Source organism: Nicotiana tabacum, chromosome 24 (genome assembly GCF_000715075.1).
Source record: "Nicotiana tabacum cultivar K326 chromosome 24, ASM71507v2, whole genome shotgun sequence".
Classification (NCBI taxonomy): Eukaryota; Viridiplantae; Streptophyta; class Magnoliopsida; order Solanales; family Solanaceae; genus Nicotiana; species Nicotiana tabacum.
In genome coordinates this window covers 48,242,270-48,314,358 of record NC_134103.1, presented here as the reverse complement: position 1 = coordinate 48,314,358, position 72,089 = coordinate 48,242,270, and positions in this window count along the sequence as shown.

Here is a 72,089-nt window from a genome sequence, read left to right as displayed (position 1 = left end):
CGCATGGTTATTTATTTGAGCATGGTGGCTGAGGTATTTCATATGGATCAGTGTTTGGATGGGGTCACCACATTGCAGCGGAGTTATGTTAAGATATAATCCCTAGTGTTAGATTCGTGAGTTTTGGTTCTACGGTGTGTGATAGGTTCTTAGCATTACGTTGTGGTGGTACTTGTCGAACTTGCGGGATGGTTCTCTCGTTTAAGTCAATTTTTTTTCTTTCCATGATTTGTGTATATTTGGAATGTTGCTTATTGGTGCACGGATTGCACGGGTTATGGCTTTAGATTGTATTGATGTGGCATGTCACTAGAGTGGTCGTGTTGGATGAGATGAGATCATTGGACCTAGAATGGATACTATCGGAATTGATTACAGCATGTTTGGAAGGATAATATCGAAAGTCAGCTTAGAATTGGCTATAGTTCTTGTCGAATGAGAGGGGATTCCATGATTGGTTGATCTGATGAATGTTTATGAGTTCTGCGTGTTTCTTTCATCATCGGCAGTGTACGAAGGTTTTAGAATGAGGTTTTGTGTGACATGAGGTTTATTACCGATATTGGGTGGTTTTGAGCTGCTACTGTGATTAGAAATTATTGCTATGAGTATTTGAGTTATGCAGTATATCATATGATTACATCTTGGATTATGGTTACAGCTTGTTCAGACTTATAAAGTGTGTAGATGCGAGATTTTGACCTTATAGAAATTTCGGATGTTGGAAATTGGATTCTAAGGCTTATGGGCTAAGGTTGGAGTAATGATCTTCAGTTATGTTGTGTTGTCGGGCCTATATGGAATATGGTGACGTGGGATCACCCCCGGGTGTGTGCACAGTAAGGTTACACGGCAGATGATGGCTTTGAGAACAACTCTGGGCATGTTTGAGGACGAACGTATATTTAAGTGGGGGATGATGTAACGTCCCGACCGGTCGTTTTGAGCATTTACACTTCGCTTGGTAGTTTACGGGCGTGAGTAGCTCCGTATGAGGTATTTTGACTTGTGTGAATCGTCGGTTTTGGTTTACAGATTATTCGGGACTGATTTGGAAGAATGATTCTCAACTAGGGAGCTTTAAATTCGAAAGAGTTGATCAAGTTTGACTTTTTAGCATTTGACCTCAGATTAGAATTTTGATGGTTCTGTTAGCTCCGTTGGGCGATTTTGGACTTAGGAGCGCGTCCGGATTGTGATTTGGAGGTCCGTGGTTGAATTTGGCTCGAAATGGCGAAAATTGAAATTTTAGAAAGTTTGACCGGGAGTGGACTTTTGGTATCGGGGTCGGATTCCGATTCCGGAAGTTGGAGCAGGTCCGTAATGTCGAATGTGACTTGTGTGCAAAATTTGAGGTCAATCGGACGTGATTTGATAGGTTTTGGCATCGGTTGTGGAAGTTTGAAGTTTCAAAGTTTATTGATTTCGATTGAGGTATGATTCATCGTTTTGATGTTGTTACGTGTGTTTTGAGGCCTCGCATAGGTCCGTGGTATGCTATGGAACTTGTTGGTATGTTAGGATGGGGTCCCGAGGGGCTCGGGCGTATTTTAGATTGATTTCGGATCATTTTCCTTCATGTTTTCACTGCTGTGTTCTGTTGGTTTCTGGTGTCTCAGTCCTTCATCGCGTTCGCGTGGCATGTATCGCAAACGCGTAGTGTATTTTGATGGAAGTGGCATTTCTTCATCGCATTCACGAATATTGGTCCGCGTTTGCGTAGAGTTGGGCAAGTCTTCTTCATGTTCGCGTGTGGGGGATCGCATTCGCGTGGTCTTGAGGTTTGGCAGCTGGGAGTTGGAGAATTCTTCAAAGTGATCGTGAAAGGTGAGTCGCGTTCGCTAAGCTTTGCATCAGTGGTCATCGCATTCGCATGGGGTGTATTGCGAATGCGTAATGCTTTTGGTGGCAGTGTTTTTTTTGTTCATCGCGAACGCGATGGACTTCTCGCGTTCGCGTAAGAGGATGCCTGGGCAGAAGTATAAAGTACTCTATTTCGAGGGTTTCAGCCATTTTTACATTTTGGGAGCTTTGGAGCTCGGATTGAGGCGATTCTTGGAGCAATTTTCATCACAAGGATTGGGGTAAGTGTTCTCTACTCGGTTCTAGCTATATTTCATGAATCTACCTTCGTTTTTGGTAATTGGATTGTGAATTTTAAAGAGGAAATTGGGGGGTTTTGACCTAAAGTTTCATAATATGAATTTTTGCATTTTGAACATCGAATTGGAGTCGGATTTGAGTGAAACTAGTATGGTTGGACTCGTAATTGAATGGGTTGTTGGATTTTGTAAATTTTGTTGGGTTCCGAAGTGCGGGCCCGGGTTGGGCTTTTGGCTGGTTTGGGCTTTTGATTCAAGATTTGATCTTTTTCGATCGAGATTGGTTCCTTTAGCATTGTTTGGTGTACTTGAGTTGTTTTTGGTTAGTTTCAAGCCGTTCGAAGGTCGGAACGCATGGGATGGCATTTTGGAGCATCGCTTGGCTTGCTCAGTGTTGGAATTGGCTTGTTCGAGGTAAGTAACTATTTTAATCTTGGAGCTGAGGGTATGAACCCTGAATATACGTTTTATGTGTTTGATTTTGAGGTGACGCATATGCTAGGTGATGGGCTTGTGGACGTGCACCGTGTGAACTGTGATTTCCATTATTTCTGTGGTACTGTGTAGTTACCTGAACTTGTCTAAAATTATGAAATCTCTATGTACTAGAGTATCAAGCTGTGATTATGTTAGAAACCATGTCCAGGCTACATGCTTATCATGTTGGGACCCACTGAGGTCAATTTTGTTGTTGAGTAATCTGCTTTCATTGCATTACATACTCAGTCATACGCATTCACATGGATATCATATCTCAGTCTCTGTTGTTATTTATTGATGCATCATATCATTATTTTCGGGCTGGTATCATGACATTGTGAGCCCGAGAGACTGGAGAGATTGATGACTGCGTGAGGCCAAGGGCCTGGTTATGAGGATGATTAAGGGATCGGGCTGCACGCCGCAGCGGGTCAGATTGGCTTACTATAGCACGTGAGTTATTCGTGCAACACGTGAGTTGTCCGTGCGATTCCAGATATTGATATTATGGCACGTGAGTTGTCCATGAAATACATGAGTTATCCGTGCGGATTATAGTGCTTGGGATGTAGGAGCCCCTCCGGAGTCTGCACACCCCAAATGAGTGTAGGTACCTACTGAGTACGAGTGCGAGTGGCAAGTGACTAGTGACGAGTGCTGAGTGACTGGGAGGACGGAGTGAATTGACACTCTAAGAGTATGCATATGATCTTTATCACTGATTTGCATCGCATTTGGCATGCACACTTGACATACAGGCATAGAGATGCATTTTTCCTCATGCTGTATAGTATCACGTCATTTATGACTTCTCATACATTTTTACATATGGGCATAGAGAGGCATCTTACACTTGCTATCTGAAAGGAAAATGAAACATCTTATTTATTGTTGAAATTATTTTTAGGGAAAAATCACAGTTTTCAAACTTACTCGTATTTTGGATTTTTCGGTAAAAGATTTGGGTTTTCACTGAGATACTTGAAAAGAAATGCCTATTTTTTTGGAACTGTGAACAAACTGAGCCTTTTATTTCTAAGATACTCGTTTGTTACTTGTACTATGCTGTTATGAACTATTGTGGAATATTGGTGTTGGACCCGACCACTTTTTGTTAGCTCGTCACTACTTTCACCCTAAGGTTAGGTTTGTTACTTATTGAGTACATAGGGTCGGTTGTACTCATACTACACTTCTGCACCTTGCGTGCAGATGTTGGCTGCTGATGTTGTTGTGTTCGATGAGAGCTGGATTTGAAGATGTACCTGCATCCCGGTTGTAGCTGCCTCTTGTTCGTGGTAGCCTTAGATCTATAAAAATTATGTTTATGTACTTTTTCAAACAGACGATGTATTTATTTCATTTCAGCTTTGCAAACTCTATTCTTAGAAGCTCATGATTTGTACTACTAGTTCTTGGGGAACGTATAAGATTCAGATAATGTCTTTACTTAATTGCTTTATTAATTGTTATTGGAATTGGTTAGTGGTTAACTGGCTTACCTAGCGGGTTGAGTTAGGTGCCATCACGACTAGTTGGATTTTGGGTCGTGACAAGGTGGTATCAGAGCTCTAGGTTCATAGGTTCTACAAGTCATGAGCAATTGTCTAGTAGAGTCTTGCGGATCGGTATGATGACGTCCATACCTATCTTCGAGAGGCTACATGGCATTTAGGATATATACTTCCCATCTTTCTTTCCTTATCATGCGGAATTGATTCAGCTTGAGACATAACTCTTGAATTCCTTCCACACATTCGTATGCGCATGTGAGCGCTCGGTATCAGCTGTGCATCGATAGCTTGTGATTCCATGGTTAAGGAGAGAGATGTGATTTTTGCGTGCTGATGATGGGCAATCTGGAGGACGTGAGGCCGGGTTTTGACTGTAGCTTGAGTACGGAGATTTCGATTGTGTGAGCACGTGCTTTTGGGATTTATAGGCCCGTTGGTGTCCCTATTAGTGGAATATGTGATTGGATAACTATGTGGTGAGTATGATGAGACAGCGAGATGTGTTCAGATTGTTCGGATGTGACGAGAAGAGTTTACTTGAGATGTAGCAAGGACTATGGGGTGTTTGATTTCTGTCTTGATTTGGCGTATGGTCTTAAGTTATAGGCGTGTTGTGGGATCTCATGTTGTTTAGTTGTGGGGTGAAGTAGATTCTCATGTCTTGTTAATGAATTCAAAATCGAGAAGATTAAGTGATTGCGTAGGAGACGTGACTGTGGAAGGGTATAGAGAGATGTCAGTTTGAGGCAAAGCAGGTGGGTTATCTCCTGCAAGGCGTCTTGAGATTGTGTGATCTCTATAATATTTTGTAGAGAGTTATCTTTTACCAGTGAATGATATATGTTACAATTTCAGTTTGGATCACTTGTGGAAGTTGGCTTAACCATCACGAGGATGAACGCGAGATTTGCAGATGATTTAAAGTACTAGATGGTTTGTGTTGCATGAGCGGATGAAGGATTTAATGGAATCTCACTGTGGTATTATGGTAGTAATGGGGTATGGTTATTGTAGGTAATCAGATGTTTTATTCCATGGCTTTGAGCCAAGTGGGTGAGTCTGCTATTCACGAGCTGATTGCACGGTTATGTGTTGTATTGGTTTCGTTTCGGGGTATACTGGTGAATCAGTTATGACTTACAGAGGTCGAGATCGAGGATGACTTGGCTAAAAGAATTTCTGGATACAGGTTGTATCACACTCTATGGGTATATGGGAATCATAAAATAATTGAGGGGTTATTCGCGAAGGATGTAGTGTACATTGAGTAGAAATTTGCTCGGTTGCTTAGGAGTGTGGGTTACTCCCTTGGGTGTTGGTGTGCTAATGGAGCATAGGTCGTTCGGTCCGTTTGGTCGGTTTAATTGAGATTTGAGTAGAGTGGATGACTCTCGAGAATGGTTCTAATGGATTCAAGACTTATATGTAGCGATTTGGAATTTTCAAGATTTGTATATGACTAGAAACTGAGAGTTACATTGGATGGTATCGAGACTTGTGGCATTTTATACCATTGTGGGTTATGCATTTCAGCATCAAGAAGGTGAAGGAAACAGTTTTAGGTTCACATAAGGTCTCTCTAGAGTGGGTGTCGCGCTTGTGGTGCTTTGAGGTGCTTAAGAGGGAAGTCAGCGGCTTATGGGCCTTAGGGCATTGTGGTTTTATACTAGGGTCTCTTGTGTGGTGAATTTCGGTTAAGGATCGTGGTGTTCTAGCAAGGAGAAGTATCAATTTGAAGGCAACTTGGAAAGGACTTGGAGAAATAGGACAACTTGGTAGTATGTTGGATCAGCACAATAATGGATATAATCGGTTCTTTGGGTACTTATGATGTGGCTAGTCTCTACAGGTATTTCGTGGCAATGCTCTTGGGTTTTGGCGACCTGCGTGGCTGGGTTGAGTTAGAGAGATTCAGTTCTGATAGTTTGGTTATGTGCAAATGGGCTTCGAAGAGTTCTCAATGGTTTCTACCATGGTTCGAGGAGTATATTTCCTACTGGCGTGAGGAGCATGTGGGTATAGTGGTTTTCTCCTAGTTGAAATCAAATGGAAGGTCCTTGGCTAATTGAGCATATAGTTGCTTGTGACTCGTAGTGGACTACGAAGTTCTCATATTTTTCATATGATGGCATGGTATACGCGGTGCATTGTGTGGGATTGTGATTTACATGAGCGAGATCACAATTCAGTTTTGAAGGGAATTGTGTCATCTGATTCTCCATGGTTATGGTAATGCACTTTGAGTACTTGATCTCGGATTGCGTGTGGTTATTGATTTGAGCATGGTGGCTGAGATATTTCATATGGATCAGTGTTTGGATGGGGTCACGCATTGCAGTAGAGTTATGTTGAGATATGATCCCTTGTGTTAGATTTGTGAGTTTTGGTTCTACGATGTGTGATAGGTTCTTAGCATTGCGTTGTGGTGGTACTTGTTGAACTTGCGGGATGGTTCTCTCGTTTGAGTCATTTTTGTTTCTTTCCATGATTTGAGTATATTTGGAATGTTGCTTATTGGTGCACGGATTGCACGGGTTATGGATTTAGATTGTATTGATGTGGCATGTCACTAGAATGGTTGTGTTGGATAAGATGAGATCAATGGACCTAGAATGGATACTATCGGAATTGATTACAGCATGTTTGGAAGGATAATATCGAAAGTCGGCTTAAAATTGGCTATAATTCTTGTCGAATGAGAGGGAATTCCATGATTGGTTGATCTGATGAATGGTTATGAGTTCTGCGTGTTTCTTTCATCATCGGCAGTGTATGAAGTTTTAGAACGAGGTTTTTTTTGACATAAGGTTTATTACCGATATTGGGTGGTTTTGAGCAGCTACTGTGATTAGAAATTATTGCTATGAGTATTTGAGTTATACAGTATATCATGTGATTACATTTTGGATTATGGTTACAGCTTGTTCAGACTTATACAGTGTGTAGATCGGAGATTCTGACCTTATAGAAATTCCAGATGTTGGAAATTGGATTCTAAGGCTTATGGGCTAAGGTTGGAGTAATGATCTTCAGTTATGTTGTGTTGTCGGGCCTATATGGAATAGGGTGACGTGGGTGTTACACCCCATGTTTTCGTACGTGAAAGTACGCCATAAGTAAATTGATGAAAGCTCGGAAATGCGATGTTACATTTTGCATTTTCGTACGTTAAAGTTTCGTCGTAAGTTAATCGACGTACACTCGGGAATGAGATTATTTTTTAGATTATAAGTATTACGCTATTTCAAACAAGTGATAAGTAAATTCGTGAAGGTGAGAGGGTAAGCAAATCGAAGAAGATGAGTTTCGTCGAAGTTTGACATTTTGAGATAAAATACGGTCCAAGCTATAATACCCCGTATTTATGGACTAGTGCCATACAAGGTACCACATGACCATGATAGTAAGGTGTATAAAGTGTGTTAAAACTGAGTAGTGTTTTAAGTAATTTGAGATCCCACCAATTATGTGGGTGATTGATTAACTATTGGATTAGTGAAGGATTAATAAGTTGATTAAGGAAAAGGGTGAATTATTGGATAGGCTTGATAAAGGCCCAACGTGGCATCAACATATGATCAATTAAGTGACTCTTAAATCACATTGCAAGGTGGAAAAATTGAAGGAATTTTGGTGGCTAAGTAAGCCTTATCAAGTGGGGCCCACACCCAAAGATTAAAGAGACATCTCTAATTCATTTTGAATCTTTACAATATCAAAGAAGGCTTCAGCAAAAGTCATCCAAAGTTATACTACGAGACTTCTTAGAATAATAGCAACGGGATTTTACGATTCCAAAGGAGTACGATGCAATCTTTCTCAATAATATCATACGGATTTTCCCCTACTTCGATCCGCCATCACGTGTTTTGTCCCGATTGTCGGGTGTTGGAAGGATTGTCAAGAGAATCGGCTCAGGTATGTTAAGGCTATCACTTTTTTCCTTTTGGCATGATCCATACGATACAAACGAAACGAGCAAATGCACAACTTCCATAAATGACTCTATTCATAGAAATGCTAGAGATGCTTATGTTCTTGATTTTTCATGTGTCCTATTATTCTATCATCTGTTCATGGGTCTCAAAAAATATGCAAGTTGATAAAGTTTACTTCATGATATTAATCAAAGGCATAATGGTCTTATGACATTCCGAAAGATTTTATTGACGTACTTCTCATGCATTGCATTCATTTATACATGTACATTGACCCATGACCAGATAGCATTATATGCGCTTATATTATATACATATGGGATATGGAAAAAGGTTACATCGTTATATACTGTCACACCCCAAAACTGAGGAGCGCGATCGGTGCTCAACCGAGTGAACTCGACCGAGCAAGCCTGTTAAATTTCCTTTTACCCAAACTCATCCACGAATGAAGATAATACATATTTTCATTAATTAGACAAAAACGTGATCATGGTCTACAATACCAACTCATTACCAATAGTTTGCATCATTTTTAAAGTCTCAAATGGGACAAGTAATACAACTACAACATAACATAGTTTGTCTTTCCCAGCACCAATACTCAACCCACACTATGTATACGGAGCCTCTATAGATAAAGAAGAGTACAATGATAATGCCGGCAATAAGGCCCCGTCTATACCTCAAACAGAATACACAAAGAACAAAAGATACATGACCCCGGGATGAAGTGGGGCTCACCAAGTCAGCTGGCAAGAAGTTGTACTGTTATCACTGATCAATACCTCCTGCTGTGGAACCACCCGCATCCATTTAAAGATGCAGCGCCCCCGACAAAATGGACGTTAGTACCGTTGAATAGTACTTGTATGAAAACCAAAGATCAATTTAAGAATTTAGAAATACAATATGAATATGATGAATCAAGGTGACTATAGAATGATATAGCTAACCGTTTAAACCAGAGCAAGCCTATTAAGAGCTATCAATAACATTTATAGGATTTAAGATGAGACCCTCTATAACCATCTTCAAACAAAGTGGCCCCGCCGCCTCACCCGATGTATGCAGGAGAGGTGTAAGTACAATACCACAACTCTACTTAAGTAGCCCTGCCGCCGCCACCCCGATGCATGCGGGTGGATGTATAACCACAGTACTAAGAACCTACACAAAACGGCTATGCCGCCTCACCCCAATGTACGAGGGTGGAAATGCATCAACGATACCAATACCAACACAAAGCGGATATGCCGCCTCACCCCAATGTATGCGGGTGGAAATGCATCAACGATACCAATACCAACACAAAGTGGCTATGCCGCCTCACCCCAATGTATGCGGGTGGAAATGCATCAACAATACCAATACCAACATAAAGCGGCTATGCTGCCTCACCACAATGTATGCGGGTGGAGGTGCAGCCCCACAATACCATAATCCCTACACAAAGCAGTCATGCCACCTCATCCCAATATATGCGGGTGGAGGTGTATCACAATCCCAATCTCTACACAACTTGGCATAATAACTTTCACATAAATCACGACTTGAATTTATAACATGTGGATACACAATCCATAGTTTGAAACACATCCTCAATTTATAATGCAATATGATAAGAGCATTTGAAACACGAATTGAACATATATCTTCATCACAAAACTTAGCAGAATACTGGATTTGTAATCAACATCTTGGAACTTACAAGGATAATGGGAATTCCAATTCTTAAGAAGAGTTTAGCCAACATACCTCACTTGAGCTTCCTTACACTCTAAATGTTCCGGAATTCTTATCAACTTCAATCTATTTTAGAAATATAACAAGTTGAACCAAAATTAGGACGATGATAATGGTTCTAGCTCATTTGAGCATTTTATCAAACACTAGGTGTGCATTAAGGTTTCAAGGTCCTTTTATGGAGGATTACATCATCCCACAACCCAATCTTTACCATTTTTAGCTCAACAATCTTCCTACACCCTTTGATAACACATGTATGTAAAATAAACAAGTCTCATGCCCAAAACTTATCTTGCTACTTACCCATTTCTAGACAAAATTCAATATTGAGGGTTAGGGTGTAGAATCTTACCTCTAGGATCAAGACCTAGTGAGTTTCCCTTCTTAATATTCCAAAACTTGAGCAAGAATTGAAGAACACCTTCTCACTCTAGGGCACTCTATCTCACTCTAAAATGTTGGATTATAGCTCAAAAATGGTCCAAAGAGTGTATTTAACGAAGTAGGGTCGGATTTTAAAAACCCAAAAATAGAGCTCCGGAACAAGGTCTGCGATCGCATAATCGATATGCGGACAGCATATCGGTCGCATAATCATTGACCAAAACAGCCAAAAACATGTCTGTGTCTGCGATCACTATGCGGCCCGTAGACCTATTCTGCAGTCGCATAATGAACTGCAGAACAGTTATGCCATCGCATAGTCAACCGCAAAATTTCATCCAAACCGGCCCTCTCCTGCCTCACTTCTGCGGCCATTATGCAGCCTGCAGAATGATTTTGCGGTCACATAATGGACCGTAGAAACGCATCTTTCTGTCAAAAATTTTTCTTTACTTTCTGGTGGATTGTTCAACCCAATTCGGCACCACGAAACATTATTTTTTTCTTTTGCAAAATTTTACGGGGCCTTACATAAACGCACTACCACCTGATCAACTGGTATACGTTGATGATTTGCCCACAGTGGCCGAGATGATATGATGGGATGCCCTCAGAGGCTTGATGATGTTATGAACGCATATACCTATGTATGGTATGGCATTTATATGCACATACATGACATTATAAATATGAAATGATTTACAGAGCTATTCAGACTTACATGTTGAGTCTTTTACTCCATGTTTCTCTATGTCTTTTATTTACTAATTTTCATTCCTTACATACTTGATACATTATTTGTACTGACGTCCCTTTACCGGGGGATGCTGTGTTTCATGCCCGCAGGTCCCGATAGACAGGTTGAGAGTCCTCCAAGTAGGCTATCAGCTCAGAGGAAGATGTTGGTGCGCTCCATTTGCTCCGGAGTTACTTGTATGGTCAGTATGATTAGGACATGTATTGATTAGTATGGCGGGGCCCTATCCCGACCTTTAAGACATTTATGTATCCTTAGAGGCTTGTAGATATATGTCGTATATGTGAAAGATTGTATGGCCTTGTCGGCCTATGTTTCAAGTATATAAAGGATCACATTGGTCTTATAGGCCCGTATGAGTTTCTATATCAAGATGGGTCGTTCTATGTCGGGTACTCCCTTATGTTTACTCTAGTTATCTCATGACGCCCCTTCTGGCCCACTTACCTATGATGATATAATAAGAAAAGATACGTTATGTTGGTACTCAGTTGAGTAAGGTACCGGGTGCCCGTCGCGGCCCATCGGTTTGGGTCGTGACAAAAGTGGTATCAGAGCAGTTCTATCCTAGGGAGTCTACAAGCCGTGTCTAGTAGAGTCTTATTTATGGGTGTGTTGTGCACCACACTTATAAGCAGGAGGCTACAAGGCATTTAGGACTGTCACTCTTTCTTCTTACTCTAGATCGTGAGACAGAGCTCAGTTGTAAGAACTCAATTTCCTAAACTCTATCTTATTCAGAATACGACGATGCCTAAGATGGTTGGTAAGAGATTGAATATGGCTATAGAAGAGTTGAGTAAGAGGAACTCAATTTTTCATGATGCTTATGATGAATAAATGTAAGGACTTTAGTAGATCATATGGGTACTAAGATATGTAAGCCTCTTGATAAGGAGCCTTAAGGAAAGAATATCTATCCACCCCTATGGTGAAAGGCAATGACAAATTCAGAAGATAGATACAAATTTTAACAAGCAAAAGAAGCAAGATGAAAAAGGGTACGAAGTACCCAGCTAATGAATATTATCGTAGAAGAATATAAGCCTTTTGAGTTACCTTCAACAATAATAGAGGTATGTACAATTGGCCACACCCACCTCATTTATGCCCTATGGGCACTAATAGAAGTAGTATAAGAGAAGGCAGGATATCAGAATCTAGCTAGGTTTAGGGTAACCCAAAATGGTGGATGCATTATTAGCGTTAGCTGACATTTCCAAAGGATATTGCAAATGTGATAATAGCTCTCCTTGTGAGACACCCAGAGGGTGCACTCTAAAATAGTACAGCTAGATATGAGTACTACAAAGATAGGCACTAGAAACCTTGAAGGGATAAATATTACCTTAGTATGGCTCTCGTCCCCGTAGAGAAAGAATGTTAGGCAACCCGAAGAGCCAGTAGATGGTGCAAGGGAGCTAAAGGCAAAGGAATGTCTTGTTCGTGTTTTCAGGATAAAGTGATAGAAATAAATGTTAGTGGGAAATAAGAAGAGAGTTAATGAAGCATTATGAGTAAGATGTGATACATGGATGACAATGGTAGATCAAAAAGATGACAGTATTATAGTCTATAGTCAAGTGAAGGAAAGAACGAGAGGTGACAGGCTTTGAGACAACAAAAGAGTATAGGCCATAAAGTCATATCCTCATTTCGAGAAATAAGTTCGTGACTCCAACGCGACTACTAGAAGGAAAAATTAGACCCTAGAGTAATACAAATCAAGTATGGGCTGGTGAACAAGGTAAACTAAACATGAATAAGGTATCATGTGAATTTTAGATTGCGTTCCGGTGATAATAGAATGGACGATAGAAGAATAACCTTTAAAGGTCATTTAGAAAGACGCTTCCCTAAAGCAAGCCATGTGAGCAAAGTTAAGCTTAAGGGACTGTATGTGCCAATTACACTAGGTGTCTCGCCCGTGAGTAAGGAATTTGGTTATCCTTGGTACAAAAGGATTACCACGAGGCGAGTAAGGGTCATCGATGATGTGAAAAGATGCCAAAGATGAAGAGGTAAAACATCTATACGTAGATCATCATAGAACTAAATCTTAAGTACTCCCCTAAAGGGGGGAATATGGAGTGATGTGGAATTAAGTTAAAATTAAGTGGTTTTAGTAACTATGGAATGGTAAAGGAGGAATGCGATAAACATGAGAAAGGAATGAGATTACATTTATCCAAATCCTACAGATATGCTATGATTCCATAACATTATGCAAGCACGACGTCAAGGAAAGGAAGTAAGGGTACCTGCCCGAGATGTTATTGATAAATAAGGAGCCAGTGCGAGACGTAAGTTAAAATAAAGGAAATAACCCAAGAAAGATTACGCGGAATATTTATATGAGAATGGGCCAACGAGTAGTTAGTAATTGATTCAGGAAGAGCCTAGTTATGGCTAGACAAGAGGATACAGACAAATCAACAGATCGTGCAAGATAAACATAGTGAACCCCTATTGATACCCAATTTTGCCCTCATAGTTTTTTCAAAATATATACATGCCTTCAAAATAGCATTTTATGCATCATTATTTAGTTTACAAATCTATACAAACATTTCCTATAATTTTCCATATTTTTAGAGCTCTTAAATTAATTTTCTTGCATTTAAATTATATAAATATCTAGTAATTATCCCTTTAAATTATTTTGTGATGTCTTAGTTACCTAAAATTATTATTTTGCACCTATAATATATGTTTCAAATATTTTATTTCATTCCATATAATTATATTAGCATTTTAAGCTATTTATCTAATTTTGCAATAATGACCTATATTCATACACAATTGCTCTTTATTTTATATTAGTTGTGTCAAAATAGCATACTTATATTTTTTATAATACTAAGTTATTATTTTAACCATTTCAGTGCATAAATAATATTTTCATTTATCTATTAAGCATTGTTTATAAATCATATTGTTAACATTTTGGGTATTTAAATAATAGCCCATTCTAACCAATTTTGGACCACATTAGTGGTCCAAAACTACCCAAACCTTATCCCAGTCCCTCCCAGCCCAAAGCCAAATGACCCTTAGTCTCAAACCCGGTCGGTACCCATCTCAAATAACCCGTCCCATTTTTCTTGTGATCCTGGCCGTTGATCTCAAATGATCAACGACCCATAATTAACCTACCCGTTTTATATTACCCCTCACCCTAAAGATCCATTTTCGCCCGTCCGCCGCCCCCAAATCCTCTCGAACCTTCTCCTCTCTCCACAGAAACCCTAGCCTCCCCCTCAAACCTCTTCAAATCCATCTCAACCATGGATTCTCTCCATGATTTCCTTACCTTCTATGTGTTATCTCATTATTTTCTACAAAACTATGGTATCACCTAGTACATGCCTAAACATGGCAAGTACTATCTCTAAGAATCCGGCCATTTGACTTCAATCGCTTGAATCTGGACAGTATTTAGTCCATAACATCATGACCATGGCTATATGGGTCCGATTAGCCAAGATCTTCGGCCAATATTTGATTTCTGTCAATTAGGGTTTACCTATTGTTTCCTTAATCCGATTTTTATTGATTCTGCATGTTAATACTTCCTTATTTATGTTTGATTTTACAGTTTTGCTTGTTTACTGGTTCGGTTTCTGTCACTATATAAACCCCTCCCCACCCCCTTTGAAGCGGACGGGAATCGATATACTTTCACTAAAACAATTGGAGCTTTGTTCTGTGATTCCCTCATTCTCTTGTTCTGTACTTCATTTTGGCCGGCTGAAAGCCAAGGCCACTGAGATTCTGTTATTCGAAATTTCTCTTAGTGTGAGCATTTCTCGGAGTTTTTCTAAAGCTCTTGGGAACTTTGACGCATTGAGATTTTGGGTTCTTGTGGAATTTTTGTTCTTTGTTGTTGTCCGTTTAACTGGTAAGTCGCTTGATCTTTTGCAATTTCATTTTTTATGTGTCTCTGATTTGCATGTTCCCTCGCTTCTGAAATCTATGGCTTAATATGTTTTCTAGGCTACTTTTATGCATAACTCTGTTAGCTCTACACTCATTTTAAATCTCTCTAGCATTTAACTCCTCCTAATGCTGCTAGTTTTGAGATTGTCTATGTCTAACTTGGATAATCTGAACCCTCCTAAGCTCGTTTAGCTAGTGTATTGGTGTCTGAATGTTCATGAATATGCTTACCTGCCTTTTCTTGAATCTCTGTATGAATGCCTCACATATATAATAACCTGTGTTAAGACCTTCACTGTTAACTATGACTTGTTTCTCTGCTATTGTGTCACTCAGCATGCTTACTTGATCTCATACCCCTTTAATGATGACTTTAAATTATATAACTGTTATCTCAACTTGTTTTCCCTACCATGTTTGAACTGTTTCGATATTAAGATGAATCCCTGGCATAACTTAGACCTTCAATAGTTAATTAGTCTACTGGTCAATACTTGAATGCCTACGTTTTCCATTTGACATGAGTTTATTTTCACTCTGTTCTGAATCTCTGCAATGATTGTCTTGCATATGTAATATTTTCTAATATGTGTTAAGATTTTTCTATCAACAATGACCTTGCTTCCCTGCCAATATGTCCCAACATATCTTTGGCTAACTTAATTCCTTGTTCCTTCAGTGATTACTTGACTTGTCACAATGTGTGCTCCCCTATCATGTCTAAATGTTGTCTTGTTTCCTGATGAGAGTTAACATGTCTGTTTCATAACATCAAGATTTATACTTAGCACAATCTCGACCTTCTTTAGGTAAACAGTCTACTGGGTCGATGCTAGAATACCTACATGTGTTATTTAACATTAGCTTACTCTTCACTCTATACTTAATCTCTATGATGCTCGTCTTGCATACATAATGTGTTTTAATGTCATAAGACCTTTTCCCTCAGTTGTGATCTTGCTTCCATGATAATATGCCCCCAGTATGTCTTAATCCCATGTTCCTTCAGTGATTGCTTGGACTGTCATAATGTGTGCTCCCTATCATGTTTGAATGCAATCTTGCCTCCTGATGAGAATTAACATGTTTGTCTTATGATACTAAGATTCATGCTTAGCTTAATCCAAACCTCTTAGGTCCCAATTGGGTTAATGTCATGAATGATAATCTATGCATATTTTGCAAGCCTATTTCTTTCCCAATTTCTTTCAATATGAGGCTATCTATGTGGTGCTTTGCTATCCTGCTGAACCTACTGGCCTATTTGATTAATTACTTTATATGCTCAATTTGGTTATATCTACTTTAGGATATGAATGTATCTCCTAACTTCTGTCCATATTCCTCACTGGCAACTTATGATGTCCTGAATTCTTCATTCTTAGCCGGCTAAAAGCCAAGGCTACCTAGGTTCTATTATTGGCCTCCCTAGTGTGAGCACTACTCGGGGTCCACTTGAAGCCCTTGTGAACTCTGACACACTAGGGTTTGGTCCTAGTCATTCTCTCAACCTCTAAAACTATCCCTATTACCCTATTTCCCTGTCATGTACTGCATATCTATATTGGTTGTTCCATGTGGTGCAACTGTTGGTGCTGTGGCTCATTTGAATGGGTATGGTCTATTCTATGGACCCATGATCGTGTATTGAACATGGCTCTTTGTTGAAGGCCCAGTAAGGCTGGGTATTTATTCATTTTATTTGGGCCTACTGTGGGCATGTTCACAGTTATGTAATATTTTTACTCATTGTTGGGCCTGTAATAATCTTTGTATAAATAATTGGGGTTGTTAGTAAAAGGGAATGGGGGTAGATTTTAATATTTACATGCGATGGGTAGATGACATGCCTATAGGACTTGATAATGTGTTTGCTATATGTGTTGTTCAATTACATGAGCACTGTAAATATCATGACATTAGGAGAAGCACACACGCATTGCTTGTTTACCATTAAACATGAGTCCAAATGCTATGTCTACTGCTACGTGGTTATAGACAACATGCCTATAGGAAGTGAGCACTCTTTCAATTTGCATGACTGCTTTCAACCGCATTAGAAACCTATCTATAGAAACAAAATGAATATTCCTTCAATTCACTTCAGTTATTCACTAGGAATCATTCCTATAGGATTTTGATCATTTCATTTGCTATTGTATCACATTGTTCTCTAGAAATCTTGTTCATAGGACTAAATAAAACAAGCTCTAAAGTACTATGCGTTAGAGATCCTGCCTATAGGAAATAATTGCTCGCTATAATTGGTTAATGCTAGAACATTCAAACACTGCTTCATACACGTTGTATGAATAATTCAGGGACCCTTTCCCGAGCAGATTTTGATTTACCCAACCGCGTAGATCACATAGGCATCGCATATATAGGATTGGTAACTTAAAACTCTCAACAATTAGCTTATGATACCCGCATGATTCTGTCTATAAGCTATATCCTGCATCTGAAATGACTTGCATACTTTGATCGCTTAGAAAGCATGTCTATAGGATTCTGCAGATTCCTGGTCGGCAGATGTGTTTGCGTGCATTTATTGCTTAAGTGCGGAGGCAAACTTGAGCCCCCTTTATTGCCATATTTGAAGTCCAATGTGTTTTGTATGTCGCCTAGCTTTATCATTTTGAGCAGCTTAAGTTTAAGTCTAGAACCATCCAAAGTAAAGGTCCAATACCTCCTGGACCATAGGTATGGGACGGGTAGTGCACGCATAGGGTACGACCTATAATTGAATTAGAACGCTTTTAGGTAACAACTTTAACATAGTAATCGGGTAGCAGGAGATGATAGTCTGTGCCCGCTGAATAATATGAGTAACACCCCATCTTGAGGGAGTTATGAAGTATTATTTATGTTGCACGGGGTAATCCTTTAGGCTAAAAAACTTATGACCCCCTCCTCTTTGTACGTTTTTATTAGATCTAAATAGTTGTATTCTTATATTCACACTAAGATCTATATCAATCATACTGAAATAAAGTTCTGTGACTTCTGAACTCCTTTGTTTATTTGATCACCTAGCTTAATCATAATCCACATAATCTTAAGTTCAGTCGGGACCCACAGTTATAGACCTCGAAGAGTGCCTAACACCTTCTCTTTTAGGTAATTTGAGCCCTTACCCGATCTTTAGTGATGCTGACTAGTCAAACAAAGTCACTTGCATAATAGGTGCCCTAACACACCTTAAACCGTTAGGTGGCGACTCTCCTCTTTTAATACCTCCTTAAAAGAGTTATCATATGTCGAAACCCAATTTCGCGAGAAGAAAAGGGGGCGCGACAGCATGGCGACTCTGCTGGGGATTTACACTTAGGCTCTTACCATAATGAACTTGGCTTATGTGGATTACATTCTTTGTTACATGAACATCCTTTCCCCTACTCCCCTTTATTTTTTTTAATCTGCTACGACATGCACATCCCTTCCCCTACTCACCTTTATTTGTTTAAATCTGCTATGACAGTCACATCCCTTTCCCCTATTCACCTTTACTTGCTATGACCGCTCTTTTATCTTGTCAAAATTGCTATATCATGCCTACTTCCTTAACTGCTTTATTACATTCCCGCATATAATTTTATGAACTAAACTAACTCCTTCCTTTTGTCTTTCTTCTATATTCTTTCCATGTTTACCTTTGCTATATTATTTACTGCTTTTACATATCATGCAAATACTTGACAACGTGTTATTATTGCTGCATAAAGCATGCTCCACATCATACTCCACTCGTGCCAACTATCATCATAGCGGCACTTGATGAGTGTCCGCGCTCTTCCGAAAATTACCCTTTTAAATCGGAAAGGCATATTTGCGGTAGACTAGTCGATCAGTAGTGCAATTGACGGTCCCGTGCCTTTCCCTCTCAAGTTGTCCACTTCAAAGTACCGATCTAGACCATTCTAGAAACCCTACTCCAACTTGAAATGTACATGCATCATGCTAAACCTAGTACGGGTTGAAGCGTTATTAACGTAACAACCCGCTAAGAGGAACCTCGTCCAAAGTCCGACGGGATTTCCACAATCCCAATGGATGCTATCATACTATGTGAATTACTTGGAGAAAAATATGCCAACGTGTTGATCATTATTACGTAAACATTTTTGGCTTTAATGAAATGACGCAAATGTTGGCATCAATTTTTTCCAAGTCTACGTGTCGCTTAGGCCTACCTCGGGCACAATGAGGTCCCCAAATTAGGACGCGAATTATTGCATGACTTTGTGAAATATGTTTTAATATCGCAAACACTCTTTTAATATTCCTTACTAACTTAGTTACCTTTTTCTTTTTCTTTCTTTGATTATTCCCATTCCCAAAGGTTGGTTCGTGCATACTGGCATCTTCTCAAGAACTGGACTGCTGCACCATCTCAAGCCCGTTGAGTTCCTTGGTAGCCTGGAAAATTAGCATGAATTACATTAAAAAATAGTTTTGAGCATTTGAGACATTTTTCAGTATTCTGTTTTGAAATAATTGCTCGAATCATCGAACTGCACTTAGTATGTCGCCTTGGGGTGCACCGGTGTTATTCATGAAGAAGAAGGATGGGACTATGCGGATGTGCATTGATTACCGCCAGTTGAACAAAGTTACCATTAAGAACAAGTACCTGTTGTCACGTATTGATGATTTGTTTGATCAGTTGCAGGGTGCCAGGGTGTTGTCTAAGATCGACTTGAGATCGGGTTATCATCAGTTGAAGATTCGTGATTCAGATGTTCCGGAGATGGCTTTCCGAACTAGATATGGCCACTATGAGTTTTTAGTGATATCCTTTGGATTGACTAATGCCCCAACAACATTTATGGATTTAATGAACCAGGTGTTCAGGCCATACATTGATTCGTTTGTCATTGTCTTCATTGATGACATTTTGATCTACTCGCGTAGCATGGAGGAGCACGAGCAGCATTTGAGAGTGGTGCTCCATACCTTGCGGGAATAGAAGATATATGCAAAGTTCTCCAAGTGTGAGTTTTGGTTGGATTCGGTGGCATTCTTGGGACATGGTGTATCAGGCGAGGGTATTAAGGCAGATCCCAAGAAGATCGAGGCAGTTCAGATTTGGCCTCGTCCTACCACAGCGACCGAGATCAGGAGCTTCTTGGGGTTAACAGGTTATTATCGCCAGTTTGTAGAGGGCTTCTCATCTATTACAGCACCTTTGACTAGATTGACCCAAAAGGGTGCTCCATTCCGATGGTCCGATGATTTTGAGGCGAGCTTTCAGAAGCTCAAGACCGCATTGACTTCAGCATCGGTGTTAGTGTTGCTTTCTAGTTCAGGGATGTATAAGGTGTATTGAAATGCTTCACACATTGGTTTGGGTTATGTATTGATGCAGGAGGGATGAGTTATTGCATATGATTCACGTAAGATGAAGCCTCACGAGAAGAATTACCATGTACATGATTTGGAGTTGGCTGCGATAGTTCATGCTCTCAAGATCTGGAGGCATTATCTTTATGGGGTGTCCTGTGAGGTTTACACCGATTATCGTAGCTTGCAGCATTTGTTCAGGCAGAAAGATCTCATTTTGAGGAAGCACAAGTGGCTTGAGTTACTAAAAGATTATGATATTACCATCATTTATCATCCGGGCAAGGCGAATGTGGTTGCGGATGCCTTGAGAAGAAAGGTGGAGAGTATGGATAGTTTGGCATTCATTTCAGCAAAGGAGAGGCCACTAGCTTTGGGCATTCAGTCCTAGGCTAACAGATTTGTGATGTTGGATATTTTAGAGCCCAGTCGCGTTCTTGCATAAGTCATCGCCCAATCTTCACTATTTGAGTATATCAAGGCTCGTCAGCACGATGACCCGCACTTATTGGTTCTCAGAGAGACGGTGCTACAGGTTGGTGCCAAGGAGGTTACTATTGGTGAGGATGGTGTTCTTCGACTCCAGGGTTGTCTATGTGTTCCTAATGTTGATGTAATGAGGGAAAAAATTTTAGAGGAGGTGCACAGTTCTCGGTATTCTATTCATCCAGGTGCTATGAAGATGTACCCGATCTGAGGCAACATTATTGGTGGCGGTGGATGAAGAATGACATAGTCGCGTATGTAGTGAGGTGCCTAAATTGCCAGCAGGTTAAGTATGAGCATCAGAGGCCAGGTGGACTACTCCAGCAGATGGTTATACCTTAGTGGAAATGGAAGCGCATCACTATGGACTTCATAGTTGGGTTGCCACGGACCTTGAGGAAGTTTGATGCAGTTTGGCTCATTGTCGATAGGTTGACCAACTCGGCACACTTCATTCCGGTTGTGACCACGTATTCTTCAGAGAGATTAGCCAAGATTTATATTCAGGAGATTGTTCGGTTGCATGGTGTGCTTGTTTCCATCATATTAGATAGAGGTCCTTGGTTTACTTTGCATTTCTGGAGGGAAGTACAGAGTGAGATGCGAACCCGGGTAGAACTCAACACAGCCTTTCATCCGCAGACCAACGGGCAGTCAGAGCGGATGGTTCAGATCTTGGAGGATGTGCTCAGAGCATGTGTGATTGACTTCGGAGGGCAGTGGGATCGATTCTTGCCTTTGGCCGAGTTTGCTTACAACAACAGTTGTCAGTCCAGCATCGAGATGGCTCCATTTGAGGCATTATATGGTCGATGATGTCGTTCGCCCATCGGGTGATTTGAGCCCGGCGAGGCTAAGTTATATGGTACTAATTTGGTGAAGGATGCATTGGAAAAGGTAAAGTTGATCCAGGAGCGACTTCGCACAGCACAGTCCAGACAGAAGAGTTACGCAGATCAGAAGACGTGTGATTTATCATTTATGGTGGGCGAGAAGGTCCTCTTGAAAGTCTCGTCGATGAAGGGAATCATGAGGTTCGGGAAGAAGGACAAGTTGAGCCCAAGGTTTATATGTCCATTTGAGGTGTTGAGACGAGTTGGGGAGGTTGTTTATTAGCTTGCTTTGCCTCCCAGTCTATCAGGAGTTCATCCGATTTTCCATGTGTCTATGCTCCGGAAGTATCATGCCGACATGTCGCATGTGTTAGACTACAACACAGTTCAGCTAGATGAGAGCCTGGGTTATGAGGAGAAGCTAATTGCCATTGTTGACATGCAGGTTTGCCAGTTGAGGTCCAAGAAGATTTCTGTAGTAAAGGTTTAGTGGAAAGGGTCAACCAGTCGACCACTAAGTAAGCAGTTAACCACTAACCAATTCCAATAACAATTAATAAAGCAATTAAGTAAAGAAATTGTCTGAATCTTATACGTTCCCCAATAACTGGTAGTACAAATCATGAACTTCTAAGGATAGAGTTTACAAAGCTGAAATGAAATAAATACATCGTTTGTTTGAAAAAGTACATAAACAGAATTTTTATAGATCTAAGGCTACCACGAACAAGAGGCAGCCTACAACCGGGACGCAGATACATCTTCAAATCCAGCTCCCATCGAACACAGCAACATCAGCAGCCAACATCTGCATGTAAGGTACAGAAGTGTAGTATGAGTACAACCGACCCCATGTACTCAATAAGTAACAAACCTAACCTTAGGGTGAAAGTAGCGACGAGCTAACAAAAAGGGGCCAGGTCCAACACCAATATTCCACAACAGTTCATAATAGCAATGTACAAGTAACAAATGAGTATCTCAGAAATAAAATGCTCAGTTCATTCACAGTCCCAGAAAAATAGGCATTTCTTTTCAAGTATCTCAGTGAAAACCAAAATCTTTTACCGAAAAAGCCAAAATACAAGTAAGTTTGAAAACTGTGATTTTTCCCAAAAAGAAATCCATTCAAAAATAAATAAGATGTTTCATTTTCCTTTCAGATAGCAAGTGTAAGATGCCTCTCTATGCCCATATGTAAAAATGTATGAGAAGTCATAAATGACGAGATACTATACAGCATGAGGAAAAATACATCTCTATGCCTGTATGTCAAGTGTGCATGCCAAATGCAACGCAAATCAGTGATAAAGATCATATGCATACTCTCAGAGTAACAATTCACTCCGTCCTCCCAGTCACTCACCACTCGGCACTCGTCACTCGTCACTCGTACTCAGTAGGTACCTGCGCTCACTGGGGGTGTGCAGACTCCAGAGGGGCTCCTACAACCCAAGCTCTATAATACGCACATATAACTCACATGCTGCACGGACAACTCACGTGCCATAATATTAATATCTGAAATAGCACGGATAACTCACGTGCTACACGGACAACTCACGTGCGATAGTAGTCCAATCTAACCCGTTGCGGCGTACAGCCTGATCCCATAATCATCCTCACAACCAGGCCCCTGGCCTCACTCAATCATCAATCTCTCCTGTCTCTCGGGCTCACAATGTCATGATACCAGCCCGAAAACAATGATATGATGCATCAATAAATAACAACAGAGACTGAGATATGATATGCATATGAATACGTATGACTGAGTATGTAATACAATGAAAGCAGATTACTCAACAATAGAAATTACCTCAGTGGGTCCCAACAGAATAAGCATGTAGCCTAGACATGGTTTCCAACATAATCACAGCTCGATAGTCTAGTACGTAGAGATTTCATAATTTCAGACAAGTTCAGGTAACTACACAGTACCACAGAAATAACAGAAATCATAGTTCACACGATGCACACCCACACGCCTTTCACCTAGCATGTGCGTCACCTCAAAATCAAACACAGAATACGTATATTCAGGGTTCATACCCTCAGCTCCAAGATTAAAAGAGTTACTTATCTCGAACAAGCCAATTCCAACACCGAGCAAGCCAAGCGATGCTCCAAAATGCCATCCCGTGCGTTCCGACCTCTGAACGGCTAGAAACTAACCAAAAACAACTCAAGTACATCAAATAATGCTAAAGGAACCAATCCTGATCGAAAAGATCAAATCTTGAATCAAAAGCCCAAAACCGGCCAAAAGCCCAACCCGGGCCCACACCTCAGAAACCGACAAAATTTATAAAATCTAACAACCCATTCAATTACGAGTCCAACCATAATAGTTTCACTCAAATCCGACTCTAATTCGATGTTCAAAACTCAAAAATTTATATTATGAAACTTTAGGCCAAAACCCCCAATTTCCTCTTTAAAATTCACAATCCAATTACCAAAAATGAAGATAGATTCATGAAATATAACCATAACCGAGTAGAGAATACTTACCCCAATCCTTGTGATGAAAATTGCTCCAAGAATCGCCTCAATCCGAGCTCCATAGCTCCCAAAATGTAAAAATGGCTGAAACCCTCGAAATAGAGTACTTTATACTTCTGCTCAGGCATCCTATTACGCGAACGCGGGAAGTCCATCGCGAACAGTCCATCGCGTTCGCGATGAACAAAAAAAACACTACCACTAAAAGCACTACGCGTTCACGAGACACACCACGCGAACGCGATGACCACTGATGCAAAACTACGCGAGCACGGTTCCAACTACACGAACGCGATGAAGAAAGGCCTCCAACTCCAGCTCCTATCTCAACCCTACGCGAACGCAATCCCTCATACGCGAACGCGAAGAAGACTTGCCCCACCTCTACGCGATCGAGGACCAATATTCGCGAACGCGATAAAGAAATGCCACTGCCATCAAAATACACTACGCGTTCGCGATACTTGCCACGCGAACGCGAATGAAGGAATGAGACACCAGAAACCAGCAGAACACAGTAGTGAAAACATGAAGGAAAATGATCTGAAATCAATCTGAAACACACCCGAGCCCCTCGGGACCCGTCCTAACATACCAACAAGTCCCATAGCATAACACGTACCTACTTGAGGCCTCAAAACACACTTAACAACATCGAACTGATGAATCAAACCTCAACTCGAAATCAATGAACTTTGAAACTTCAAACTTCCACAACCGATGCCGAAACCTATCAAATCACATCCGATTGACCTCAAATTTTGCACACAAGTCACATTCAACATTACGGAACTTCTCCAACATCCGAAATCAGAATCCGACCCCGATACCAAAAGTCCACTCCCGGTCAAACTTTCTAAAATTTCAATTTTTGACATTTCGAGCCAAATTCAACCACGGACCTCCAAATCACCATTCGGATGCACTCCTAAGTCCAAAATCGCCCAACGGAGTTAACAGAACCATAAAAACTCTAATCTGAGGTCAAATGCTAAAAAGTCAAACTTGATCAACTCTTTCAAATTTAAAGCTCCCTAGTTGAGAATCATTCTTCCAAATCAGTCCCGAATATCCGAAAAACCAAAACCGACGATTCACATAAGTCAAAATACCTCATACGGAGCTACTCACGCTGTAAACTACCAAGCAAAGTGCAAATGCTCAAAACTATCGGTCGGGTCGTTACATCCTCCCCCACTTAAACATACGTTCGTCCTCGAACGTGACCAGAGTTGTTCTCAAAACCATCAACTGCCGTGTAACCTTACCATGCACACACCCAGGGTTGATCCCACTGTCACGACCCAAACCGATGGGCCGCGACGGGCACCCGGTACCTTACTCAACTGAGTACCAACATAATGCATCTTTTCTTATTACATCATCATAGGTAAGTAGGCCAGAAAGGGCGTCATGAGATAACCAGAGTAAACATGAGGGAATACCCGACATAGAATGACCCATCCTGATATAGAAACTCATACATGTGACATACGGGCCTATAAGGCTAATGTGATCCTTTATATACTTAAAACATAGGCCGACAAGGCCATACAATCTTTCACATATGCGACATATGTCTACAAGCCTCTAAGGATACATAAATGTCATAAAGGTCGGGACATGGCCCCGCCATACTAATCAATACATATCTTAATCATACTGACCACACAAGCAACTCCAGAGCAAATGGAGCGCACCAACATCTTCTGCTGAGTTGATAGCCTACTTGGAGGACTCTCAACCTATCTATCGGGACCTGCGGGCATGAAACGCATCGTCCCCCGGCAAAGGGATGTCAGTACTGTAAGGCCTCGTAAAATTTTGCAAAATAAAATAATGTTTTGTGGCGCGGCTCGGACTTTTTGGATTGAACAATGCACCGAAAAGTAAAGAAAAATTTTTGGCAGCAAAGTACATTTCTGCGGTCCATTATGCGACCGCAGAATCCCTCTGTGGATCGCATAATGGCTGCAGAGTGAGGCAGTTAATTGGGTTAGTTGAAAGCAATTATGTGGTCGACTATGCGGCCGCATAACTGTTATGTCGTGTACTATACGACCACAGAACATTTATGTGGACCGCATACACAGACAAATTTTTTGATCATTTATGTCAGCAATTATGCGACCGATATGTGGTCCGCATATCCATTATGCGGTCCGGAGCTTCATTTTTTTATTTTTAAAACCCGACCCTACTTCGTTAAATACACATTTTGGGCCATCTTTGAGATATAATCTGACATTTTAGAGTGAGAGAGAGTGCCCCAGAGTGAGAATGTGTTCTTCAATATTTGTTCTTCAATTGTTGCTCAAGTTTTGGAAGATTAAGAAGGCAAGCTCACTAGGTCTTCATCCTCGAGGTAAGATTCTACACCCTAAACCCTAATTTCAAAATCATCTGAAAATGGATAATTAGCAAGATACTTTTTGGGCATAAGAGTTGATTATTTTACATGCATGTGATATCAAGGGGTATAGGAAGATTGTTAAACTAAGCATGGTAAAGATTGGGTTGTGGGATAATGGAATCCTCCATAAAAGGACCTTGAAACCTTGTGCACACCTAGTGTTTGATAAAATGCTCAAATGAGCTAGAACCATGATCATCTTCCTAATTTTGATTCAATTTGTTATATTTCTAAAATAGATTGAGGTTGCTAAGAATTCCGGAATGTTTTAGAGTTTAAGGAAGCTCAATTGAGGTATGTTGGCTAAACTTTCTCTCTTGGAATTGAATTCCATAATGTTCCCGTGAGTTTCAAAGTATGGGTTGCATATTAAAATATTGTGGCTTTGAATCGTATTTCAAATGAAAGCTAGTATGCCAAATTGTGTGAGAAAATCTCAATATTCTTAAGACTCTTAATTGCTCATATGTGTACCTAAAGTCTTGATTGGGAATGTCTTATTGTTGATAACCTATAAAGATAGTTGGAAGTAAAATCAGTGAATTGGGGATATAAAGTGTGGCCAACGTGCCAATAGTGAAAGTTATACTTGTGATCAATGGTGCCAATAAAGAAAAATAATGCGAGAAAGATTATGAAATGAGATTTGACTCAACTATTCCAAAATTGACTTCGACAATATAATAGGCTAAAAGTTTATGAACTCAAGTGATGCCCATATGTGGCTGTTTTAGCTAATGCTATGCTTTGTAAGTAATTTTCAATGTGTTTTGCGTTCTTACATATCCGTGTGTGAAAATTGTGTATGATTTTAACTTGTGCTTCGATTGCCAATCATTTTACTCCATTTATTGGAAAGAAATCGATTGTGTTTAAAGCCTTCATTTTACTTCATTGTGATATGAAATCCTGTGGACGGTCTATGAAACGCATAGGTACATTGTGTTTTGAAATCCTGTGGACGGTCTATGAACGCATAGGTACATTGTGATATGAAATCCTGTGGACGGTGTATGAAACGCATAGGTACATTGTGTTATGAAATCCATTGTGATATGAAATCCTGTGGACGGTCTATGAATCGCATGGGTGCATTGTGATATGAAATCCTGTGGACGGTAACGCATAGGTACATTGTGTTATGAAATCCATTGTGATATGAAATCCTATGGACGGTCTATGAAACGCATAGGTGCATTGTGTATAAGAGGTATAGATGTACGGTATGAATAAACACTATGGATGGTCTATGAAATGCATAAGTGTATAATATGATATGTGAACACTAAGGACGGTCTAATGAGACACATTATTAATGCAGACAATAGGTGCCCCTTTTGTTGTCCTTGTTTGTACAGGTTGTTTCAATTACATTATATTATGTGTTCCACGTATAGATCATATGGGCATTCTATTTTGAAAGAGGATTTCTAGCTATACATACTAGTGCTATTCGACAGTACTAACGTCCCTTTTGTCGGGGGCGCTACATCTTTAATGGATGCAGGTGGTTCTACAGCAGGTGGCATTGATCAGTGATAGCGGTACACTCTTTTCAACTGATTTGGTGAGCCCCACTTCATTTTGGGGTCATGTATCTTTTGTTTCTCATGTACTTTGTGGTTGAGGTATAGCCGGGGCCTTGTTGCTGGCATTTCCATATTACTCTTCAGTTGTACTTAGAGGCTCCGTAGGTAGTTTGTGGGTGGTATTTGATGTTGGAAATTGGATTAGAACTATTGGTATTTGGCAACATATTTTTCATTAAATCTATAAACTCGTACTATTTTAGAAATATTGAATGATGCTGCTAATGGGAATGAAATGGAAGCGGTTAATGAAATCTCTTCAGTATTTGATTAACGGAGTACATCTCCTCTTTATTTGCAGATGAATTTGGGTGGAATGAAATCTAATAGGCTTGCTCAGTCGGGTTCACTCGGTTGAGCACCGGTCGCGCTCCTCGGTTTTGGGGCGTGACAAGTACAAATAATGTACCGAGTATGTAAGGAATGAAAATCAGTAAATAAAAGACATAGAGAAACATGGAGTAAAAGACTCAATATGTAAGTCTGAATAGCTCTGTAAATTATTTCATATTTATAATGGCATACATGTGCGTATAAATGCCATACAATGCATAGGTATATGCGTTCATAACATCATCAAGCCTCTGAGGGCATCCCATCATAACATCTCGGCCACTTTGGGCAAATCATCAATGTATACCAGCTGATCAGGTGGTGGTGCGTATATAATGTAGTAACCTTTTCCCATATGCCATATACATATAATATACGCGTATATAACGCCATCTGGTCATGGGTCAATGTACATAAATAAATGAATGCAATGCATGAGAAGTACGTCAATAAAATCTTTCGGAATGTCATAAGACCATCATGCCTTTGATTAATATCATGAAGTAAACTTTATCAACTTGTGTATTTTCTGAGACCCATGAACAGATGATAGAATAATAGGATACATAGGAAATCAAGAACATAAGCATCTGTAGCATTTCTATGAATAGAGTCATTTATGAAAGTTAAGCATTTGCTTGTTTCGTTTGTATCGTATGGATCATACCAAAATGAAAGAAGGGATAGCCTTAACATACCTGAGCTGATTCTCTTGACCATCCTTCCAACACCCGACAATCGCGACAAAACACGTGACGGCGTATCGAAGAAGGGGAATATTCGTATGATATTCTTGAGAAAGATTACGCCGTACTCCCTTAGAATAGTAAAATTCCGTTGCTATTATTCTAAGAAGTCTCGTAGTATAACTTCGGATGACTTTTGCTAAAGCCTTCTTTGATATTGTAGAGATTCAAAATGAATTAGAGATGTCTCTTTAATCTTTGGGTGTGGGCTCCACTTGATAAGGCTTATTTAACCACCAAAATTCCTTTAATTTTGCCACCTTGCAATGTGATTTAAGAGTCACTTAATTGATCATATGTTGCTGCCTCGTTGGGACTTTATCAAGCCTATCCAATAATTCACCCTTTCCTTAATCAACTTATTAATCCCCCACTAATCCAATAATTAACCAATTACCCATATAATTAAGAATTATCTCAAATTACTTAAAATACTACTCACTTTTAACATATTTTATATACTTTACTATCATGGTCATGTGGTACCTTGTATGGCACTAGTCCATAAATACAGGGTATTATAGCTTGGACCGTATTTTATCTCAAAATGTCAAACTTCGACGAAACTCATCTTCTTCGATTTGCTTACCCTCTCACCTTCACGAATTTACTTATCACTTGTTTGAAACAGCGTAATACTTATAATCTCAAAAATAATCTCATTCGTGAGTCTACATCGATTAACTAACGACAAAATTTTAACGTGCGAAAACGCGAAATGTAACCTCGCATTTCCGAGCTTTCATCAATTTACTTATGGAGTACTTTCACGTACGAAAATATGGGGTGTAACATCATTCCTCCCTTTGGAACATTCGTCCTCGAATGTTGAATGATGCACTTATCATAACCATAACCTATAGCTCTTGCGAATACTTTAGTACTCTACTTGCCATCTAGGAAACTGTTCTGTGAATAAATCCAAAGGCCAGGGCATTCCCCCCTTTAGGCCTCTTTCTCACACTACGACTTGTGGTCAGAATTCTTCCAATCTTGTAACTATTGCTACCTTCTATCATGCAGTCTGTACGACTTTGACCTTGTATGTGCGTTTATGCGACTCTTCTTTCTTTTTTCCACCGGCATTTAGCCAATCTCTAGGCCTCACTTTGTGAACATATATGGAATTATGACAAGTTGTACCTATGGGCGTCTATGGTTGTACTACATCTAAGTAGATCATAATATTTACCATAACTCTTGCCGCGATTTATCGTTACTGAAGTCTGCTACCAAACTCCAGGTTACGTTCGTTGCTTATCCCATATGTATAAATCTATGTCCCTTAAAGCTTCCTCATTACTGTTCATCTTATGAATGACGACCTAATCTCATCTGATACTTTGTAACTTTCATCCATCCATTGTTGATTTACCTCAACATTGATCTACAATCGACCACTGATAACTTGAAACCTTTTGCGTAATCACTAGGGCTCACATTGCATCAAGGAACATTTGAAGTGATTTTCCTGATCCACCTAGGGGCGTAACCATACTTCCATAAACGTTTTTCATAGCATCCCAATAATCTCGTGCCATCCGTGAAATCCTTTTTTTTCTTCAAATCATTACTCAATCAAAGGCCCAAATGTCATCCTTTATCTATCACAATTACACCCTTATTCTACTACCACAGCAGCATTCCATCTCTTCTAAATGCTATTAGTCTTAGACTCCTTTGAGTTCACTCAGGCTATACTGAACTTTCTATAACTTAGAGAAACCATTATCTCTCTTGTTTTCCCAGGCTTAACCCCGAGGACTTATCCATTCTCATCACATTCTCACTCGCCTTTCCTTATCCTTACCAATGTCTTCCTAAAACCTTGCCGCTCTACCATATTTTAGCTTGCGACCTACACATATCTATTTACACAACTCGCAATCTTCCTTCAACTTACTTGCACATTAGATTTCCTTATGTTATTCTGGAATATCAAGCGAGACATCACATCGTCTCTAACTCTTCTTTACTCTTTTAACTAGACCTCTCGATACCTAGAAACCATAGGCTAGAAAATATGCCACTGACGATGCCGCTATCATTCCTGGATACTGAATCCCCACACTTCTAGCCTTTTATCCGAAGTATGGACTATACACAACCTTCTGCATGTGAGTATCTCGTACGTTGTTCACCTTTACCTTACTTACCTTAAAATCTCAAATCGCATCGTCTATCTCTTTCATGACTTCCCTTCCACATAGGTATAATTCACATCCACAACTTGAAGCTCTATTATAATACTTGCATCTCTGGTGCATACACGATCCGGTGGGAGCTTTATACTGACTTGTTATGAGGCTGGTACTCTTCTAACTGGTTTTCTCGTAGAGCTGTTACAGAATATGGTTGTTGTACTATCTCTCTTGTAACTCTGATATTAAGAGTGATTCTGCAATGTTCTCAATCATGATTTCTAATTTTCTGGGTCCAATAATCAGACTCTTTATTTACTTAGTTGATGTAACTCTTTAGTTTCCTCTTCCTTCTGATCAGCCTTTATGTAGGCTTAAGCTATCTTTCGATATGCGGCTCATGGTATTAGTTATTACTTTAGCTTTTCATGGACGCTATGGAATATCCATGATACAATCTTCTAACAATTCAATCCTTTATCTATGACCTGGACTCAGTTCTATCATTTAACTTATACCGGAGTCTTCTACGGTTGTATCATTGTCAACATATATGCTGCATGGATAATACTCCGAAATCTTAAGTGCATTCATAATGTAACCAACTCTGGATTATTGATCGAATAATTCCTTTTTTCCTTCTCAACTTTCTTTAAACGTAAGCTATTACTTTTCCTGGTCTTTCCGCCCCTTGTTGTACGAATGCTTGGCTTATCTTAGTGCCCACATGTATTGGAATTCCATACAACCCATATGATCTTGAACATCACCTTTGATTTTACTTCCCGTTCATTGGCCACGGTAGGTGCCACTTTCTTATGGAGTGCATATAATGTTGTAGTGAGACTATTCTTACACGACCATTTCTTCTTCAAGTTACTATGCTTAGGTTGAAGCCTTCTCCCTTATTTCCTCAACTTGTCTTTCATTGTAGTACTTAGGGAGGACCCTCTGACTCTTGTAAAGCTGCGAGCTTATTACATTGCATATTTGACAGAATTTTTGATGTTCTTCCTCGCCTATAATTATCCGTAGTTACTTACCTTCATGCCCTTGTGCTTGTAGGGTTGCTTCTGAACTGATATTTTGACTGTCTTCACAGTGGCACTCTTTTCTATTTCTGTAACACTCATACGGTACCTTTAACTATCCCAACTCCTATCTGAATATTTCTCAAGGCTCACGATGTCATATCTGCTAGACTGAATTCCCCATGTTGGGGTTGTCGTGCCCCCTTTCTTCTAGCAAAATTGGGTTTCGACATGTGACAACTCTTTTAAGGAGGTATTAAAAGAGGAGAGTCACCACCTAACGGTTTAAGGTGTGTTAGGGCACCTATTATGCAAATGACTCTGTTTGACTAGTCAACGTCACCAAAGATCGGGTAAGGGCTCAAATTATCTCAAAGAGAAGGTGTTAGTCACTCTTCGAGGTCCACAACTGTGGGTCCTGGCTGAACTTAAGATTATGTGGATTATGATTAAGCTAGGTGATCCAATAAAGAAAGGAGTTCAGAAGTCACAGAATTTTATGTCAACATAATTGACATAGATCTTAGTGCGAATATAGGGAAACAACTATTTAGATCTAATAACGACGTACAAAGAGGAGGGGGGTCCTGTGTTTTTTAGCCTAAAGGATCACCTCGTGCAACATAAATAATACTTCGTAACTCCCTCAAGATGGGGTGTTACTCATATTATTCAGCGGGCACAGACTATCATCTCCTGCTACCCGATTACTATGTTAAAGTTGTTACCTAAAAGCGTTCTAATTCAATTATAGGTCGTACCCTATGCGTGCACTACCCGTCCCATACCTATGGTCCAGAAGGTATTGAACCTTTACTTTGGATGGTTCTAGACTTAAACTTAGGCTGCTCAATATGATAAAATTAGGTGACATACAAAAACACATTGGACTTCAAATATGGCAATAAAGGGGGCTCAAGTTTGCCTCCGCACTTAAGCAATAAATGCACGCAAACACATATGCCAATCAGGAATCTGCAGAATCCTATAGACATGCTTTATAGGCGATCAAAGTATACAAGTGATTTCAGATGTAGGATATAGCTTATAGACAGAATCATGCGGGTATCATAAGCTAATTGTTGAGAGTTTTAAGTTACCAATCCTATATGTGCGATGCCTAAGTGATATACGCGGTTGGGTACATCAGAATCTTCTAGGGAAAGGGTCCTAGAATTATTCATACAATGTGCATGAAGCAGTGTTTGAATGTTCTAGCATTAACCAATTATAGCGAGCAATTATTTCCTATAGGCATGATCTCTAATGCATAGTACTTTGGAGCTTGTTTTATTTATTCTTAGTCCTATGAACAAGATTTCTAGTGAATAATGTGATATAATAGCAAATGAAATGATCAAAATCCTGTAGGCATGATTCCTAGTGAATAACTGAAGTGAATTAAAGGAAAATTCATTTTGTTCCTATAGGCAGGTTTCTAATGCGGTTGAAAGCAGTCATGCAAATTGAAAGAGTGCTAACTTCCTATAGGCATGCTGTCTATAAATACGTAGCAGTAGACATAGCATTTGGACTCATGTTTACTGGTAAACAAGCAATGCGTGTGTGCTTCTCCTAATGTCATGATATTTACAGTGCTCATGTAATTGAACAACACATATAGCGAACACATTATCAAGTCCTATAGGCATGTCATCTACCCATCGCATGTAAATATTAAAATCTACCCCCATTCCCTTTTACTAACAACCCCAATTGTTTATACAAAGATTATTACAGGCCTAACAATGAGTAAAAATATTACATAATAGTGAACAGGCCCACAGTAGGCCCAAATAAAATGAATAAAATACCCAGCCTTACTGGGCCTTCAACAAAGAGCCACGTTCAATACACGATCATGGGTCCATAGAAGAGCCCATACCCATTCAAATGAGCCACAGCACCGAGTGTTGCACCACTTGGAACAACCAATATAGATATGTATTACATGACAGGGAAATAGGGTATTAGTGATAGTTTTAGAGGTTGAGAGAATGACTAGGACCAAAGCCTAGTGTGTCAGAGTTCACAAGGGCCTCAATTGGACCTCCAGCAGTTCTCACACTAGGGAGGCCAATAACAGAACCTACGTAGCCTTGGCTTTCAACCGGCTAAGAATAAAGTGTTCAGGACAACATAAGTTTCCAGTAAGGAAAATGGACAGAAGTTAGGAGATACATTCATATCCTAAAGTAGACAAAATAAAATTGAGCATATAAAGTAATTAATCAAATAGGCCAGTAGGTGCAGCAGGATAGAAAAGCACCACATAGATAGCCTCATATTGAAAGAAATTGGGGAAGAAATAGGTTTGCAAGATATGCATAGATTATCATTCATGACATTAACCCAATTAGGACTTAAGAGGTTCGGATTAAGCTAAGCATGCATTTTAGTATCATAAGACAAACATATTAATTCTCATCAGGAGGCAAGATTGCATTGAAACATGATATGGAGCACACATAATGACAGTTCAAGCAATCACCGAAGGAGCAGGGGATTAAGACATAATGGGGCATATTAGCAGGGAAGCAAGATCACAGCTGAGGGAAAAGGTTTTATGAAATTAAAACACATTATGTATGCAAGACGAGCATCATAGAGATTCAGTACAGAGTGAAGAGTAAGCTCATGTTAAATAGCACATGTAGGTATTCTAGTATCAACCCAGTAGACTGTTTACCTAAAGAAGGTCAAGATTGTGCTAAGTATAAATCTTGATGTTATGAAACAAACATGTTAACTCTCATCAGGAAACAAGACAACATTTAGATATGATAGGGGAACGCACATTGTGAAAAGTCAAGTAATCACTGAAGGAACAGGGAATTAAGTGAGACAAAGACATGCTGGGACATACTGGTAGGGAAGCAAGGTCATAGTTGATAGAAAAATCTTAACATAGATTAGAACACATTACATATGCAAGACAATCATTGCAGAGATTTAGAACAGAGTGAAAATAAACTCATGTCAAATGGAAAACGTAGGCATTCAAGTATTGACCAGTAGACTAATTAACTATTGAAGGTCTAAGTTATGCCAGGGATTCATCTTAATATCGAAACAGTTCAAACATGGTAGGGAAAACAAGTTGAGATAACTGTTCTATAATTTAAAGCCATCATTAAAGGGGTATGAGATCAAGTGAGCATGCTGAGTGACACAATAGCAGAGAAACAAATCATAGTTAACAGTGAAGGTCTTAACACAGGTTATTACAGATGTGAGGCGTTCATTACAGAGATTTAAGACAAAGTAGGTAAGCATATTCATGAACATTCAGACACCAATACACTAGCTAAACGAGCTTAGGAGGGTTCAGATTATCCAAGTTAGACATAGACAATCTCAAAATTAGTAGCATTAGGAGGAGTTAAATGCTAGAGAGATTTAAAACGATTGTAGAGCTAATAGAGTTGTGCATAAAAGTAGCCTAGAAAACACATTAAGCCATAGATTTCAGAAGCGAGAGCACATGCAAATCAGAGACACATAAAAAATGAAATTGCAAAAGATCAAGAGACTTACCAGTTAAACGGACAACAACAAAGAACAAAAACTCCACAAGAACCCAGAATCTCAATGAGTCAAATTTCCCAAGAGCTTCAGAAGAACTCCGGGCAATGCTCGCACCAAGAGAAAGTCCGAATAACAGAATCTCAGTGGCCTTGGCTTTCAGCCGGCCAAAATGAAGTATAGAACAAGAGAATGAGGGAATCAAAGAACAACACTCCAATTTTTTTAGTGAAAGTATATTGATTCCAGTCCGCTTCAGAAGGGGGTGGGGAGGGGTTTATATAGTGATAGAAATTGAACCGGTAAACAAGGAAAATTGTAAAATCGAACATATATAAGGAAGTATTAACATGCAGAATCAATAAAAATCATATTAGGGAAAAACTTGTTAAACCCTAACTGACATAAATCAAAGACTGGCCGAATATCTTGGCTAATCGGACCCATATAGCCATGGTCATGATGTATATGGACTAAATACTATCCAGATTCAAGCGATTGAAGTCGAATGGCCAGATTCTGAGAGATAGTACTTGCCATGTTTAGGCAAGTACTAGGTGATACCATAGTTTTGTAGAAAATAATGAGATAACACACAGAAGATAAGGAAATCATGGAGAGAATCCATGGTTGAGACGGATTTGAAGAGGTTTGAGAGGGCGGCTAGGGTTTCTGTGGAGAGAGGAGAAGGTTCGAGAAGATTTGGGGTCGGCGGACGGGCAAAAATGGATCTTTAGGGTGAGGGGTAATATAAAACGGGTAGGTTAATTATGGGTCATTGATCATTTGAGATCAATGGCCAGGATCACAAGGGAAACGAGGCGGGTTATTTGATACGGGTACCAACCGGATTTGAGACTAAGGGTCGTTTGGCTTTGGGCTGGGATGGATTGGGCTAAGGTTTGGGTAGTTTTGGACCACTAATGTTGTCCAAAATTGGTTAGAATGGGCTATTATTTAAATACCCAAAATTTTATCAAAATGATTTATACATAATGCTTAATAAATAAATAAAAATATTATTTATGCACTGAAATGCTTAAAATATTAACTTAGTATTATAAAAATATAAATATGCTATTTTGACACAACTAATATAAAATGAAGAAAAATTGTGTATGAATATAGGTCATTATTGCAAAATTAGATAAATAGCTTAAAATGCTAATATAATTATATGGAATGAAATAAAATATTTGAAACATATATTATAGGTGCAAAATAATAATTTTAGGTAACTAAGTCATCACAAAATAATTTAATGGGATAAATACTAGATATTTATATAATTTAAATGCAAGAAAATTAATTTAAGAGCTCTAAAAAATATGAAAAATTATAGGAAATGCTTGTATAGATTTTTAAAGTAAATAATGATGCATAAAATGCTATTTTGAAAGCATGTATATATTTTGAAAAAAGTATGAGGGCAAAATTGGGTATCAACAGCTGCCCCTCTTTACCCCGGAATGATGAAAGAGTTGTCGGGTAAAGAATATGATGACCAATTTTGGCCGAATTGAGTGAGGGATGGTGTGATTTGAAAAATGGGCACTGAACCCTGGTTCCTGAGTTGCCTACATATCCCTGGTGTTACGGGAATCAGGTCGTGTGTAGTTCTGGATCTAATGGTGAACTGAACCGATGGAGTTGTCATAGGAATGGTCGTATGCTTCGGAAAGGGTCCTTTAGGGTAGGACAATATCAGATGAATTTATACAGAATCGTGAATGCGAATCTGAAACGTTATGGATGTATCTCAAAATGAGTATCTGAACGGTTATCAAGTAAAAGTGGGTAATTGATGGTGATTGGTTGCGTTTGAAGTAATTGCAGGATGTGAACGTTGAACAGAAATCGGAGCAAAGATTGCTCCCGTTAGGAGAACGGTTACTTCTTGGATTACCTGCAAAACTTAAAACACGATGCATGCAATATATATGGGTTATTGCGAAAATTCAAACTTGATGCAAATTCCCTTTGGACCATGAAGATTGTCTTTGGACGGTGAGGATGATGTCCTTAGACCATGACATCCTGGGCCATGAATCATGTGATAAGGGATTCGCAGGCTATGAAATGATGTCCACGGGCCATGAAAATGGTGCCTCTGAACCATGACTCCTTTGAATAATGATGTGCAATACTGAGAGATCCTCAGGCCATGGAATGGTGTCTTCCGGCTATGACGATTATGCCTTCAGACTATGACGCCTTTGGATAAAATGGCGATATTTCAGCCTATGAAGTGCAAAGATGTAACGCTTGGTCACATGCGAAGATGAGACAAGACAAGGCTAAGTCTTGTGTAAGATGAGGGCAGTGCTTAGTCCTAGGTGAATAGAGGATAGTGCTAAGTCTTAGGTGGTGTAGTGGGGATAGTATTTAATCTTGAGGAAAAGGCAGTGCTTAGCTGTATGCAAGAGGGGGGGGGCAGGGCTTAGCCTCATGCAAAATAGGAGACAGCGCTTAGTCTCATGCAAAGAATGTAGTGCTTAGCCTTGTGCAGTTAAGGAGGCAATGCTTAGCCTTATGCAGTTAAGGAGGTATGTTTAGCCTCGTGCAAATAGGAGACAATGCTTAGTCTCATGCAAAGAAAGGAGACAATGTTTAGTCTCATGTAAGGAAAGGCGCTGCTTAGCCTTATGCAGTTAAGGAGGCAATGCTTAGCCTTATGCAGTTAAGGAGGCGATGCTTAGCGTCATGCAAATAGGATACAATGCTTAGTCTCATGCAAGGAAAGGCGATGCTTAGCCTTATGCAATTAAGGAGGCGATGCTTAGCCTCGTGCAAATTGGAGACAATGCTTAGTCTCATGCAAAGAAGGCAGTGCTTAGTCTTGTGCAGTTAAGGAGGCAATGCTTAGCCTTATACAGTTAAGGAGGCGATGCTTAGCCTCGTACAAATAGGAGACAATGTTTAGTCTCATGCAAAGAAAGGAGACAATGCTTAGTCTCATGCAAGGAAAGACAGCTCTTAGCCTTATGCAATTAGGGAGGTAGGCTTAGCCTCATGCAAAATAGGAGACAATGCTTAGTCTCGATGTAAGGAAAGGCAGAGCTTAGCCTTATGCAGTTAAGGAGTCAATGCTTAGCCTTATGCAGTTAAGGAGGCAATGCTTAGCCTCGTGAAAATAGGAGACAATACTTAGTCTCATGCAAAGAAAGGAGACAATGCTTAGTCTCATGCAAGGAAAGGCAGCGCTTAGCCTTATGCAATTAGGGAGGCAGGGCTTAGCCTCAAGCAAAATAGGAGACAATGCTTAGTCTCGATGTAAGGAACGCAGAGCTTAGCCTTGTGCAGTTAAGGAGGCAATGCAGTGCTTAGCCTTGTGCAGTTAAGGAGGCAATGCTTAGCCTTATGCAGTTAAGGAGGCGATGCTTAGCCTCGTGTAAATAGGAGACAATGCTTAGTCTCATGAAATGAAAGGAGACAATGCTTAGTCTCATGCAAGGAAAGGCGGCGCTTAGCCTTATGTAATTAGGGAGGCAGGGCTTAGCCTCATTCAAAATAGGAGACAATGCTTAGTCTTGATGTAAGGAAAGGTAGAGCTTAGCCTTGTGCAGTTAAGGAGCCAATGCTTAGCCTTATGCAGTTAAGGAGGCGATGCTTAGCCTCGTGCAAATAGGAGACAATGCTTAGTCTCATGCAAGGAAAGGCGCTGCTTAGCCTTATGTAGTTAAGGAGGCAATGCTTAGCCCTATGCAGTTAAGGAGGCGATGCTTAGCCTCGTGCAAATAGGAGACCATGCTTAGTCTCGATATAAGGAAAGGCAGTACATAGCCTTATGCAATTAGGGAGGCAATGCTTAGCCTCATGCAAAAATAGGAGGCAAGTGGAAAAGTATTTCTTAGCTGAAGATATTTGTGCTAGATAATCTGAAGGCAGTGTCTTGATGTATCTGCGAGTATCGTTATCTTATTGTACCTGCATTCAAAGAAATATTGTGAGTTCTTTGGGGGAAGGTTGGTTCGCGTTTTTGTCTTCTGCCTTGCCTGTGCTCCTATCTTTAGATCCTGTTTGAGTTACCCTGGGTAACATCTTGTTGTTTATAGAAATAAAGTTTTTCGAAAAAAATGCGTGCATTTGATGCATGTAGTTATTTAAAATATAGTAGTATGCAATATCAACTAAGTTATATGAACCAATGACCATGACATATTTTAGAGACATTACGACTTCCTTGCTCTAGAATTTTGTGGGTCCTCCTCAAAATTTTGCCCCAGTTTAAAAGCAATTCTTTGATTGTTCTGCGTATGAGGAAATTGGCTGGACTTGCTTTCCTCAAAATTCTGCCCCAGTTTCTGACCATGGCAAAAATGAAGATTTTATTAAGATGTGACCGAACACACAGGGCTGCCTACGTATATCCTATTAAACTGGAATCAGGTCAAGCATAGTTCAGTTACATCGAATGAAGAAATGTAAACAATCTAAACATAGTATATCTTGACTGTGTCTGAGTTGATAGGTTTTGGCCAAACATCTCCGTCCATCTCTACGAGTATGAGTGCTCCTCCTGTTAGTACTCAGTGAACCATGTAAGGCCCTTGCCAATTGGGTAAAAATTTCCCTTTGGCTTCATCTTGATGCGGGAAGATCCGCTTCAGCACCAGCTGCCCCGGTGTGAATTATCTAGGCCTGACGCTTTTGTTGAAAGCTCTGGACATTCAGTTCTGGTAAAGTTAACCGTGATATACTGCGTTCATTCTTTTTCCGTCAATGAGATCCAGTTGCTCATAACGACATCGTATCTATTCTGCATCACTGAGTTCAGCCTCTTGTATGATTCTCAAAGAAGGAATTTCTACTTCTGCGGGAATGACGGCTTCAGTGCCATAGACCAGCAAATAAGGAGTTGCCCCGGTTGATGTGCTAACCATGGTACGATATCCAAGTAGGGAAAATGGTAATTTCTCATGCCATTGTTGGTGACTATCTACCATCTTCCTTAATATCTTCTTGATGTTCTTATTGGTGGCTTCCACAGCTTCATTCATTTGTGGCCTGTATGCTGAGGAATTTTTATGCTTGATCCTGAAGGTTTCACACATGGATTTCATCAAATCACTGTTAAGGTTGGCGGCGTTGTCGGTAATGATTGATTCGGGTGCCCCGAATCGATAGACAATACGATCCCTAACGAAATCTGCGACGACCTTTTTAGTTACAACCTTGTAAGATGTGGATTCAACCCATTTTGTGAAATAATCTATGGCCACTAGAATGAACCTGTGCCCATTTGAAGCGGCGGGTTCAATTAGACCGATGACATCCATCCCCCAAGCAGAGAAAGGACAAGGTGCACTTGTTGCATTGAGTTCATTGGGTTGCACTCGTATCATATCCGCATGTACTTGGCATTGATGACACTTTTGGACATACCTGGTGCAGTCAGTTTCCATAGTCATCCAGAAATATCCTGCTCATAATATCTTCTTAGCTAGAACAAAGCCATTCATGTGTGATCCGCAAGTTCCGGCATGTATCTCTTCAAGCAATTTGGATACTTCCAAGGTGTCGACACACCGCAATAATCCCAGATCTAGAGTCCTTCTATACAGAATTCCTCCGCTTTGGAAAAATTGGTTGGATAATCTTCGGAGTGTGCATTTCTGAGTATGATTTGCGTGCTCCGGGTACTCTCCTTTTGCCAAACATTCTTTGATGTAGTGGAACCAAGGATTTCCATCCATTTCCTTTTCAACATGAGCACAATACGCTGGCTTATTATGAATCACTACTAGGATAGGATCGATGAAATTCTTGTCTGGGTGTTGTATCATGGAAGATAAGTGGCCAATGCATCTGCGAACTCATTCTGGATTCTCGGAACATGTTTAAACTCTATTTTTGTGAATCTCCTCATCAACTTTTGTACATAGTACAAATATGGTAATATCTTGGTATTCTTTGTAGCCCATTCTCCTAGAACCTGATGTACCAAAAGGTTTGAATCTCCAATTACCAGAACTTCCTGAACGTTCATGTCGATGGCTAACCTGAGTCCTAAGATGCAGGCCTTGTATTTTTCCATGTTGATAGTACATGGAAACCTGAGTTTTGCGGATACTGGATAGTGTTGACCCGTTTCTGACACTAAAACTGCTCCAATACCCACTCCTTTTAAATTCGCAGCCCCATCAAAGAATATTCTCCAACCATCATAGGCTTCGGTGATATCTTCTCCGACGAATGATACCTCTTCATCGGGAAAATACGTTTTCAGTGGTTTGTATTCTCCATCTGCAGGATTGTTTGCCAGATGATCCGCCAATGCTTGCCCTTTGACCGCCTTCTGAGTTACATAGATAATGACAAACTCACTCAATAATATCTGCCATTTTGCTAACTTCCCCATAGGCATGGGTTTCTGGAAGATGTATTTTAGCGGATCCATCCTTGATATGAGATATGTGGTGTAGGCACAAAAGTAGTGCCTCAACTTTTGAGCTATCCATGTCAAAGCGTAGCGGGTGCATTCCAGCAAAGAATACCGTGCTTCGTAGGGTGTGAACTTCTTACTCAGATAGTATATGGCCTGCTCTTTTCTTCCCGTCTCATCGTGTTGTCCCAAGACACAGCCGAAATTCCCATCTAGTACAGATAAATAGAGTAGCAGAGGTCTCCCAGGTTCCGGTGGGACCAGAACAGGTGGTTTGGATAAATATTCCTTGATCTTGTCAAAGGCTTTCTGGCACTCTTCAGTCCAACTTGTTGCAGCATCTTTCTTCAATATTTTAAAAATCGTTTCACATATCACAGTTGATTGTGCTATGAAACGGCTGATGTAATTGAGATGCCCTAAGAAACTTATCACATCTTTCTTGTTCTTCGGATGTGTCAAATCTTGGATAGCCTTGACCTTTGATGGGTCTAGCTCAATTCCTCGGTGGCTGACAATGAACCGTAGTAGTTTTCCAGCAAGGACTCCAATAGCACACTTTGCGGGGTTCAGTTTCAAGTTGTACCTTTGAAGTCGATCAAAAAATTTCCTCAAATCTGCTATGTGATCTGTACCCTTTTTAGATTTGATGATGACGTCGTCCACGTACACCTCTATCTCCTTGTGTATCATGTCATGGAAAGTGGTTGTCATGGCCCTCATATAAGTGGCTCCAGCATTCTTTAGGCCAAACGGCATCATTTTGTAACAATATACTCCCCATGGTGTAATAAAGGCTGTCTTTTCGGCATCCTCTTCATCCATCCAGATCTGATGATATCCCGCAAAGCAATCCACAAAGGATTGAAGTTCATGCTTGGCACCGTTGTCAATCAGTATGTGTATATTGGGCAAAGGGAAATCATCTTTGGGACTTGCTCTGTTTAAATCCTGATAGTCGACACACACTCTGACCTTCCCATAATTCTTTGGAACCGGCACAATGTTAGCCAACCAGGTCGGATATTCAACTACTCTGAGAACCTTGGCTTTGATTTGCTTGGTGACTTCCTCTATTATTTTCAAACTCATATCTGGCTTGAACTTTCTGAGTTTCTGCTTTACCGGTGGACACATAGGGTCGGTAGGTAGTTTATGAGCCACTATGGACGTGCTCAAACCTGTCATATCATCGTAGGACCATGCAAAAATATCCCTATACTCTTTCAGAAACTGGATGTATTCTTCCTTTCTCTGATGGTGATAGATGAATGCTTACATGCATTTCCTTGATTGTTTTGGAGTCTCCCAAAAATACTGTTTCAGTCTCATCCAAATTGGACTTAGGCTTGTTTTCAAAATTTTCCAATTTTCTGACAACTCCCTCGGGTATTATATCCTCTTCCAGATCCTCTGAATCACTATCATTATGTTGTGTTATCTCATTACATGTCATAGTCGTAGGTTCATCGAGATAAGTAATAATAACGTTGTAGAGAGAGAAAATGTAAAGGATAATAATAAATACTAAAAACAACAATACATTGATAAAGATTTAAAATGTCAAATAAGTGCAGTTCGATGATTCGAGCAATTATTTCAAAACAGAATACTAAAAAATGTCTCAAATGCTCAAAACTATTTTTTAATGTAATTCATGCTAATTTTCCAGGCTACCCAGGAACTCAACAGGCCAGGGATGGTGTACCAGTCCAGTTCTTGAGAAGATGCCAGTATGCACGAACCAACCTTTGGGAATGGGAATAATCAAAGAAAGAAAAAGAAAAAGGTAACCAAGTTAGTAAGGAATATTAAAAGAGTGTTTGCGATATTAAAACATATTTCACAAAGTCATGCAATAATTCGCGTCCTAATTTGGGGACCTCATTGTGCCCGAGGTAGGCCTAAGCGACACGTAGACTTGGAGAAAATTGATGCCAACATTTGCGTCATTTCATTAAAGCCAAAAAATTTTACGCAATAATGATCAACACGTTGGCATATTTTTCTCCAAGTAATGCACATAGTATGATAGCGTCCATTGGGATTGTTGAAATCCCATCGGACTTTGGACGAGGTTCATCTTAGCGGGTTGTTACGTTAATAACGCTTCAACCCGTACTAGGTTTAGCATGATGCATGTACGGTTCAAGTTGGAGTAGGGCTTCTAGAATGGTCTAGACTGGTACTCCCAAGTGGACAACTTGAGAGGAAAAGGCACAGGACCATCGATGGCACCGCTGATCGACTAGTCTACCGCAAATAAACCTTTCCAATTTAAAAGGGTAATTTTTGGAAGAGCGTGGACACTCATCAAGTGACACTATGATGATAGTTGTCACGAGTGGAGTATGATGTGGAGCATGCTTTATGCAGCAATAATAACGCGTTGTCAAGTATTTGCATGATATGTAAAAGCAGTAAATAATATAGCAAAGGTAAACATGGAAAGAATATAGAAGAAAGACAAAAGGAAGGAGTTAGTTTAGTTCATAAAAATATATGCGGGAATGTAATAAAGCAGTTAAGGAAGTAGGCATGATATAGCAATTTTTACAAGATAAAAGAGTGGTCATAGCAAGTAAAGGTGAATAGGGGAAAGGGATGTGACTGTCATAGAAGATTTAAACAAATAAAGGTGAGTAGGGGAAGGGATGTGCATGTCGTAGCAGATTAAAACAAAAAAAGGTGAGTAGGGGAAAGGATGTGCATGTAACAAAGAATGTAATCCACATAAGCCAAGTTCATTATGGTAAGAGCCTAAGTGTAAATCCCCAGCAGAGTCGCCATGCTGTCGCGCCCCCTTTTCTCCTAGCGAAATCGGGTTTCGACATATGATAACTCTTTTAAGGAGGTATTAAAAGAGGAGAGTCGCCACCTAACGGTTTAAGGTCTGTTAGGGCACCTATTATGCAAGTGACTCTATTTGACTAGTCAACGTCACCAAAGATCGGGTAAGGGCTCAAATTACCTCAAAGAGAAGGTGTTAGGCACTCTTCGAGGTCTACAACTGTGGGTCCCGACTGAATTTTAAACTTATGTGGATTATGATTAAGCTAGGTGATCAAATAAACAAAGGAGTTCAGAAGTCACAGAACTTTATTTCAATATGATTGACATAGATCTTAGTGTGAATATAAGGATACAACTATTTAGATCTAATAACAACGTACAAAGAGGAGGGGGGGTCCTAAGTTTTTTAGCCTAAAGGATTACCCCGTGCAACATAAATAATACTTCGTAACTCCCTCAAGATGGGGTGTTACTCATATTATTCAGCAGGCACAGACTATCATCTCCTGCTACCTGATTACTATGTTAAAGTTCTTACCTAAAAGCATTCTAATTCAATTATAGGTCGTACCCTATGCGTACACTACCCGTCCGATACCTATGGTCCAGGAGGTATTGGACCTTTACTTTGGATGGTTCTATACTTAAACTTAGGCTGCTCAAAATGATAAAACTAGGCGACATACAAAACACATTGGACTTCAAATATGGCAATAAAGGGGGGTCAATTTTGCCTCCGCACTTAAGCAATAAATGCACGCAAACACATATGTCGATCAAGAATCTGCAGAATCCTATAGACATGCTTTCTAAGCGATCAAAGTATGCAAGTGATTTTAGATGCAGGATATAGCTTATAGAGAGAATCATGCGGGTATCATAAGCTAATTGTTGAGAGTTTTAAGTTACCAATCCTATATATGCAATGCCTATGTGATCTACGCGGTTGGGTACATCAGAATCTGCTAGGGAAAGGGTCCCAGAATTATTCATACGACATGCATGAAGCAGTGTTTGAATGTTCTAGCATTAACCAATTATAGCGAGCAATTATTTCCTATAGGCAGGATCTCTAACGCATAGTAATTTAGAGCTTGTTTTATTTATACTTAGTCCTATGAACAAGATTTCTAGTGAACAATGTGATACAATAGCAAATGAAATGATCAAAATCCTATAGGAATGATTCGTAGTGAATAACTGAAGTGAATTGAAGGAAAATTCATTTTGTTTCTATAGGCAGGTTTCTAATGCGGTTGAAAGCAGACATGCAAATTGAAAGAGTGCTCACTTCCTATAGGCATGTTGTGTATAAACATGTAGTAGCAGACATAGCATTTGGACTCATGTTTAATTGTAAACAAGCAGTGCGTGTGTGCTTCTCCTAATGTCATGATCTCTACAGTGCTCATGTAATTGAACAACACATATAGCGAACACATTATCAAGTCCTATAGGCATGTCATCTACCCATCGCATGTAAATATTAAAATCTACCCCCATTCCCTTTTACTAACAACCCCAATTGTTTATACAAAGATTATTACAGGCCTAACAATGAGTAAAAATATTACATAATAGTGAACAGGCCCACAGTAGGCCCAAATAAAATGAATAAAATACCCAGCCTTACTGGGCCTTCAACAAAGAGCCACGTTCAATACACGATCATGGGTCCATAGAAGAGCCCATACCCATTCAAATGAGCCACAGCACCAACTGTTGCACCACATGGAACAACCAATATAGATATGCAGTACATGACATGGAAATAGGTTAATAGGGACAGTTTTGGAGGTTGAGAGAATGACTAGGACCAAACCCTAGTGTGTCAGAGTTCACAAGGGCCTCAATTGGACCCCGAGCAGTGCTCACACTAGGGAGGCCAATAATAGAACCTAGGTAGCCTTGGCTTTTAGCCGGCTAAGAATGAAGAGTTCAGAATAGCATAAGTTGCTAGTGAGGAAAATGGACAGAAGTTAGGAGATACATTCATATCCTAAAGTAGACATAGCCAAATTGAGCATATAGAAGTAATTAATCAAATAGGCCAGTAGGTTCAGCAGGATAGCAAAGCACCATATAGATAGCCTCATATTGAAAGAAATTGGGGAAGAAACAGGTTTGCAAGATATGCATAGATTATCATTCATGACATTAACCCAATTGGGACATAAGAAGTTCGAATTAAGCTAAGAATGAATCTTAGTATCATAAGACAAACATGTTAATTCTCATCAGGAGTCAAGATTGCATTCAAACATGATAGGGACCACACATTATGACAGTCCAAGCAATCACTGAAGGAACAGGGGATTAAGACATACTGGGGGCATATTATCAGGGAAGCAAGATCACAGCTGAGGGAAAAGGTCTTATGACATTAAAACACATTATGTAGGCAAGACAAGCATCAAAGAGATTCAGTACAGAGTGAAGAGTAAGCTCATGTTATATAGCACATGTAGGTATTCTAGCATCGACCCAGTAGACTGTTTACCTAAAGAAGGTCCAGATTGTGCTAAGTATAAATCTTGATGTTATGAAATAGACATGTTAACTCTCATCAGGAAACAAGACAACATTTAGACATGATAGGGGAACGCACATTGTGACAAGTTAAGTAATCACTGAAGGAACAAGGAATTAAGTGAGCCAAAGAAATGCTGGGGACATATTGGCAGGGAAGCAAGGTCATAGTTGATAGAAAAATCTTAACACAGATTAGAACACATTACATATGCAAGACAATCATTGTAGAGATTTAGAATAGAGTGAAAATAAACTCATGTCAAATGGAAAACGTAGGCATTCAAGTATTGACCGGTAGACTAATTAACTATTAAAGGTCTAAGTTATGCCAGAGATTCATCTTAATATCGAAAAAGTTCAAACATGGTAGGGAAAATAAGTTGAGATAACTGTTCTATAATTTAAAGCCATCATTAAAGGGGTATGAGATCAAGTGAGCATGCTGAGTGACACAATAGCAGAGAAACAAATCATAGTTAATAGTGAAGGTCTTAACACAGGTTATTACAGATGTGAGGCATTCATTACAAAGATTCAAGACAAAGTAGGTAAGCATATTCATGAACATTCAAACACTAATACAGTAGCTAAACGAGCTTAGGAGGGTTCAGATTATCCAAGTTAGACATAGACAATCTCAAAACTAGCAGCATTAGGAGGAGTTAAATGCTAGAGAGATTTAAAACGAGTGTAGGGCTAACAGAGTTGTGCATAAAAGTAGCCCAGAAAACACATTAAGCCATAGATTTCAGAAGCGAGAGCATATGCAAATTAGAGACACATAAAAAATGAAATTGCAAAAGATCAAGCGACTTACCAGTTAAACGCACAATAATAAAGAACAAAAATTCCACAAGAACCCAAAATCTCAATGCGTCAAAGTTCCCAAGAGCTTCAGAAGAACTCCGGGAAATGCTCACACTAAGAGAAAGTTCGAATAATAGAATCTCAGTAGCCTTGGCTTTCAGCTGGCCAAAATGAAGTACAGAACAAGAGAATGAGGGAATCATAGAACAAAGCTCCAATTGTTTTAGTGAAAGTATATCGATTCCAATCCGCTTCAAAGGGGGATGGGGAGGGGTTTATATAGTGACAGAAACTGAACCAGTAAACAAGCAAAACTGTAAAATCGAACATAAATAAGGAAGTATTAACATGAAGAATCAATAAAAATTGGATTAGGGAAAAAATAGGTAAACCCTAATTGAAAAAAATCAAAGATTGGCCGAAGATCTTGGCTAATCGAACCCATATAGCTATGGTCGTGATGTATATGGGCTAAATACTGTCCAGATTCAAGCGATTGAAGTCGAATGGCCGGATTCTGAGAGATAGTACTTGCCATATTTAGGCAAGTACTAGGTGATACCATAGTTTTGTAGAAAATAATGAGATAACACACAGAAGGTAAGGAAATCATGGATAGAATCCATGGTTGAGACGGATTTGAAGAGGTTTGGGGGGCGGCTAGGGTTTCTGTGGAGAGAGGAGAAGGTTCAAGAGGATTTGGGGGCGGCGGGCGGGCGAAAATGGATCTTTAGGGTGAGGGGTAATATAAAACGGGTAGGTTAATTATGGGTCATTGATCATTTGAGATCAACGGCCAGGATCACAAGAAAAATGGGACGGTTTATTTGAGATGGGTACCGACCGAGTTTGAGACTAAGGGTCGTTTGGCTTTGGGCTGGGAGGGACTGGGATAAGGTTTGGATAGTTTTGGGCCACTAATGTGGTCCAAAATTGGTTAGAATGGGCTATTATTTAAATGCCCAAAATGTTAACAATATGATTTATAAACAATACTTAATAAATAAATAAAAATATTATTTATACTCTGAAATGCTTAAAATAATAACTTAATATTATAAAAAATATAAGTATGCTATTTTGACACAACTAATATAAAATAAAGAGCAATTGTGTATGAATATAGGTCATTATTGCAAAATTAGATAAATAGCTTTAAATGCTAATATAATTATATGGAATGAAATAAAATATTTGAAACATATATTATAGGTGCAAAATAATAATTTTAGATAACTAAGACATCACAAAATAATTTAAAGGGATAATTACTAGATATTTATATAATTTAAATACAAGAAAATTAATTTAAGAGCTCTAAAAATATGGAAAATTATAGGAAATGCTTGTATAGATTTGTAAACTAAATAATGATCCATAAAATGCTATTTTTGATGGCATGTATATATTTTGAAAAAAACTATGAGGGCAAAATTGGATATCAATAGGGATTCACTATGTTTATCTTGCACGATCTGTTAATTTGTCTGTATCCTCTTGTCTAGCCATAACTAGGCTCTTTCTGAATCAATTACTAACTACTCGTTGGCCCATTCTCATATAAATATTCCGCGTAATCTTTCTTGGGTTATTTCCTTTGTCTTAACTTATGTCTCGCACTGGCTCCTTATTTATCAATAACATCTCAGGCAGGTACCCTTACTTCCTTTCCTTGACGTCGTGCTTGCATAATGTTCTGGAATCGTAGCATATCTGTAGGATTTGGATAAATGTAATCTCATTCCTTTCTCATGTTTATCGCATTCTTCCTTTACCATTCCATAGTTACTAAAATCACTTAATTTTGACTTAATTTCACATCACTCCATATTCCCCCCTTTAGGGGAGTACTTAAGATTTAGTGCTACGATGATCTACATATAGATGTTTTACCTCTTCATCTTTGGCATCTTTTCACATCATCGATGACCCTTACTCGCCTCGCGGTAATCCTTTTGTACCAAGGATAACCAAATTCCTTATTCACGAGTGAGACACCTAGTGTAACTGGCACATACAGTCCCTTAAGCTTAACTTTGCTCACATGGCTTGCTTTAGGGAAGCGTCTTTCTGAATGGCCTTTAAAGGTTATTCTTCTATCGTCCATTTTATTATCGCCGGAACGCAATCTAAAATTCATATGATACCTTATACATGTTTAGTGTACCTAGTTCACCAGCCCATACTTGATTTGTATTACTCTAGGGTCTAACTTTTCCTTCTGGTAGTCGCGTTGGAGTCACGAACTTATTTCTCGAAATGAGGATATAACTTTATGGCCTATACTCTGTTGTTGTCTCAAGGCCTGTCACCTCTCGTCCTTTCCTACACTTGACTATAGACTATGATACTGTCTTCTTTTTGATCTACCGTTGTCATCTATGTATCACATCTTACTCATAATACTTCATTAACTCTCTTCCTATTTCCCACTAACATTTATGTCTATCACTTTATCCTGAAAACACGAACAAGAGATTCCTTTTCCTTTAGCTCCCTTGCTCCATCTACTGGCTCTTCGGGTTGCCTAACATTCTTTCTCTACTAGGGACGAGAGCCATACTAAGGTAATATTTATCCCTTCAAGGTTTCTAGTGCCTATCTTTGTAGTACTCATATCTAGCTGTACTATTTTAGAGTGCACCCTCTAGGTGTCTCACAAGGAGAGCTATTAGCACATTTGCAATATCCTTTGGAAATGTCAGCTAACGCTAACAATGCATCCACCATTTTGGGTTACCCTAACCCTAGCTAGATTCTGATATCCTGCCTTCTCTTATACTACTTCTATTAGCGCCCATAGGGAATAAATGAGGTGGGTGTGGCCAATTGTACATACCTCTGTTATTGTTGAAGGTAACTCAAAAGGCTTATATTCTTCTACGATAATATTCATTAGCTAGGTACCTCGTACCCTTTTTCATCTTGCTTCTTTTGCTTGTTAAAATTTGTATCTATCTTCTAAATCTGTCATTTCCTTTCACCATAGGGGTGGATAGATATTCTTGCCTTAAGGCTCCTTATCAAGAGGCTTACATATCTTAGTACCCACATGATCTACTAAAGACCTTACATTTATTCATCATAAGTATCATGAAAAATCGAGTTCCTCTTACTCAACTCTTCCATAGCCACATTCAATCTCTTACCAACCATCTTTCTAGATGTAGGCATAGTCGTATTCTGAATAAGATAGAGTTTAGGAAATTGAGTTCTTACAACTGAGCTCTATCTCACGATCTAGAGTAAGAAGAAAGAGTGACAGTCCTAAATGCCCTGTAGCCTCCTTCTTATAAGTGTGGTGCACAACACACCCATAAACAAGACTCTACTAGACACGGCTTGTAGGCTCCCTAGGATAGAACTACTCTGATACCACTTTTGTCATGCCCAAACCGATGGGCCGCGACGGGTACCCGGTACCTTACTCAACTGAGTACCAACATAACGCATCTTTTCTTATTACATCATCATAGGTAAGTGGGCCAGAAGGGGCGTCATAAGATAACCAGAGTAAACATAAGGGAATACCCGACATAGAATGACGCATCTTGATATAGAAACTCATACTTGTGACATACGGGCCTATAAGGCCAATGTGATCCTTTATATACTTGAAACATAGGCCTACAAGGCCATACAATCTTTCACATATACGACATATGTCTACAAGCCTCTAAGGATACATAAATGTCATAAAGGTCAGGACAGGGCCCCGCCATACTAATCAATACATGTCCTAATCATACTGACCACACAAGCAACTCCGGAGCAAATGGAGCGCACCAACATCTTCCGCTGAGCTGATAGCCTACTTGAAGGACTCTGAACCTGTCTATCGGGACCTGCGGGCATGAAACGCAGTGTCCCCCGGCAAAGGGACGTCAATGCAAATAATGTATCGAGTATGTAAGGAATAAAAATCAGTAAATAAAAGACATAGAGAAACATGGAGTAAAAGACTCAACATGTAAGTCTGAATAGCTCTGTAAATCATTTCATATTTATAAAGTCATGCATGTGCGTATAAATGCCATACCATGCATAGGTTTATGCGTTCATAACATCATCAAGCCTCCGAGGGCATCCCATTATATCATCTCAGCCACTGTGGGCAAATCATCAATGTATACCAGTTGATCAGGTGGTGGTGCGTATATGTAAGGCCCCGTAAAATTTTGCAAAAGAAAAAAATAATGTTTCGCGGTGCCGAATTGGGTTGAACAATGCACCAGAAAGTAAAAAATATTTTTGGCAGAAAAATGCATTTCTACAGTCCATTATGCGACCGCGAAATCACTCTGCGGGCCGCATAATGGCCGCAGAAGTGAGGCAGGAGAGGGCCAGTTTGGATGAAATTTTGCGGTCGACTATGCGACGGCATAACTGTTCTGCAGTTCATTATGCGACTGCAGAACAGGTCTGCGGGCTGCATAGTGACCGCGGACACGGACATGTTTTTGGCTGTTTTGGTCAACGATTATGCAACCGATATGCGGTCCGCATATCGATTATGCGATCGCAAACCTTGTTTCGGAGCTCCATTTTTAGGTTTTTAAAACCCGACCCTACATCGTTAAATACACTCTTTGGACCATTTTTGAGCTATAATCTAACATTTTAGAGTGAGAGAGAGTGCCCTAGAGTGAGAAGGTCTTCTTCAATAATTGTTCTTCAATTCTTGCTCAAATTTTGGAAGATTAAGAAGGGAAACTCACTAGGTCTTCATCCTAGAGGTAAGATTCTACACCCTAACCCTCAATTTTGAATTTTTTCTAGAAATGGGTAATTAGCAAGATAAGTTTTGGGCATGAGAGTTGTTTATTTTACATACATGTGTTATCAAAAGGTTGTAGGAAGATTGTTGAGCTAAAAATGATAAAGATTGGGTTGTGGGATGATGGAATCCTCCATAAAAGGACCTTGAAACCTTAATGCACACCTAATGTTTGAGAAAATGCTCAAATGAGCTAGAACCATTATCATCGTCCTAATTTTGGTTCAACTTGTTATATTTCTAAAATAGATTGAAGTTGCTAAGAATTCCGGAACATTTAGAGTGTAAGGAAGCTCAAGTGGTATGTTGGCTAAACTCTTCTTAAGAATTGGAATTCCCATTATCCTTGTAAGTTCCAAGATATTGATTACAAATCGAGTATTCCGATAAGTTTTGTGATAAAGATATATGTTCAATTCGTGTTTCAAATGCTCTTATCATATTGCATTATAAATTGAGGATGTGTTTCAAACTATGGATTATGTATCCACATGTTATAAATTCAAGTCGTGATTTATGTGAACGTTATTATGCCAAGTTGTGTAGAGATTGGGATTGTGATACACCTCCACCCGCATATATTGGGGTGAGGTGGCATAACCGCTTTTGTGTAGGGATTATGGTATTGTGGGACTGCACCTCCGCCCGCATGTATTGGGGTGAGGCGGCATAGCCGCTTTATGTTGGTATTGGTATTGTTGATGCATTTCCACCCGCATACATTGGGGTGAGGCGGCATAGCCACTTTGTGTTGGTATTGGTATCGTTGATGCATTTCCACCCGCATACATTGGGGTGAGGCGGCATATCCGCTTTGTATTGGTATTGGTATCGTTGATGCATTTCCACCCTCGTACATTGGGGTGAGGCGGCATAGCTGCTTTGTGTAGGTTCTTGGTACTGTGGTTATACATCCACCTGCATACATCGGGGTGAGGCGGCAGGTCCGCTTAAGTAGAGTTGTGGTATTGTACTTACACCTCTCCCGCATACATCGGGTAAGGCGGCGGGGCCGCTTTGTGTGAAGATGGTTACAGAGGATCTCATCTTAAATCCTATAAATGTTATTAATAGCTCTTAATAGGCTGGATCTGGTTTAAACGGTTAGCTATATCATTCTATTGTCTCCTTGATTCATCATATTCATATTGTATTTCTAAATTCTTAAATTGGTGTTTGGTTTTCATACTAGTACTATTCAACGGTACTAACATCCCTTTTGCCGGGGGCGTTGCATCTTTAAATGGATGCAGGTGGTTCCACAGCAGGAGGTATTGATCAGTGATAACAGTACACCTTCTTCCCAGCTGACTTGGTGAGCCCCACTTCATCCCGGGGTCATGTATCTTTTGTTCTTTGTGTATTTTGTTTGAGGTATAGACGGGGCCTTATTGCCGGCATTATCATTGTACTCTTCTTTATCTATAGAGGCTCCGTATACATAGTGTGGGTTGAGTATTGGTGCTAGGAAAGACAAACTATGTTATGTTGTGGTTGTATTACTTGTCCCATTTGCAACTTTAAAAATGATGTAAACTATTGGTAATGAGTTGGTATTGTAGACCATGATCACGTTTTTGTCTAATTAATGAAAATATGTATTATCTTCATTCGTGGATAAGTTTGGGTAAAAGAAAATTTAACAGGCTTGCTCGGTCGAGTTCACTCGGTTGAGCGCCGATCGCGCTCCTCGGTTTTGGGGTGTGACAGTATATAATGATGTAACCTTCTCCCATATCCCATATGCATATAATATAAGCGTATATAACTCCATCTGGTCATGGGTCAATGTACATGTATAAATGAATGCAATGCATGAGAAGTACATCAATAAAATCTTTCGGAATGTCATAAGACCATTATGCCTTTGATTAATATTATGAAGTAAACTTTATCAACTTGCATATTTTTTGAGACCCATGAACAGATGATAGAATAATAGGATACATGGAAAATCAAGAACATAAGCATCTCTAGCATTTCTATGAATAGAGTCATTTATGAAAGTTATGCATTTGCTCATTTCGTTTGTATCGTATGGATCATGCCAAAAGGAAAAAAGGGATAGCCTTAACATACCTGAGCCAATTCTCTTGACAATCCTTCCAACACCTGACAATCGCGACAAAACACGTGACGGCGGATCGAAGTAGGGGAAAATCTGTATGATATTATTGAGAAAGATTGCATCGTAATCCCTTAGAATCATAAAATCCCGTTGCTATTATTCTAAGAAGTCTCGTAGTATAACTTCGGATGACTTTTGCTGAAGCCTTCTTTGATATTGTAGAGATTCAAAATGAATAAGAGATATCTCTTTAATCTTTGGGTGTGGGCCCCACTTGATAAGGCTTACTTAGCCACCAAAATTCCTTCAATTTTGCCACCTTGCAATGGATTTAAGAGTCACTTAATTGATCATATGTTGATGCCACGTTGGACCTTTATCAAGCCTATCCAATAATTCACCCTTTTCCTTAATCAACTTACTAATCCCCCACTAATTCAATAATTAACCAATCACCCACATAATTAAGAATTATCTCAAATTACTTAAAATACCACTCACTTTTAACACACTTTATACATCTTACTATCATGGTCATGTGGTACCTTGTCTGGCACTAGTCCATAAATACGGGGTATTATAGCTTGGACCGTATTTTATCTCAAAATGTCAAACTTTGACGAAACTCATCTTCTTCAATTTGCTTACCCTCTCACCTTCACGAATTCACTTATCACTTGTTTGAAATAGCGTAATACTTATAATCTCAAAAATAATCTCATTCCCGAGTCTACGTCGATTAACTTACGAGGAAACTTAAACGTACGAAAACGCAAAATGTAACATCGCATTTCCGAGCTTTCATCAATTTACTTATGGCGTACTTTCATGTACGAAAACATGGGGTGTAACACCCACGTCACCCTATTCCATATAGGCCCGATAACACAACATAACTGAAGATCATTACTCCAACCTTAGCCCATAAGCCTTAGAATCCAATTTCCAACATCCGGAATTTCTATAAGGTCAGAATCTCACATCTACACACTGTATAAGTCAGAACAAGCTGTAACCATAATCCAAGATGTAATCACATGATATACCGCATAACTCAAATACTCATAGCAATAATTTCTAATCATAGTAGCTGCTCAAAACCACCCAATATCAGTAATAAACCTCATGTCAAACAAAACCTCATTCTAAAACCTTCGTACACTGCCGATGATGAAAGAAACACGCAGAACTCATAACCATTCATCAGATCAACCAATCAAGGAATTCCCTCTCATTCGACAAGAACTATAGCCAATTCTAAGCTGACTTTCGATATTATCCTTCCAAACATGATGTAATCAATTTCGATAGTATCCATTCTAGGTCCATTGATCTCATCTTATCCAACACGACCATTCTATTGACATGCCATATCAATACAATCTAAATCCATAACCCGTGCAATCCGTGCACCAATAAGCAACATTTCAAATATACTCAAATCATGGAAAGAAACAAAAATGGCTCAAACGAGAGAACCATCCCGCAAGTTCAACAAGTACCACCACAACGCAATGCTAAGAACCTATCACACACTGTAGAACCAAAACTCACGAATCTAACACAAGGGATCATATCTCAACATAACTCCACTGCAATGCGTGACCCCATCCAAACATTGATCCATATGAAATATCTTAGCCACCATGCTCAAATCAATAACGACACACAATCCGACATCAAGTACTCAAAGTGCATTACCATAATCATCGAAAAGCTAATGACACATATTGCCACACAAAACCCAAAAGAACATAACCCATACGCCATCAACCATGCAATACCCAATTACTCATCTCGCTCAAAATCTGCTATAAAGCCCAAATAGAACCGCACCAGGTGTGCTTATAACCAACGGATCACAACTCCTCGTATCATAGAAGAGTAGCTCACAGATCATTTCAAGACACGAATAAGCTCAACAACAACTGAATGGCACATCCCTCAACAATAGCAGTATGGAGCCAACCAATCCGGCTCGGTGTAGAATACACATCCTAATTGAGCCTACCAATGGACCCCCAAATAGACTTCGGGCACCCACAAATAGATAAATAACCCTCCAAAAGCCCACAATGACTGAATCATAACACATACTATCATCTGGCTAGCTTCAGCCATGACTTCACACTCCATACCCATGAAACAATCTGCTCTTGAGAACAACCAGTCTCCAAATCCATAGAACACATGAATCACCACATCTGATCCCAACTCCACCGCCATAATGTCTAACACATCTCTCATACACGATCATCCCACGAGAAATACTTCTAAAATTCTTCTATGCCACATAGCAAATTTGAATATCAGCAGTGGATCAACCAGGAGAGTGTCGCAGTATCAATGAAGTATCCATAAATCAAAACACATTGCCCCTTCTGAAATGTATACTCTCATCAAGCCATACCAAGTAGTAATATCATTCACCTAGTCCTTTGAAACTGTCCAAGCTGCCGAAGAATTTTTATGACCTTCCCTTCAAAACTGAATTGTGATCTCGCTCATGTAAATCACAATCCCACACAACGCACCGCATATACCATGCCATCATATGAAAAATAAGAGAACTTCGTAGTCCACTCCGAGTCACAAGCAACTACATGCTCAATTAGCCAAGGACCTTCCATTTGATTTCAACCAGGAGAAAATCACTATACCCACATGCTCCTCACGCCAGTAGAAAAGATACTCCTCGAACCGTGGTAGAAACCATTGAGAACTCTTCAAAGCCCATTTGCACATAACCAAACTATCATAACTGAATCTCTCTAACTCAACCCAGCCACGCAGGTCGCCAAAACCCAAGAGCATTGCCACGAAACACCTGTAGAGACTAGCCACGTCATAAGTCCAAAGAACCGATTATATCTATTATCGTGCTGATCTAACCTACTACCAAGCTGTCCTATTTCTCCAAGTCCTTTCCAAGTTGCCTTCAAATTGATACTTCTCCTTGCTAGAACACCACGATCCTTAACCAAAATTCTCCACACAAGAGACCCTAGTATAAAACCACAACGCCCTAAGGCCCATAAGCCGCTGACTTCCCTCTTAAGCACCTCAAAGCACCACAACCGCGACACCCACTCTAAAGAGACCTTATGTGAACCTAAAACTGTTTCCTTCACCTTCTTGATGCTGAGATGCATAACTCACAATGGTATAAAATTCCACAAGTCTCGACGCCATCCAATGTAACTCTCGGTTTCTAGTCATATACAAATCTTGAAAATTCTAAATCGCTACATATAAGTCTTGAATCCATTAGAACCATTATCGAGAGTCATCTACTCTACTCAAATCTCAATTAAACCGACCAAACGGACCGAACGACCTATGCTCCATTAGCACACCAACACCCAAGGGAGTAACCCACACTCCTAAGCAACCGAGCAAATTCCTACTCAATGTACACTACATCCTTCGCGAATAAGCCCTCAATTATTTTATGATTCCCATATACCCATAGAGTGTGATACAAACCTGTATCCAGAAATTCCTTTACCCAAGTCATCCTCGATCTCGACCTCTGTAAGTCATAACTGATTCACCAGTATACCCCGAAACGAAACCAATACAACACATAACTATGCAATCAGCTCGTCAATAGTAGACTCCCCCACTTGGCTCAAAGCCATGGAATAAAACATCTGATTACCTACAATAACCATACCCCATTACTACCATAATACCATAGTGAGATTCCACTAAATCCTTCATATGCTCATGCAACACAAACCATCTAGTACCTCAAATCATCTGCAAATCTCGCGTTCATTCTCGTGATGGTTAAGCCAACTTCCACAAGCGATCCAAACTCAAATTGCAACATATATCATTTATTGGTAAAAGAGAACTCTCTACAAAATATCATAGAGATCACACAGCCTCAGGACACCTCACAGGAGATAACCCATCTGCTTTGCCTCAAACTGACATCTCTCTATACCCTTCCACAGTCACGTCTACTACGCAATCACTTAATCTTCTTGATTCCGAATTCATTAACAAGACATGAGAATCTACTTCACCCCACAACTAAACAACATGAGAGATCCTGAGAGATCCCACAACACGCCCATAACTTGAGACCATATGCCAAATCAAGACAAAAATCAAACACCCCATAGTCCTTGCTATATCTCAAGTAAACTCTTCTCGTCACATCCGAACAATCTGAACACATCTCGCAGTCTCGTCATACTCACCACATAGTCATCCAATCACAAATTCCACTAATAGGGACACCAATAGGCCTATAAATCCCAAAAGCACGTGCTCACACAATCGAAATCTCCCTGCTCAAGCTACAGCCAAAACCCAGCCTCAAGTCCTCCAGACTGGCCCATCATCAGCACGCCAAAATCACATCTCTCTCCTTAACCATGGAATCACAAGCTATCGATGCACAGTTGATACCGAGCGCTCACATGCGCATACGAATGTGTGGAAGGAATTCAAAGAGTTATGCTTCAAGCTGAATCAATGTCGCACGATAAGGAATGAAAGATGGGAAGTATATCCTAAATGTCCTGTAGCCTCTCGAAGATAGGTATGGACGTCATCATACCGATCCGCAAGACTCTACTAGACAATTGCTCATGACTTGTAGACCCTATGAACCTAGAGTTGTGATACCACCTTGTCATGACCCAAAATCCAACTAGTTGTGATGGCACCTAACCCAACCTGCTAGGTAATCTAGTAAACCACTAACCAATTCCAATAACAATAAATAAAGCAATTAAGTAAAGACATTATCTGAATCTTATACGTTCCACAAGAACTAGTAGTACAAATCATGAGCTTCTAAGAATAGAGTTTGCAAAGCTGAAATGAAATAAATACATCGTCTGTTTGAAAAAGTACATAAACAGAATTTTTATAGATCTAAAGCTACCACGAACAAGAGGCAGCTACAACCGGGACACAGGTACATCTTCAAATCCAGCTCCCATCGAACACAGCAACATCAGCAGCCAACATCTGCACGCACGGTGCAGAAGTGTAGTATGAGTACAACCGATCCTATGTACTCACTAAGTAACAAACCTAACCTTAGGGTGAAAGTAGTGACGAGCTAACAAAAAGGGGTCGGATCCAACACCAATATTCCACAATAGTTCATAACAGCATAGCACAAGTAACAAACGAGTATCTCAGAAATAAAAGGCTCAGTTTGTTCACAGTTCCAGAAAAATAGGCACTTCTTTTCAAGTATCTTAGTGAAAACCCAAATCTTTTACCGAAAAATCCAAAATACGAGTAAGTTTGAAAACTGTGATTTTTCCCTAAAAAGCATTTCAACAATAAATAAGATGTTTCATTTTCCTTTCAGATAGCAAGTGTAAGATGCCTCTCTATGCCCATATGTAAAAATGTATGAGAAGTCATAAATGACATGATACTATATAGCATGAGGAAAAATGCATCTCTATGCCTGTATGTCAAGTGTGCATGCCAAATGCGATGCAAATCAGTAATAAAGATCATATGCATACTCACAGAGTATCAATTCACTCTTTCCTCCCAGTCACTTAGCACTCGGCACTCGTCACTCGTCACTCAGCACTCGTACTCAGTAGGTACCTGCGCTCACTGGGGGTGTGCAGACTCCGGAGGGGCTCCTACAGCCCAAGCGCTATAATCCGCACGGATAACTCATGTGCTGCACGGACAACTCACGTGTCATAATATCAATATCTGGAATCGCACAGACAACTCACATGCTGCACGAACAACTCACGTGCTATAGTAAGCTAATCTGACCCGCTGCGACGTGCAACCCGATCCCATAATCATCCTCATAACCAGGCCCTCGGCCTCACTCAGTCATCAATCTCTCCAGTCTCTCGGGCTCACAATGTCATGATACCAGCCCGCAAACAATGATATGATGCATCAATAAATAACAACAGAGACTGAGATATGATATCCATGTGAATGCGTATGACTGAGTATGTAATGTAATGAAAGTAGATTACTCAACAACAGAAATGACCTCAATGGGTCCCAACAGGATAAGCATGTAGCCTAGACATGGTTTCTAACATAATCACAGCTCGATAACTCTAGTACGTAGAGATTTCATGATTTCAGACAAGTTCAGGTAACTACACAGTACCACAAAATAATGGAAATCACAGTTCACACGGTGCACGCCCACACGCCCGTCACCTAGCATGTGCGTCACCTCAAAATCAAACACATAACACATATATTCAGGGTTCATACCCTCAGCTCCAAGATTAAAATAGTTACTTACCTCGAACAAGCCAATTCCAACACTGAGCAAGCCAAGCGATGCTCCAAAATGCCATCTCGTGTGTTTCGACCTCTGAACGGCTTGAAACTAACCAAAAACAACTCAAGTTCACCAAACAAGGCTAAAGGAACCAATCCCGATCGAAAAAGATCAAATCTTGAATAAAAAGCCCAAACCCGGCCAAAAGCCCAACTCGGGCCCACACCTCGGAACCCAACAAAATTTACAAAATCCAACAACTCATTCAATTAAGAGTCCAACCATACTAGTTTCACTCAAATCTGACTCCAATTCGATGTTCAAAACTCAAACATTCATATTATGAAACTTTAGGCCAAAACCCCCCAATTTCCTCTTTAAAATTCACAATCCAATTACCAAAAACGAAGGTAGATTCATGAAATATAGCCAGAACGAGTAGAGAACACTTATCCCAATCCTTGTGAAGAAAATTGCTCCAAGAATCGCCTCAATCCGAGCTCCATATCTCCCAAAATATAAAAATGGTCGAAACCCTCAAAATAGAGTACTTTATACTTCTGCCCAGGCATCCTCTTACACGAACGCGGGAAGTCCATCGCGTTCGCAATGAACAAAAAAAACACTGCCACCAAAAGCATTATGCGTTCACGATACACCCCATGTGAACGCGATGACCACTGATGCAAAGCTTCGCGAACGCGACTCACCTTTCACGATCGCTTTGAAGAATTCTCCAACTCCCAGCTGCCAAACCTCAAGACCACGCGAATGCGATCCCCCACATGCGAACATGAAGAAGACTTGCCCCAACTCTACGTGAACGCGGACCAATATTCGTGAACGCAATGAAGAAATGCCACTTCCATCAAAATACACTACGCGAACGCGATGAAGGACTGAGACACCAAAAACCAGCAGAACATAGCAGTGAAAACATGAAGGAAAATGATCTGAAATTAATCTAAAACACGCCTGAGCCCCTCGGGACCCCATCCTAACATACCAACAAATTCCATAGCATACCACAGACCTACTCGAGGCCTCAAAACACACGTAACAACATCGAAACGACGAATCACACCTCAATTCTAAATCAATAAACTTTGAAACTTCAAACTTCCAACACCGATGCCAAAACCTATCAAATCACGTCCGATTGACCTCACATTTTGCACACAGGTCACATTCGACATTATAGACCTGCTCCAACTTCCGGAATCGGAATCCGACCCCGATACCAAAAGTCCACTCCCGGTCAAACTTTTCAAAATTTCAATTTTCACCATTTCGAGCCAAATTCAACCACGGACCTCAAAATCACAATCCGGACGTGCTCCTAAGTACAAAATCGCCCAACAGAGCTAACGGAACCATCAAAATTCCAATCTGAGGTCGAATGCTAAAAAGACAAACTAGGTCAACTCTTTCGAATTTAAAGCTCCCTAGTTGAGAATCATTCTTCCAAATCAGTCCCAAATAACTTGAAAACCAAAACCGACGATTCACACAAGTCAAAATACCTCATACGGAGCTACTCACGCCCGTAAACTACCGAGCGAAGTGCAAATGCTCAAAATGACCGATCGGGTCGTTACATCCTCCCCCACTTAAATATACGTTCGTCCTCAAACATGCCCAGAGTTGTTCTCAAAGCCATCAACTGCCGTGTAACCTTACTGTGCACACACTCGGGGGTGATCCCACGTCACCCTATTCCATATAGGCCCGACAACATAACATAACTGAAGATCATTACTCCAACCTTAGCCCATAAGCCTTAGAATCCAATTTCCAACATCCGAAATTTCTATAAGGTCAGAATCTCGCATCTACACACTGTATAAGTCAGAACAAGCTGTAACCATAATCCAAGATGTAATCACATGATATACCGCATAACTCAAATACTCATAGCAATAATTTCTAATCACAGTAGCTGCTCAAAACCACCCAATATCGGTAATAAACCTCATGTCAAACAAAACCTCATTCTAAAACCTTCGTACACTGCCGATGATGAAAGAAACATGCAGAACTCATAACCATTTATCAGATCAACCAGTCATGAAATTCTCTCTCATTCGACAAGAACTATAGCCAATTCTAAGCTGACTTTCGATACTATCCTTCCAAACATGCTGTAATCAATTTCGATAGTATCCATTCTAGGTCCAATGATCTCATCTCATCCAACACGACCACTCTAGTAACATGCCACATCAATACAATCTAACGTCATAACCCGTGCAATTCGTGCACCAATAAGCAACATTCCAAATATACTCAAATCATGGAAAGAAAAAAAATGACTTAAACGAGAGAACCATCTCGCAAGTTCAACAAGTACCACCACAACGTAATGCTAAGAACCTATCACACACCGTAGAACCAAAACTCATGAATCTAACACAAGGGATTATATCTTAACATAACTCTGTTGCAATGTGTGACCCCATCCAAACACTGATCCATATGAAATACCTCAGCCACCATGCTCAAATAAATAACCATGCGCAATCCGACATCAAGTACTCAAAGTGCATTACCATAACCATGAAGAAGCAGATGACACAATGCCACATAAAACCCGAAAGAACATAACCCATACGCCCTCAACCATGCAATACCCAATTTCTCATCTCACTAAAATTCTATTATAAAGCCCAAATAGAACCGCACCAGGTGTACTTATAACCAACGGATCACAACTCCTCGTAGCATAGTAGAGTAGCTCACAGATCATTTCAGGACACGAATAAGTTCAGCAACAACTGAATGGCACATCCCTCAACAATTGCAGTATGGAGCCAACAAATCCGGCTCGGTGTAGAATACACATCCTAATTGATCCTACCAATTGACCCCCAAATAGACTCCGGGCACCCACAAATAGATAAATAACCCTCCGAAAGCCCACAATGACTGAATCATAACACATACTATCATTTGGCTAGCTTTGGCCATGACTTCACAGTCCATACCCATGAAACAATCTGCTCTTGAGAACAACCAGTCTCCAAATCCAAAGAACACACGAATCACCACATCTGATCCCAACTCCACCAGAATGTCTAACACATCTCTCATACACGATCATCCCACGAGAAATACTTCTAAAATTCTCCCGTGCCACATAGCAAAATTTGAATATCAGCAGTGGATCAACCAGGAGAGTGCCGCAGTACCAGTGAAGTATCCATAAATCAAAACACATTGCCCCTTCTGAAATGTATACTCTCATCAAGCCATACCAAATAGTAATATCATTCACCTAGTCCTCTAAAACTGTACATGTTGGCGAAGAATATTTACGACCTTCCCTTCAAAACTAAATTGTGATCTCGCTCATGTAAATCTCAATCCCACACAATGCATCGCATATACCATGCCATCATATAAAAAATACGAGAACTTCGTAGTCCACTTCGAGTCACAAGCAACTACATGCTCAATTAGCCAAGGACCTTCTATTTGATTTCATCCAGGAGAAAATCACTATACCCACATGCTCCTCACGCCAGTAGGAAATATACTACTCTAACCGTGGTAGAAACCATTGAGAACTCTTCGAAGCCTCTTTGCACATATCCAAACTATCAGAACCGAATCTCTCTAACTCAACCTAGCCACGCAGGTCGCCAAAACCCAAGAGCATTGCCATGAAACACCTATAGAGACTAGCCATGTCATAAGTACCCAAAGAACCGATTATATCCATTACTGTGCTGATCCAACCTACTACCAAGTTATCCTATTTCTCCAAGTCCTTTCCAAATTACCTTCAAATTGATACTTCTCCTTGGTAGAACACCATGATCCTTAGCCAAAATTCACCACACAAGAGACCCTAGTATAAAACCAAAAAACATCTGATTACCTATAATAACCATACCCCATTACTACCATAATACCACAGTGAGATTCCACTAAATCCTTCATCCGCTCATGCAACATAAACCATCTAGTACCTCAAATCATCTGCAAATCTCGCGTTCATCCTCGTGATGGTTAAGCCAACTTCCATAAGCGATCCAAACTCAAATTGTAACATATATCATTCACTGGTAAAAGAGAACTCTCTAAAAAATATCATAGGGATCACACAACCTCAGGACACCTCACAGGAGATAACCCACCTACTTTGCCTCAAACTGACATCTCTTTATACCCTTCCACAGTCACGTCTACTACACAATCACTTAATTTTCTCGATTCTGAATTCACCAACAAGACATGAGAATCTACTTCACCACACAACTAAAAAACATGAGAGATCCCTCAACACGCCCATAACTCGAGACCATACGCCAAATCAAGACAGAAATCAGACACCCCATAGTCCTTGCTACATCTCAAGTAAACTCTTCTCATCACATCCGAACAATCTAAACATATCTCATAGTCTCATAATACTCACCACATAGTCATCCAATCACAAATTCTACTAATAGGGACACCAACAAACCTATAAATCCCAAAAGCACGTGCTCACACAATCAAAATCTCCGTGCTCAAGCTACAATCAAAACATGGCCTCAAGTCCTCCAGACTGGCCCATCATCATCACGCAAAAATCACATCTCGCTCCTCAACTATGGAATCACAAGTTGTCGATGCACAGTTGATACCGAGCGCTCACATGCGCATACGAATGCATGGAAGGAATTCAAATAGTTACGCTTCAACCAGTCGAAGAGGCAACTTAGGAGACCGAAAAGGACATGCAGAGCACATATCCACACTTATTCAGCAATCCAGGTACGATTCTAGACCCGTTCGAGGACGAAAGTTTGTTAAGAGGTGGGTAATGTAACGACCCGACCGATCGATTTTCTTTCTAGATCCCTATTCCCTTAATTAAGACTTCCTGTATGTGATTTTACTTTTTTATGACTTACGGGAACGGTTATTTCGGGCCTGGAAGGGTTATGGTTGAAATCGGAATACTTAGTTCCTTAATATTGGCTTTAAATGGTTAGGTTTGACTTGGGTCAATATTTGTAGTAAACGACCTCAGAATTGGAAGTTGATGGTCCCAATAGGTTTGTATGATAATTTTGGACTTGGGCGTATGTTCGGATCGGGTTTTGGATGATCCAGGAGCGTTTCGGCACTTAATATTGAAAGTTGGCACATTAGAGGTTTTTCAGGTTCTTCAAATTTGGTTTGCGGTAGGTTTTGGTGTTATCGAGGTCCGTTTGGGATTTCAAGCCCGAAAATAGTTTGGGTGGTGATTTGTGACTTTCCCGTAAAATTTGGCATTATTCCGAGTTGATTCGATAGGAATCGGATGCGCAAAAGTGTTTCTTGACGTTTTTGAGTTTAATAATTTGATTCATGCGTTTTGGCGTCCAATTCATACTTCTAGATGTTATTTTTCTATTTCGAGTGTGCGAGTGGGTCCGTATTATGTTGTTGGATGTGTGAGTGTTATCGGATGGGATCCCGAGGGCCCCGGGTATGGATCAAATTGGAAATCCGACTTAGATTTGGCTCTGGGGACTGGTGGTGCACAAGTTTTAGTGCGCCCGCACCTGCGAGATTTTTGGCCGCAGATGCAAGCTTTTGATCACAGAAGCGGGTTTGGGCGAGTGGTCAGTGGCCTGCAAAAGCGGAGGAATTTCCACGGAAGCGGCCTCGCTTCTACGATGAAAGGGTCGCAGGTGCGAGAAGGGGCTGGCCAGGCCTGGATCGCAAGTGCCACGCGGCTTCCGCAGAAGCGGGGGCCCATCCGCAGAAGAGAAGGCAAGTGGCCTGGGCTAGGACCACACCTGCGATGTATTTTTCGCAGGTGCGCCTCCGCAGATGCGCCTTAGGATCCGTAGAAGCAAAAATCGTTGGGGCAGTGAGGGCTTTTAATGTCTAGACTTAGGCGATTTTAGCTCATTTCTTTCATCTCTTGGGCGATTTTGGAGCTCTTTGAAGAGGGGTTTTCACCTAGCACTTTGAGGTAAGTAATTTCTATACGAGATGAGTTTAATACATATATTTTGGGTAGATTCTTAGCATATAAAGTGTAGAAATTGTGGGTTTAGTTGAAAAACCTAGGTTTTGATAAAAATGAGATTTAACCAAGAAAATGATTATGGAATTGGGTGAAAATTATATATTTGAGTTCGTGAGGTTATAGGTAACAATTATCATCGAAATTTTCCTGAATCTCGGCACGTGGGACCGGGGGTGAGCTTTGAGATGAGGTAAGTTTCTTGCCTAACCTTGTAAGAGGAAATTTACCCCATAGGTGATTTAAATTACTATTTGCTCCTAATAGTGGGGGCTACACATGCACGAGGTCATGAGAGTCCGTGCGTAGCTACTAATTATGCTTAAGTCCGGGTAGTCTAGGACCCAAATCATGAGATATTTGTAATGTTTGCACTCTATTTGTTAATTTAAGTGCCTAAATTATTGAAACTTGATGAAGGATTCATAAAGACCAAATTTCACTTACTTGGAGTTTTGGCGGGTTACTTGACCGTTAACAGAAATTGTGCTTCTTTGTGTATTAGCCTTGTAATAGCTTTTAAATCAGATATTCATAAAGTATTCTCTCTTTTTGTGGAGCGGGACAAACGCCTCAGCAGTATAATAGATGCATCTATGGTTCATGCTGCTCAACCCTCGGCAGTGTACATATTATTCTAAATTGGGCCGTACGACCTCGGCATAAATCGTGCGTGTTAATTATTGGAACTTGAATACATTTGATATTATTTTCATGAATTGAGAGGTTATAATTTATTTATTTGCTCGAAATTTACTTGGAATTAGTATGTGTTGGTGGAAGACTTTTGGAATTTACTATTAGTTAAAGAATCATTTAATCACTGTTGCTATTTTGTTTATATTATTATTCACATATTCTATGCTTATTTAGCATTCATGTATTTTATTGTTAGCCCATAGTAAGTGTCGATGTCGACCCCTCGTCACTACTTTTTCGAGGTTAGATTGGATACTTACTGGGTACATATTGTTTATGTACTCACACTACACTTCTGCACTAATCGTACAGGATCTGAGGCAGGTGCATCTGGCAGTCATTCCGGTGCGTACCTCCGTTACCTCGAGGCTTAGTGTTGAGCTGCTTCCTAAGTCCGTTCTGCAGCACCCGGAGTCTCTCTTTTGCATTTTATTTTCTGTCTACTCTATTTCAGACAGTAGCTTAGTGTTTTGTATATTCTACTAGTTGCGCATACACTTGTGACATCAGGTCTTGGAACACATGCTAGTAGACTTTATGGCTTTTGAGCATTTATTTCATTGCATTTGCTCTTACATTGGTTTTTGCCTTACTTTATTAAATTTTCTACTCCTTGTTTGGTTAATAAATGAAATTCAACTACTTTGAAATTATTGAAAAGAACAATTGCATGGTTAGTTCACCGTTGGCTTGCCTAGTGGCGACGTTGGGCGCCATCACGGCCTATAGGAGAAATTGAGTCGTAAGACGGTCGTTTTGAGTGTATTAGCCCCGACCCCCTAATTATTGCCTTCTAAGTGTTATACTGTGGTTATGTGACTTGTCGGGAGGTATGGTTTTTGGTTTCGGAGTGAAATAGGATACATAGTCCCTAAATTGGAAGCTTAAGTTGAAAAGGTTGATCGGATATTGACTTATGTGTAGACGACTCCGGAATGGAGTTTTGATGGTTCTGTTAACTCCGTTGGGTGATTTTTGACTTAGGAGCATGTCCGGATTGTGAATTGGAGGTCCGTAGTTAAATTAGGCTTGAAATAGAGAAGGTTGGAAATTGGTGGAATTTTGGGAAGTTTGATCGGGAGTGGACTTTTTGATATCGGGGTCGGATTCTGATTCCTAAAGTTGGAATAGGTCTGTAATGTTAATTATTACTTGTGTGAAAAATTTGGGGTCAATCAGACGTGATTTGATAGGTTTCGGTATCGGATGTAGAAGTTAGAAGTTCTAAAGTTCATTAGGCTTGAATCGAAGTGTAATTCGTGGTTTTAGCATTGTTTGATGTGATTTGAAGGCTCGACTAAGTTTGTATGATAATTTAGGACTTATTGGTATATTTGGCTGAGGTCTCGGGAACCTCGGGTGTGATTCGGATCGTTATCGGATCATATTTACACTTGTGAAATCTGCTGAAGCTAGGCTATTCTTGTGTTTTCGCATTTGCGGAGCGATTGGCCGCAAGTACGGGCTCGCAAAAGTGAAATCTTGATCGTATAAGCGATTTTGGTAATGCCCAGCAGTGGTCGCAGAAGCAGGAAATTTTTCGCAGAAGCGGCTTCGCTTCTGCGATGGCAGGAGCACAAAAGCGACAGGGGTCGCAGGTGCGATCCCATATCCGCAGAAGCGGTCACGCAAATGCGGGCCCTTATCTGCAGAAGCGGAAGCCCTGAACTTAAGTGTTTTCCGCACCTGCGATGGTTTTTCTGCAGATACGGCATCGTAGAAGCGATTCTTTGTCCGCAAATGTGGAAAGTGTTGAGCATAGAGGTTAAAAATCGAGGGTTTGCCATTTTCTTCATATTTTGGGATATACAGCTCGGGTTGAGGCGAGATTTTGAGGAATTTTCAGTGAAAACATTTGGGTAAGGATTCTTGACTCATTTTTTATTATATTCCACTAATCTATCTTCGATTTCTTCATTTAATTAAAGATTTGGGTTGAAAAATTGGGGAAAAAGTGTAAACGTTCTTAGACCGAATTCTTGAGTTTTGAAAGGCGAAATGGGATCGGATTTGAATAATTCTTGTATGGTTGGATTCGATATCGAATGGGTGTTTCGATTTTATAATTTTGGTCAGGTTCCGAGATGCGGGCCCATGATGACCTTTTGGGGCGATTTTCCAATTTCTTCCTAAAATCATAATTTCATTATTTAGATTAGTTCTTATAGATATATTTATAGTATGTAATTGTTTTTGGCTAGATTCGAATCATTCGGAGTCGGAAAGTCGAGGGAAAGGCCTTCTTATTGATTGATTGAGCATGGTTTGAGGTAAGTGACTTGTCTAACCTTATGTGGGGGAAATTCCCCTTAGGATTTGGTAGTGTTATGGTAATTTGCAATATGTGAAGGCCGTGTACGCGAGGTGACGAGTGCGTACTCTAGCATGTGTAGTCATCATGTTTAGCCTAATTTCACATGTCTCTGTGTCTTATCTCCTATTTGCAATTTGTACAACATGCTTAGTTAAATTACCTGCTTCCTTGATTCCGTATTCATTATTTAACTATGGGATTCTTTGCTTGAAATATCATTGCTTCAATTGTTATGTTTTGGTTTTCGTAATTATTGTTGAGGTGATTGTTTGGTTGTGCCACGAGGTTTCTGCCGTGCGGGTTGTTATTGTGGCACGAGGTTGCTGCCGTGCGGATTATTATTGTGGCATGAGGTTTCTGTTATGCGGATTGTTATTATGGCACGAGGTTTCTATCGTGAGGTTGTTATTGTTTGCACTAGGTTTATGTCGTGTCGTTGTGATTATTGACACATATGGGTGGTACAAGGAAAGATTGTGAGATATTTACTTTTGAGACTACGAGGCGGTACCTTGGGAGTGCCCCTATTGATTTCCTCTATTTGCTGCATTGTTTGTTGTTGCTGTTCCTTAACTTGTAAGATTCTTGCTTCCTTACATGTGTATTTGTCTTCTTTGATTCTATGTTGTTACCTTCCGTAAATTTCTATTGTTACACTTCCCTGTCATTTTATTATATCATTATATATTCTGCCTTGTTTCTTATTATTCCCAGTAGGGCCCTGGCCTGACCTCGTCACTACTCTACCGAGGTTAGGCTTGGCACTTACTGGGTACCGTTGTGGTGTACTCATACTATGCTTCTGCACATATTTTTATGCAGATCCAGGTACATCCTATCAGCCTCGATATTAGATGTTGTGCTGCTACTTGGAGACTTCAAGGTACACCTGCCCACGTCCGCAGACCTTGGAGTCCCCTTCTATCCCGTCTTTTCCTTGTTTCTTTATGTTTTGATAAAGAGTGATGTTTAGGATATTTGCAACATTATATCTAGAGCTTGTGACTTATATCTACCGGGTTTGGGGAGTTGTATACACTTTGAGTTACAATTTTTACTTTATACAGTTGCTGACGTTTTGAGCTTTTAGATTATTATTTTAATTATTCTACATGCTTGTTAGGCTTACCTAATCTTAGAGACTAGGTGTCGTCACGATATCCTACGGAGGGAAATTGGGGTCAAGACATATTTGAAATTGCGCAAATCATTTATCTCTTAATATATAAAATTTAAACTTACATACTACTTCAATATATAAGACTTTGATATCCAAAACTAAAAATTATGACAAAAAATAAAAAAGTACGTCATATGACAATTGCAATAAAAGTTAAGATGTCATTGTTTTATTTTTACTTTTCATAGAATTTCTAAACCATGTTATTTCTCTCTAATTTATATAGATGACCCTAAATCAAAGAATTACTCAATTGCGAAAAGCAAAAACAATAAAGTGAAGTAACAATACCTTTAGAGAACTTTGCTTCTTGCTACAGCAATACCATAATTTATGGCCAATACTCCCTAAAACATTTATGCCAGGGTGTTCGACTAAGGAAGCCATTCACCTTGTTAGGAGATTGATGGAACAATATAGGGAGAGGAAGAGGGACCTGCATATGGTGTTCATCGATTTAGAAAAGGCTTAC